Source organism: Nicotiana tabacum, chromosome 7 (genome assembly GCF_000715075.1).
Source record: "Nicotiana tabacum cultivar K326 chromosome 7, ASM71507v2, whole genome shotgun sequence".
In the NCBI taxonomy this organism is placed as follows: domain Eukaryota; kingdom Viridiplantae; phylum Streptophyta; class Magnoliopsida; order Solanales; family Solanaceae; genus Nicotiana; species Nicotiana tabacum.
In genome coordinates, this window is record NC_134086.1 from 46,840,187 (window position 1) to 46,912,275 (window position 72,089).

The following is a 72,089-nucleotide window of genomic DNA, read 5'->3' on the forward strand; positions in this document are numbered from 1 at the left end:
ATTCATGAATACAATAGCTTAAATATATCGAATACACTCTAAAAATTTTAAAAAATATAGCTATAGGAAATAAATATAGTAATGATAGCTACAACTAGTTAATAATGTAATGACCCAACCGGTCATTTTGAAAAAGTACAACCTCGTTTCCCCATACACTGCTAAATTCATGCTTCACGGTTCTTATGTAACTTGTCGGGGAAATTCGTTCGGGTTCAGAAGGGTTTTGAAAGGAATTGAGACACTTAGTCTCAAGTAAGAGAGCTTAAGTTGAATTAAAGTACGGAAGGTGAAATATGAGTAAATCAATCCGGAATAGATTTTTGATGATTCCAATAGCTCCGTATGATGATTTTGGATTTAGGAGCGTGCTTGGAAAATTATTTGGAAGTTTGTAGTTTAATTAGTCTTGAAATGGCGAAAACGAGAAGTCGTAATTAGGAAGTTTGACCGAGAGGTTGACTTTTTTATATCGAGATCAAAATCCTACTCAAGAAGTTGGAATAGCTCCATTATGTCATTTATGACTTGTGTGCAAAATTTGGGGTCAATTTGATTTGATAGGTTTCAACATTGTTTGCGGAATTTGAAAGTTTCTAAGTCCTTAGGCTTGAACCCGAGGTGGATTTGGTGTTGTTTTGAGTAATTCGAAGGCTCGACTAAATTTTTATGATATTATGGGATATGTTGATACATTTGGTTGAGGTCCTGGGGGCCTCTGATGAGTTTCAGAGTGAATTTTGAGCGAGTCTAGGCATTTCGGAACTCTAAGATGGTTCTGGCACTTTTGGGAGTGCGAATCGCACCAAAAATATGCGGATCGCAAAGGGGAGTGAGGACCGTAAAAAATGGTGTGTGGACCGCACAAAATGGTGTGCGGCCGCATATCAAAAATGTTTCGCAGGATCTCTAGTCCGACTTCGGAAGCTTATAACTTTTGACCTACAAAAAATGTTGAAATGATTCAAACATGTAAGTCATAGATCTTTGAATCTAGTTTTCAGAAACATATTATAATAGTTATTTGGACATTTCTAGCGAAATTTATGGCCAAAATACTAAAGCCTGTCACTGCAGTCAAAATCCACCGCGGGGGCAATGGATTTACCGCGGTCCGCAGTGCTCCACCTCGGTCAGGACTAGTTTTTATGCGGTCAGCAGTGAGGGAATCCGAAAGGTACTCTATAAATACGAAGGTTAGGGTTTTAATTCATATTTTGACTTAGGGAGCTCGGTTTGAGGCGATTTTTCGAAAGTTTTTCAAGAAATTCATCGGGGTAAGTGATTCTAACTCGGATTTGGTTAGAATACATGAATCTATCATTGAATTCATTATTTGATTCGTGGGTTGGGATGGAATTTGGAAAAAAATTGTGAAAATCTTTCAAAATGTAAAATAATGATTTGAAGGACCAAATGGTTTTGGAATTGGATAATTTTTGTATAGGTGAACTCGTATCGGAATGGATATTCGATTTTTTTAAATTTTGTCGAGTTCCAAGGTGCGAACCCGGGGAGTTGACTTTTGTTGACTCTTCGCAAATTGTATAAGAATCATAGCTTTGTTAATTGAAATTATTTTCTCTTACATTGTTAGATGTATTCAAGTTGTTTTTGGCTAGATTTAGTCGAGCATTGATGAACTGGAAAAAGGAAAAGCTAAATTGAGTATTGAATTATCCGGATTGAGGTAAGTATCTTGCCTAACCTTGTGTGGGGGACTTTTCCTTAGGATTTGAGTCTTTTGTGTTGATTGTAGTTCGTGTACGCGAGATGACGAGTGCGTACTCGGACTTAATTGTGGAGAATTGGAATTTGAGGGTTCTTAGGTTCTTATATTCACTAGGGATGGAGTTATTCTTGATATGACTGAGTTCCTACTTATTAGTTTCGTCTCTACATGCTTAATTGAAATTAATTGTTTCACGATTCGCTCTTATTACCTAATTGACTTAACTGAAGAGTTTTGCCTCTCCTATTGTCATGTTATATTTTTATAACTACTTGGCTCATGTTGATTTCTTTATTATTGACTTGTATATTGTGGGATCGTCGCTACATGTTAGTTTTTCCGTTGTTGAATTGTTCCCTTTATGTCAGTATTCTTTTATGTGGTTATTCCTTTGAGCTGGTTCTACCATTTTCTCGTGATTTACATCCCCTGAGTTGATTTACTTGTGTTACCTTGTATTATTGTCATTTGTTGTTGTTATATGTATTGCGGTGATGTTCGATCCTTCTGTTGTGATGTAACTGTTGATTCTGTTGGTTGCGTTGTATATTTATTTGGGACTACGGTTGTGAGATTCCGGTACATCCCCCTTGTCTATTTATTTGGGACTACGAATGTGAGATTCTGGTAGATCCCCCTTGTTTGTTTATTTGGGATTACGGATGTGGGATTCTGGTAGATCCCCCTGCATAGTTATATGGAACTACGAGAATGCACCCGATAGATTCCCCTAGTACTGGGTATTTACATTTGGGACTACGGATCAGGATTCCTGTAGATCCCTGCGCATTATAAGTTGGACTACGGGACTGCACCCTGGAGATCCATTGGATATTTATATTTGGGGACTACATGATGGTATCCTGGGAGATCCCGGTTGTTATCTCTGTGCTGAGCTGTACTCTTTCCAAGATTATTTTGTCTATGTTGTAATTGTTGCTATCAATTCAAGTGTTTTAACGGTTTAGATTCCTTTACGGCTGTGATCATTTGTGTTGGAATCCATAGTGTTTACAATACCTCGCCTTATTATTTTTTTACATATATTGCAATACTTCAAATTTCAACAATTGTTACATTTTGAACTCAATTGATTTCTCAACAAAATTTTCCTTAAGCCGTTTGAGGTTGTACTTTACTTAAGAAGGAATTTCTACTAAGTTAATTTATCAAATCCCTTGGTAAAAGTAATAATTCATTCGATGTTGTATTCTAATTGAAACATGGTACTTTCTTTATTCAAATAATTTCTAAAAATAACTTCATCTTTTCTTGATGAGTTCCAAATGGGTTTAGAAGTTGTACTCTACTTCATGTTAAGTAAATGAGGCTCTGTGAACATTATTAATTGTATTAGGTTATGGACCCTATGAACTGAGTAACCTGAGAACGTTGTGGAGCAAGGTGAGACAAAAATATGTGGGTACAAGGTGCCGGGGAAAATATTATAATTTTTTTTATTTAATGGCATGTGAGTTGCCCGTGCGACTTTTATAGAAATATGGGCACGATATGTCGTAAAAATATGAAAGTGGGCTGAGAGTTATATTATTTATGATTATAAAATGAGGCGTCACAAGGTGACCTTTACTCAAAAGAATTATATTCGAAAGATGCTTGTTTGAAGGAAATATATTTGAAAGATATTTATAGTTGAAGGACTTGATTAATTGATTGCACTTGTATACATTATTCGTTGAGTAATATTTATGGTGTTTTTGTTGCCCTACTGCTTATATAACTGGTTGATTATTGTTGTCATCATTATTATTTGCTCCCTATTATTTTTGTATGCTATATTACACAGGTTGTTAGACCAGTGAGTGTCTTGACTGTACCTCATCACTACTCCACCGAGGTTAGTCTTGATACTTACTGGGCACCGCTATGGTGTGCTCATATTACACTTCTGTACATTTTTGTGTACAGATCAAGGTATTTGATCGGTAGTAGTTGTGCGAGTTGTTGCGGTGGAGACTCAAGGTAAACCTGCTACAGCATTCGCAGGCCCCGGAGTCACCTTCAATTGTACTTATTCCATATGTTCTTTTTGTTTCAGAATAGTGATGTATCTATTTTGCATAACTATTCTTAGAAAGGCTAATGACTAGTACCGCCAGTTTTGGGAATTGTAATTTGTTCAGAGTAATTTAATTTAAAGTTAGTGAATATCCATATTGTTACAAAAATGTTAGGCTTACCTAGTTTAGAGACTAAGTACCATCACGACTCCTTTGGAGGGAAACTTGGGTCGTGACAAGTTGGTATCAGAGCTTTAGGTTCATAGGTGCTACAAGTCATAAGCGAGTTTAGTAGAGTCTTGTGGATAGGTACGGAGACGTCTGTACTTATCTTTGAGAGGCTACAGAACTAGTAGGAAAAATTTCCACTTCGTTCATTCCTTATCGTACGACATTTATTCAGCTTGAAGCATATATCTTATGTTCTTTTGCAACCACTCATGTATGGAATTGCGCGCTACGCCAATGGTTGGTGATACCATAAAAGGGTTATAAGAGAGCCAGGGTTGCTCAACCGTTGTTACCACGTGTCGTTCAGAATCGAGGATATGGAAGTGCAAAGCGATCTTTCAGTTGTACGCATGAGGGTGCATCAGATTTTTGACATTTGGTTGATAAGTACAATCTTAAGAAGGTTTAATTGGATGCCTAATCATCACAGGTGGATGTAGATCTAAAAATAGTTGGTCGTATTAGAGGCTATGTGTTTCGTATGGGATTTTTATTTAGCAAATGGTATTTACTAGCAAGCCGAGACACTGGAGGAAGTGAGTTTAACTGTCATGAGGATGACAAGTGACAAGTAGATGGCTTGAGGTGTCTTATGACTGGTGTCGTACGAGCGGTAAAGGTTAGTATTGTGGATCGTCGAAAATGTGTCCTATGATTTCGTACCAAGTGAGGGGAGTCCACTATCAACGATCAGATTGTGGGGTCATGTGTTATATTAGTTTTGGCTTGAGCTGTATATATGGTATTGAAAGGTTTGTCAAAACTTGTATATGATTAAGAGCTGAGATTTGAATGGGATGATGATGGGACTTTTGGTATTCCCGCGTCTTTAATATTTCTACATTTCAGTATCAGCAGGAACATGGAAATAATTTCAGAATACTTATAGTGCTCCAGTTAATCAGGGCACTTGCGTGGGGCGGTCATCTTCTAATACACCACTAGTATGTGATTCCTACAATGGTTATCCTAGTTATCCGGTACAGACTCAGTATGAGCAGTTGGACCGCAGATTATTTGTTATGAATATGGTGATACTTGGAACATCATGAAAAATTGTCCCAAACTTGGGAGAAATCTATTCCATCAGAGCACACATGCCACGTACTCCATTACAATTACTACTCTACTTACACTACCAGTTAGGGATGGAGGACAAGCGGGTAGATAGTGCCTAAGAGGTTGAGGTCGCTACACCAGATGGTGTCCGCTACACCAGATGGTGTCGTTACAAGTACGATCTCGAGTTATTATAAAGTAACAATTTCCTTAACTTGATTCGGTTCTGAGTATCGAGGCAAGTCCTCCTAATATGCTCCAATCATGAGTGAGCTTCGTAATCTTAAACTTACTTATGTGAATACTTCTGTTGGGGGATTATATGGAGATAGCTATGTCTATCATTATGTGTTGGTCACTAAAAATAGTTGTCAGACTAAAAGTAACTTTTGTTAATCAATTCAATGAGTTTGATGTACTTTCTAAATAATTGATTTCAGTTGTAAATTATATGCCCTACAGGTATGAGGGATCATTGTATGTTATGATTTTGTTTAACGGAAATTATTTGAAAGAATGAAGAAAGGAAATGGAAAATTTAGTTGGCACAATGTGAAAAATACTTATGATTCAGAGTTGAGGACGAGATCCTCACATTTTTATATGATATGAAATATTTAAACCGGGCTATAAGTTGCGACGGATGTTATATAAGGACGATGTCCTTGTGGTGAAAAAAAAAACTTATGCGTTTAAATTCTCCCTTGTGAAATTAAAAATTTGTACTGTAGTACTTATAGGGAGTCATGCCTATGAGGCTTATTTGAAAATTCTTGTATGAATATCTCTGTGCATAATCTGCTAAATTGTATTGTAATTATTGAATTTTAGCCTACGAGGTAAGTGCTTAGGTAGTGTTAAATGTGAGTCGTTAATTTGCGTAAGTAATTATGAGTTCTTCATGCCTTGTTGTTAGTAAAGTGGAGGTTTGAAACAAGATTTTGTTAACATGAGGTTAATTGGTGATGTTGTAATCGATTATGAATAACTATTGAGATCAAAGATGTGGTTAAGGTCATACATATGATGTGTTTCATGTCCAGATATCTTTATGATAATGTCACGCTTGTAATGCAGAGATTAGTATTACTGATATATACATTGTGGTGATTTGTTGAGTTGAGGATGTGTTGTTAGGAGTTGTTTTGGTGTTACTCTGATAGGTGGATATGCCTAATTACAGGGGAGACTCTGCCGAAATTTTTGAAAAATTTGAGAGTTAGAAAAATTTGGGACATTGAGATGTGCGAAGAAAGAGATAAGTTACGTTATGTGTTTGAGGGCGGACTCTACTTCTCATTGAGGATGAATGACCCTAAGTGGGGAGAATGTACACCATGGAAAAATTTCAAAGTATTCAAGCGCTATTAAAAGTTCATGTGTGCATAGGCACATGTTGCTATATACAATCGAGACTAATACCGTGTGTTGATGTGAAAATTGAACCACTTTGAAGATGTTTGGAGTGTAGGAAATTTCATCTTAAAGTACAAATATGAGTAAGGCAAATAGCCTCAATTGAAATGGTATTGTCGGACTTATTTCGAATGCGGTAATACGGGATCAACCACGAGTATATGTGTAAAAGTAGAAACATCAAATTTGAAACCTCAGAATAATCTTAGTACGTTCGAGGACGAACGTTTGCTTAAGAGGTGGAGAATGTAATGACCAGACCCGTCGTTTTGAATAAGTACAACCTCGTTTCCCCATACACTGCTAAATTCATGCTTCACAGTTCTTATGTAACTTGCCGGGGAAATTGGTTAGTGTTCGGAAAGGTTTTGAAAGGAATTGAGACACCTAGTCTCGAGTAAGAGAGCTTAAGTTGAACTAAAGTGACCGGAAGGTAAAATATGAGTAAATGAATCCAGAATGGATTTTTGATGATTCCAATAGCTCTGTATGGTGATTTTGGATTTAGGAGCATGCCTGGAAAATTATTTGGAAGTTTGTAGTTTAATTAGGCTTGAAACGGCGAAAACGAGAAGTCGCATTTTGGAAGTTTGACCGAGGGGTTGACTTTTTGATATCGAGATCAAAATCCGACTCAAGAAGTTGGAATAGATCCATTATGTCACTTATGATTTCTGTGCAAAATTTAGGGTCAATCGGACTTGATTTGATAGGTTTCGACGTTGTTTGCGGAATTTAAAAATTTCTAAGTTCTTAGGCTTGAACCTGAGGTGGATTTGGTATTGTTTTGAGTAATTCGAAGGCTCGACTAAATTTTTATGATGTTATGGGATGTGTTGGTACATTTGGTTGAGGTCCCGAAGGCCTCGGATGAGTTTCAGAGTGAATTTTAAGCGAGTCCGGGCATTTCGGAACTCTGAGATGGTTCTGGCACTTTTGGGAGTGCGGACCGCACCAAAAATATGCAGACCACAGAGGGGAGTGCGGACCGCACAAAATAGTGTGCGGACCTCAGTGCGGACTGCACAAAATGGTGTGCGGCCGCACATCAAAATGTTCGGCAGGATCTCTGGTCTAACTTCGGAAGCTTATAGCTTTTGATCTACAAGGAATGTTGGGATAATTCAAAAACGAAAGTTGTAAATCTTTGAATCTAATTTTCAGAAACATATTATAATAGGAATTTGGACATTTGTAGCGAAAGTTATGGCCAAAATACTAAAGCCTGTCACAGCAGTCAAAATTCACCGCGGGGGCAATGGATTTACCGCAGTCAGCACTAGTTTTTGTGCGGTCAGCAGTGAGGGAATCCGTAAGGTACTCTATAAATACGAGAGTTAGGGTTTTAATTCATATTTTGACCTAGAGAGCTCGGTTTGAGGCGATTTTTCGAAGGATTTTCAAGAAATTCATTGGGATAAGTGATTCTAACTCGAATTTGGCTAGAATACATGAATCTATCATTGAATTCATCATTTAATTCGTGGGTTGGGATGGAATTTGGAAAAAAATTGTGAAATCTTTCAAAATATAAAATAATGATTTGAAGGACCAAATGGTTTCGGAATTGGATAATTTTTGTATGGGTGAACTCGTATCGGAATGGGTATTCGATTTTTGTAAAAATTTTCGGGTTCCGAGGTGCAGGCCCGAGGAGTTGACTTTTCACAAATTGTATAAGAATCATAGCTTTGTTAATTGAAATTATTTTCTCTTGCATTGTTAGATGTATTCAAGTTTTTTTTGGCTAGATTGAGCCAAGCATTGATGAACTGGACACAGGAAAAGCTAAATTGAGTATTGAATTGGCCGGATTGAAGTAAGTATCTTGCCTAATCTTGTGTGGGGGACTTCCCCTTAGGATTTGAGTTTTTTGTGTTGATTGTAGCTCGTGTACGCGAGGTGACGAGTGCATACTCAGACTTAATTATGAAGAATTGGAATTTTAGGGTTCTTAGGTTCTTATATTCACTAGGGATGGAGTTATTCTTGATATGACTGAGTTCCTACTTATTAGTTTCGTCTCTACATGCTTAATTGAAACTAATTGTTTCACGATTCGCTCTTATTACCTAATTGACTCTTAATTGACTTAACTGAAGAGTTTTGCCTCTCCTATTGTCATGTTATATTTTTATAACTACTTGACTCGTGTTGATTTCCTTATTATTGACTTGTATATTGTGAGATCATTGCTACATGTTAGTTTTTCCGTTGTTAAACTGTTCCCTTTATGCCAGTATTCTTTTATGTGGTTATTCCTTTCAGCTGGTTTTACCATTTTCTCGTGATTTATAGCCCCTGAGTTGATTTACTTGTCTTACCTTGTATTATTGTCATTTGTTGTTGTTATATGTATTGCGGTGATGTTCGATCCTTCTGTTGTGATGTAACTGTTGATTCTGTTGGTTGAGTTGTGTATTTATTTGGGACTACGGATGTGAGATTCCGGTAGATCCCCCTTGTCTATTTATTTGAGACTACGGATGTGAGATTCCAGTAGATCCCCCTGCACAGTTATATGGAACTACGAGAATGCACCCGATAGATTCCCTCAGTACTAGGTATTTACATTTGGGACTATGGATCGGGATTCCGGTAGATCCCCGTGCATTACGAGTTGGACTACGGGATTGCACCCGGGAGATCCACTGGATATTTATATTTGGGGATTACAGGACGGTATCCTGGGAGATCCCCGGTTGTTATCTCTATGCTAAGCTGTACTTCTTCCGTGATTATTTTGTCTATGTTGTAATTGTTGCTATCAATTCAAGTGTTTTAACGGTTTAGATTCCTTTACGGCTGTGATCCTTTGTGTTGGAATCCATAGTGTTTACAATACCTCGCCTTATTATTTTTTTACATATATTGCAATACTTCAAATTTCAACAATTGTTACATTTTGAACTCAATTGATTTCTCAACAAAATTTTCCTTAAGCCGTTTGAGGTTGTACTTTACTTAAGAAGGAATTTCTACTAAGTTAATTTATCAAATCCCTTGGTAAAAGTAATAATTCATTCGATGTTGTATTCTAATTGAAACATGGTACTTTCTTTATTCAAATGATTTCTAAAAATAACTTCATCTTTCCTTGATGAGTTCCAAATGGGTTTAGAAGTTGTACTCTACTTCATGTTAAGTAAATGAGGCTCCGTGAACATTCTTAATTGTATTAGGTTATGGACCCTATGAACTGAGTAACCTGAGAACGTTGTGGAGCAATGTGAGACAAAAATATGTGGGTACAAGGTGCCGGGGAAAATATTATGATTTTTTATTTTATTTAATGGCATGTGAGTTGCCCGTGCGACTTTTATAGAAATATGGGCACGATATGTCGTAAAAATATGAAAGTGGGCTGAGAGTTATATTATTTATGATTATAAAATGAGGCGTCACAAGGTGACCTTTACTCGAAAGAATTATATTCGAAAGATGCTTGTTTGAAGGAAATATATTTGAAAGATATTTATAGTTGAAGGACTTGATTAATTGATTGCACTTGTATACATTATATCACGACCCAAACCGATGGGCCGCGACGGGTACCCGGTACCTTACTCAATCGAGTATCAATGGAACGTATCTTTATTATTACATCATCATATACACGTGACATACGGGCCTAATAGGCCAGCATAATCATTATCAACTCAAAATATAGGCCGACAAGGCCGTATAATCTTTCACGTACAAGACATATGTCTTACAAGCCTCTAATAATACATAAATATCATAGAGTCCGGGATAGAGTCCTGCCATACCAAACATTACACGTCTAAATCATACTAACCAAACAAGCAACTCCGAAGCAAATGGAGCACACCAACATCTTCCGTTGAGCTGATAGCCTACTTGGAGGGCTCTCATCCTGTCTATCGGGACCTGCGGGCATGAAACGCAGCGGCCCCTAGCAAAAGGGACATCAGTACGAATAATGTACCGAGTATGTAAGGCACATAAGTAAGTACATCAGAGACATGGAAGAAATATAGAGTAAATGACTCAACCTACAAGTCTGAATAACTTTGTAAATCATAAATTACTTTTAGCGTCATGCATGTGCGTATGAATGTCATGTCGTGCATAGGTACATGCTTCATAACATCATCAGCCTCTGAGGGCATCCCATCATATCATATCGGCCACTGTGGGCAAAATTATCATCGTATACCAGCTGATCAGGTGGTGGTACGTATATAACGCCATAACCTTTCCCATATCCCATATACATATATATACGCATAAATAACGCCATCTGGTCACATACATATATATATGCATATATGACGCCGTTTGAATCATATTTCAGCCACTGTGGGCAACATCATCGTCATATACCAGCTGATCAGGTGGTGGTGCGTATATAACGTCGTAACCTTTTCCCATATCCCATATACATATATTTACATATATACGCGTATATAACTCCATCTGGTCATGAGTCAATGCACATGAATGCAATGCATGAAAAGTACGTTAATAAAATCTTTCGAAATCTCATAAGACCATTTTGCCTTTGAGTAATATCATAAAGTAAACTCTTTTTAACTTTCGTATTTTTCTGAGATCCATGAATAGATGATAAAATATTATGATACACGGAAATTCAAGAACATAGATATCTCTAATACTTCTATGTATAAAGTCATTCATGAAATTTGTGCATTTACACGTTTCGTTCGTATCGTATGGATCATGACAAAAGAAAGAAGGGATAGCCTTAACATACTTGTTCCTTGAATTATTGAACGAAATGAAGCTTCTGCTTCTGTGAAATATGATCGAAATACTGCTTTTGATCTATGAAGCTTTCTTTTTAAACTTAATCTCGCTTCTGCTTCAATTGTTTTGAATAGCAATGTCTTGTGTGCAAGACTTTGACGTAATACTATTTTCTTGTCTAAAAGGAACAAAATAGCAAATAAACATGAAAGAAGGAAACATAAAATTCTAGAAATAATGGTAGGATAAGGTGAAAGTTGTCTCATAGACTCTACCAGACGTAGCAATGAAAAGGAAACTATAACGAATTAGCCCTTTTATTCGTTTGGTGGCTTGCTCGTTTATATGGTGATGTATATGGCCACATATTTTAGTCTTAATCTAGTATTGCCTTATTATTGCCACCTAATTTCAAGACCAAAATAGTCACCCTTCCTTCAAGGCATGGCTGCCACGTTAGGTCATTAGGTACTTATCCAAATACTTTAATAAATCAACCACAATTATTAATTAACTAGGTAATATTTCATTACCCAATAATTAACCACAAACTAAGACCTATCTTCACTTACTTAAAATAATACCCACTTTTAATATACCTTATACACCTTAATATCATGGACATGTGGTATCTTGTATGATACTAGTCCATAAATAACGGGTATTGAGCTCAGGCCGTATTTTATTCCAAATTGTCCATTTTCAACAAAACTCGTTTTCTTTGACTTGCTTCCCCTTTCACCTTTACGAATTTACTTATTATTTGTTTGAAATAGAATAATCTTTATAATCTCCAAATAATCTTTTCCTTGGACTGATGTCTGTTACCTTAAGAGGAATTCAACGTACAACACTACAGGGTACAACATCGTCGTAATGTAGTACTGTGGGACGTGATATTGATGTAATATTGCGGGGTGTAACACATTATTCGTTGAGTAATATTTATGGTATTTTTGTTGCCCTGCTGTTTATATCACTGGTTGATTATTGTTGCCATCATTATTATTTGCTCCCTATTATTATTGTATGTTATATTACACAGGTTGTTAGACCAGTGAATGTCTTGATTGTACCTCGCCACTACTCCACCGAGGTTAGTCTTGATACTTACTGGGCACCGCTATGATGTGCTCATACTACACTTCTGTACATTTTTGTGTACAGATCCAGGTATTTGATCGGTAGCAGCTATGCGAGTCGTTGCGGTGGAGACTCAAGGTAAACCTGCTATAGCGTTCGCATGCCTCGGAGTTACCTTCAATTGTACTTATTCCATATGTTCTTTTTGTTTCGGAATAGTGGTGTATCTATTTATTATAATTATTCTTAGAAATGCTTATGACTAGTACCACCGGTTTTGGGAATTATAATTTGTTCAGAGTAATTTAATTTAAAGTTAGTGAATATCCATATTGTTACAGAAAATGTTAGGTTTACCTAATTTAGAGACTATATGTCATCACGACTCTTTTGAAAAAAAACTTGGGTCGTGACAAATAACAACTAAAATACAGTGATTTCTGAAAGTTTCTCATTTAATAATAACCAGTGCTACTTTCATACTACTCAAGGGAAGTACAAACAGTTCCAGAACAACATCTAACATTAACGAATTAATCTAGCAAATACTCCACCAATCCACATTTATTTGAGCAGATTTCCCTTATTGGCAGTCATTTGACTCATTTGAGAGCTAAATTAGACCGAATTAATTTACCTTTCTAAAAAGACTATAAACGGGTCAATTGGTTTTGTGGCCCATTACAGATTTATATTTAATTTTATGATCTCATCTCTTTTTTTACACATGGGAGATATGCTTTTACACATGAAAAATCTATCTTTTACACGTAAAAAATTAAAAAAAGATATTTTCTTAAATTCAACATTGTAAAAAGCCATAAAAACCTAAAACCCACTAAAAACAAATACATAGTCAAACGTATATACTAAGATATTATAAGTCGCAATTTTTGACATCTCAAAAATATTAAGAAGCTAAGGGGCCGTTTGATAGGCGGTATAAGAATAATGTTGAATAAAGTGTACTAGTAATGCAGGGATTAATAATGCATGTGTTAGTAATGCAAACATTGGTCCAAGGCATCTTGAACTAAGTCAGTACCCAGCAGCCTAGCATCATCCGGCTCAAACCATCCCATCGGAGACCGACACCGTCTCCCATACAAAGCCCATACGGAGCCATCTGAATGCTGGATTGGTAAAACTCTGTGAGCGGCAGAATCTGACCCCAAGAACTCCCGAAATCTATGACACAAGCACGCAACATATCCTCAAATATCTGAATAGTGCACTCGGACTGTCCGTCCGTATGAGGATGGAAGGTTGTACTCAACTCAATAAGGTGCATTATTTTTTTTGGTGTGGTGTATTAAAATTAAAATGCATTACATAATTTTTTTTAAAATTAGTTGTTTACAAAAATGTCCTCTATATTCTTTAGCTTTAAGGGTAATTTTGTCTTTAATCATGCTAATGCATGCATTAATAGTCTTGGTATTACTAATACCATGGTTTGCTATGCATTAGTTATACATATGATAATATCAAATAAGGTGTATAACTAATGCTTGTATTAATTATATATAGGTTGAAAAAGTGTACCAAATAAAATATTACTAATACGCAAAGCTAATGCATGCATTATTTTCTCTAATGCACTCTACCAAACGATCTCTAAGGGGTCATTTGGTATGAGGTATAAGGAGGTATAGAGGTGATATACAAATTTAATACCACATTAATACTCTGTTTGGTGAGCAAACCAAGTATAAGTTATCCCCGTGTTAATTTTAACACCGGGATAACTTATACCTTATAGAGAGTGGGGTAATTAGCACCGGTATAACTTATACCTTCTTCTTAGAAATTATGCAATTGTCATTCTTAATACAACATACCAAACAGTGAATAAACAACAATCCCTGCATAAAAGCTGGTGAAAGGAGGAATAATTATTTACAATTTAAATAGAAAAAAATAATTATTAATATAAGAGTCTAAATTTTTTATTTTACCAAAGTCTAAAAGAGTGTGTATATATATATTAGAAAGAAGGAAAAAAAAAGATCAATTCGGCCAAAAAGACTTTAATAAATTCAAACTTTCAAAGTAGCAGCATGTAGGGGTGGGTATAGGTTGAGCAAATCCAAAATCCAAACCGAAATTCGAATTTTTTAGATTTTTGGTTTGGATTTTCGGATTACGGATTGGATTTTAGATTTAATTTTGAAATATTTTGGATTTTGGATTGGATGTTGGATTTGGTACTTTGGATTTTTGGATATCCGAAAATCCGAAAATTTTATACATTATATTTAGTCCATTATCTATATGCTAATAATAATAAGTTCAATACCCTATCCATTATATATTATTTCATATATACAATATTAATTACTAAGTTACTGTCAAAATACTTTCTATTTGGACATAATTTTATTATTGCTACTCCTTATCGGTCTTATTAATGTCTCTGTTGCATTTTCTTGATAGTAATTTCATTACTTGAATACTTTATTTGGATGATTGCGCTGGGAATGAGTAACTTTTCAGGCAATTTAATATGAGTACTTCATTTAGATATTCATTTTTGTAAAAAGAAGAAATATCTCAACTTATAAGCTCAAAACCGAAAATTCAAAATATCCAACCCGATTAATCCGAAACCAAACTTAAAAAATCTGATCTAATCCGAACTTATTTGGATTGGATTTGGATTATCATTTCTTCAATCCGAAAATCAAAAATCCAAACCGAAATTTTATATTTAATCCGAACTAGTCGAATGTCCATCCCAAGTAGCGCAGCATTAAAAAATAGTAGGGTAAAATACATATTTTACCCATCGACCTTGTACCCAAATCTAATGAAGCATTATTCAAAGACAGTAGGCAAGGGACTATAAGGAAGTGAAGTAGGGTCGGCAGATATAGGCTTCTCTTCTATTGAATAAGTGGACTCCCCCCTTTGACTTGAGCATTGAATTGACTCTTCTTCGATAGCTTTCAAGCGCTGAACCCGATCCAATTCGTTTCGTAGTCGTAGCTTATTGGCCTGAGATTCTCCATTGAGTGGTTCGTACTTACGACTTGGATTATCTGTTTCGTGGCTCACAAGAAATCGTTCTATCGAGAAATCATTAGAAAAGCTATTTTCTCTATTGGATTCTCAGTTAGCTGACTAGAAATCGAATTATCTCGCCGGTCGGATGAAACCACTTCTTCTTCTGTGCCCGTCTGATTCGGTGCTGTCTTCCCACTTCACTAAGAAAGAGTCTCGACCGACCCAGTATTGACTTATTATATACAAGTTTTGGCTTTCCCATGACCGCTAGACGGAAGTTTCCCGCCTTCCACAAAGATTCTATACCAGTAGAATACACAAGGATTCTCCACCCATTATTATCTCTATTATAGAGATGAGATGTCGAAAGATAGAGATAGAATCGAGACAGATCTTCTTTCTTCTATCTCTCTTGTGGCATTCATCATCTTGAGTGCACAATGTGTCTGTCTCTCATGCGAATGAGGAAAGCAAGATAACAGAGTAGCTTCCGCCCACAGAGTCCTCTCCCTTCACAAGGCTGGACTGATCCCCGGAGGTGAAGCCAACTTATTACTGATTGAGCATGATGACAGGCGGCAGTACTTTCTTCGCATCCTTCGTTTCAGGACAGGAACCATCAGGTTTTATTATTTCTAATATCTCTTATTCATATATTACTAAAGGCTCACAACTTCGTTCCCTTAGGCTCATTTGTTCCAAACCTTAACTACCGCAGCTGATTTAGACCACTCACGGGGAACAGCAGAACGAAGCCTTTTCGCTAGCTGCTAAAACAGGGGTCGAAGGGTATAACCGATAAGCAGGAGCGCCCTCATCGATCTGTCACCCTCGTTTACCTTTACTTTAGATAACCACTCGCAGTGAAAAACTGGCTATGATCCCACAGGAGAAGATGCTCCCGAAGACACACACATGGAAACCTCATCTAATCATCCCAGATCACAGAATAGAAGAGATCTGGGTAAGGATGATGAAAGCGGGCCCCTCTAATGCAAACCGCGCGGGACCGTCCGCTAGCTCACAAGATTCCACTACAGTGGATCGGCCGGCTCGTAGGCTCTATAGACTCACTCTCTTCACAACGAGAGGAGTTTACTACACGTATGGCCTCCTTTAGCCTTGTCTTAAACGTTGGCTCCGTGGCCCAAAGTGCTCGTCTTGTTTTTCTCCCTGGAACTTTTGATCCCTTCCGCTCCGTTCGTTCCGAGCTCGCGAGCGAAGTTTTGGCATGTCAAGTCTCTTTTCTTTCAACTCCGCTTGGTGATCGCTCATGGCTAATATAGGTAGGTCCAGAGCTAGCTAGTGTTCAGAAGTCACTTAAGAGATTGAATATGGGTCCTATTAGAATAGGCTGTAGCCGCAAAGAGATATAGATTCGCATTGCGGGAAGGGAACCATAGCAGCTGATAAAGGCTGCTGGTGGAGCCGGAGAAGAACCGGGCGAAGGGCTGGGGCCTTAACTAAGTACTAAGTACTAAAGCTGCTGGAGCGACTTCCTTCGATTGGACCTGCCAATCGAATGAATCGTAATCTCGCTACTTCCCCTTTCTGTCCTAAGCGGGGGAGAAGGATTAAAAACCTTGTGTGAAGGAATATCAAAGTCGTTGACCAAACATCCGGTTTAAGGACAAATGGACAGTGAATCAACAGAATCGAGTTGTTTGCAGGATAAGGATTCGGCAGTCGAGACATCTATATTTATTTCATTAAGAAAGAGAGGAAAGGATGCAAGCAAGGAAGCGCTAACCTATACCTATACGACTGCTATTCTTATTGATATTGATCAATGCGGGCTAAGGACGTTGATACCTGAGCCCTCTTCCAGTCTTGTTTTCATGCTCCCCAGTCGAGATGCCAAAGAAGAAGGAAGATTGACCACCGTCGATTCCGTCATGCTTTTCATACTGAGGTCGAGGTTGTAGGCCCCCTGTGTGTACACTTCTTCCACATGGGGAAGGAAAGGAGCCCCTTTGCTTGCTTTTTGGGACATGTAAGACAGCCTAGCAGATCCTTTTGAATGTCCATCAAAGGCGAGGTGGGAAATGCCCCGCACGAACTATCTGATCAAGTTTTCTTTTTCCTATCACAGGCAGCTGGCAAAGCCGTGTTTGATCGTCGCGTACATGCTCCGTTACAGCTTCGTTCATGCGCCAATCAATTGACAGTGAAGCAGAGAAGGAAGAGTTTTGATCACCGTGTGGGTAGTCTCTATTAGGGTTTCCGTTTCATGTGCACTAAAAAGGAAGGAAGACTGGTGCGACTATAGTAATGCCAAGCATACGAGCAAAGGACTCTACCTACCCCATACTGACGAATGAAAGAAGCTCATCGCGGATGATAGGACAAGCGATAGCGGTTCCATTCTTGCTCTTCCTATTCCATACCATAAACAGACACCTTTGATTCATCGACATTGGCGCTAGAGGCTCTACCCCCACCCACCAGCCCTTTATGGAGTTAGCGGACCAAGAGCAAAAATTCCCCGATATAATAAAGAAAGTAAGAAGGGTTCCAAACCATTGAAACAGAAAGCACTAAAGACTGTTACGACGTGGCAGAAATGATCACCGTCAAGCACAAGATTCAAAGCTGGAATCTTCCTACTCTTGTTAGTTGGGACAGAGCATCCTATCTTGTTGATTCTCCTTTCCCACCGCCTCGAGCTCTCGCTTTCAGGGTGGATACGCAAGAAATTCACTATGAAAATTGACATGACACAATCCCTGAAGAGTATGATGTGCCCGGCCTTGCTTCTCTTGATCCCCACCCACCTCCCGTAGAGGCGGGTCAATATCAATATCTATACCAGAGATTGCTTTTAGCTTTATCTTTTCAGAGACAGGAGAATTCCTTCTGTACTTACAAGAATGCTACTTAGGGAGAAGAATCTCTTGACTCAGGAGCACCTGAATCTATTCTTTCTGTGTCCCACATCCGCCTATGTTAAAGCACTCCGCCAGGTCCGTACTAGAAAAGACTCGGTCAAGGTCAAAAGCACCTGCGGGTGACTTTTTGTCTTACGACACGGCATGGTAATTGATCGAGTGCGCTTTCCTTTCTCCTACTCCCACTTCGGGAAGGGAAGTGCTAAAGGGCGGGCATGCTCGACTGAAAGGAGAGGAAAGCTTCTTCACTTTCGGCACGGGCGCGGACTCCGCGATCTCTGGGTCGCCGAGGTTCCTTTTCTTCCGCCTCTTAAGATCCGCTATCTCTATGATTTGATCCTTCGCGTATCGGCCCCATACTTCTTTGATCTCCCTTTCTCCTGACGTAAGAAAGTGACACAGGCTTGGCCAGCTTTTTTCAAACTTGACGGTCAAGTTCCCTGCTACTTCCGTAAATACGCCTTGGATGAGCCTAACAGCCGTGTACCTGGAAGCACTTTTGTTTTCAACCGCCAGATGGTAAAGGAAGGCGCCATCCCTCCTTTCTCTCGCAATCACAATAGCCGTACAGTCGAATAGTTGAGTTAGACGGGGGATAAGGGTCGAACTATCAAAGAGGTCCGCTACCAAAGAATTAGGAGTTATAACATTCATAAAAGAAAGAAAAAACCAATATAGGAACTTCAACTAAGAAAGAATAAGAATAAGAAGAATTGCTTAAGTAAGGTAGTCGCTTCTTTTTTTCGGTATACCGCTCTGCGAGCAGAGCGAATGAACATAAATCTTTCTGAATATCATGAATATCCTTCGCCCCTTATCTCCTCATCTTCCTATTTATAAGCCACAGCTTACTTCGACGTTTTCAATTTCCCATAGAATCTCCGGAGCTTTCCTAGCCACTATAGTTTTCTTTTTTTATCTTCTTTGTCTGAAAATTGGTTTGATTTGCTTCACCTATGAGAATTTCTACCAATTCTTCTTTTATTCATCAAAGCTCATCCTAATCTCCGTCGAGATTACTGCCTTAGCCCTGTCCTATCATCTGTATAATGGAGTTCGTCATTTATTGACGGATTTTTCGGGATTTTTCTTTCTTAGAATTGGAAGAAAAAGATTGAAATGACTATTCCAAATTTCACCTATACCTTTCTTTGAGATTTCAACAAAAAATTTATCTTTTCTTATAAAATGTTTATTATTCGTTGATAGATCTAAAGCTTATGCCGTAGAAGCTGACATCAGGCTATTGGCCTTTTATCTGCATCTTCCCTCGTAGAGTGGCGTCTTTTATAAGAAAAGACTTTCTCAGTGGAACTAAAAAAAAAAGAGTTTGAGCTCTTTTTTTTGGTTGACCTTTAGCCACGCGCGGCGGCTATGCGCATGTGTCCCAAAGTGACGTATATTTTTTGGTAATGGGTATACTCGAGAGAAAAGGTTTGGAATTCGACCTCCCCTTATACGCTCTAAAAAGGGGTCATGGACTCCTTTTTAGTTTAGGATCCCCTTTCTACATTCAATTTTTTATTGAGCCTGGTGTGGAATCACCATCATTACACATTCATTCTTGGTCTGGCTGCTGGTCTAGCGAGCCTTCCTAGCCGCCTAGAGTGCAGCCTGCCTGCTGAAGACCGTAACGTAAGTAACTCAGTGCTCCATACGGGGGAAATGAAAGCAGAATTCGTTCGGATCCTCCCACATGTTCAATCTTTTTTTAGCGGTTTCCCCAGAGATCTTTATCATTAATGCAACCTTCATTTTGCTCATTCATGGAGTTGTATTTAGTACCTCTAAGAAATATGATTATCCACCGTTAGTCAGTAATGTGGGTTGGCTTGGATTACTTAGTGTTGCGCGCCTAGGAGGGCAGCGCGCTTTGGGATGCGGAGGAGCTATTATCGTCCAGCTCCCTAACCTAAAGCGGCACCGGGTTTGGACCGCAGGGAACCGTAGCATGGGGGGACGTCTAATCCTTTTGCCGCCGCAAGGCTGGCTAATCATACGCAGCAGGCTCGAATACCCCTGGTTCTGGAAGGCACATGAGTCCGAACGCTATGTTGAATGTGCGACCGAGACTACACTACGTAGGTACCTGTGCAGGTGAGGCGTCGGTCGGTCCTAGAAACGGCGGCAGCGGCACGAGGAGTTAACGACCGGACGTGCTGCAACCTAGGGATCACCAGGCAGCTCTTTCGCTCTATAGGGATCGGGGGGCATAGCACAATTCTTCTTGGAGGAGGGTTGTTTGCCCGGGTGACTGATCCTGCCATAATGTACTTCTACCTATTATAGCACCGGCAACCGAAGTCGAGCATACATACGACGATCTTCATGCGTGAATAGCCGGGAGGAAAGAAAGGGCGGTAGATGATAATGAGAAAGGGCACCGCGTCTGGACGGATGTTAAATGCGGGAATAGTATTACCCACCAAAACTTTTAAAAGTGTGTCAATTACACACCACTTCGGTGTTTGACCACATCTTCTTAAAGATTTCTATTACACGCGTCAATCAGCATCTGATACGTGTCATAAATCGAGAAAAAAAAGAAAAATTGAAAAAGCCCCTCCTCATCTTCCAAAAAAAACAGAAAAGAAACCCCCTCTCCTCATCTTCCCAACCCTATCATCTTCTCCACCACCACCATACTACTACCAACCCTTCCACCACAAGCACCTTCTTCCCAAACTACCGAGTTACGAAAGAGAAAGAAGAACATTATTACTCTTAGTTATTTATTATGTATTGGAGTCCTTAAGTTTAATAGTTGTCAGTTTAGTCTTTTCTTATTTATTATATAGTCCCTAAAAGCTGGCATTGTTATATGTTGTCAGGTGTCTAGTTTGTTAGAGTCATTTTGTTATTTATTCCCTGTACGTCAGAGTCTACAATTATGCTGAATGAAATATCATCTTTTTCATTTTAATTATGTCCTATTTTACATTCTTCTTGGTTTTGCGTGCCTACCCGTTACATATTGGTATTAGAGCGGTGCCGACCTGGTGTTTTCTGGCGATGGTAGAGTCTCAGAAAATGAAAGAAACTGATGATGGGTGGAAGAAATTTGAAACCCAACTTCAGGCGTATATGGTGGATACTCAGCAGAGGATGGCTAGGATGGAGGAAGTACACGCTCAACGACATGAGGAGAGTAATCGGAGGTTTGAGGCATTGTTAGCTCAAATGGAATCTGACCGGCGGGCAGAGTCAAACGCGGCAACTCGAGCTCATGCACTTCTCTTACAAGGAGGGCCATATGTTGAACAGGGTGATTCCTCCGTTGGGTGTAACCTCTGGTCAGCGGCATCGGTTTCCCCTCTTACACCTGCTGCTACTCTTAATTTTTCTCAGGTTGGTAGAGTTATGACATTTACCCCAGCTCCCTTCAATCCTAGATCTACCACTGTCACTGTTTCTCCAAATGTCCCTATGTCCACCACTATTCCTATTTCATCTACTGTTGCTCGTACTGAAGCTTTGCAACCAACCTTTATAACTCACCCTCTCTTTTACCCTAGCATCACCAACTTCGCTTCCTATCCCTACACTTCGTCGACCCCTCTTACTACCATTTCTACCACCAGTTTCTCACCCATGAACTATCTTTCACATCAACCTTATCACTTCTCTTTTAGGCCTAACCCAACGATAATGCCTCCACCACTGATTACCTCTTTTACCCAGCCCAACAACAGTTTACCAGCCCAAAATATGATGTCTCAGCCTAGTTTTCAAACACCTGCAGTCATAGATAACTAAATCACTTCCTCAAAATATAAACTATCATTTCCTGAGTTCGACATTAATAATCCTAGGGGATGGATACGTAGGTGTCAAAAAATTTTCCACCTTTATCAGATTCCACAAGAGTCATGGATGAGTTATGTGGCAGTGCACATCAAAGATAAAATTGACATATGGTTTGATGTTTATATGATAGACAAAGGTAGAAATGTCTCCTGGGAAATATTTTGTTTGGATGTTTGTCGTCGTTATGGGAACATTCGACCATTAGACGTCGTTAACGAGTTTAATCGATTGGAACAAAAAGGAGATGTTGATAGTTATCAGGTAAGTTTTGATGAGTTGCGTTTCTACGTGTTGCTCATTAATTCATCTTTGAACGAAGCATACTTTGTTACTTGTTTTATTGGTGGCCTTAGATCTGATTTACAATCGATGGTCAGGGCTTTTAATCCTCAAACACTGCTTGATGCCTTGGAAGTGGCTAAGTTGCATGAAAAGACCCTTGCGACCATCTACAAAAATATCCAGCCCAAGTACTATGTTACCTACCCCAAAAATGATAGTCCAATAGCCAAAAGTGATAGCTCAATACCCAAGACCCTTACTTCCCCAGCTTCGGCACCAAGGGCACTCCCTGGTGTTACCATTAAAAATCCTTTATCTAAAAATGTCTCTTTGGATACACTGCATGACCTTAATTTGTGTTTCAAGTATCACAACAAATATTTTTCGGGCCATCAATGTAAAACCAAGTTGCAGTTGATGACTGGTGAAATGGAGGTGGGAAAATGCTCAGGGGTAGCAAAGGAGGCCCAAGAAGAAGAAACTGTGGTTGAAGGGGAGTTACAGGCCCATGAGCAAGGTGAACAAGCAGAAATTTCATTAAACGTGTTGCTGGGCCTGGATTACACACCGAATACTATTAAAATTGTGGGTAACATCAAACAAATCCCATTGGTTATTTTAATCGATAGTGGTTCTACCCATAGTTTTATTGATCCTCAAGTGGCTAAAAATTTGGGCCAAATAGGTGTGCCCATTAAGGGTCTCTTGAGAGTGAGAGTTGCTAATGGGCACGAGCTATTTTGCAGTCATTTTAGCCCATCATTCATGTGGGAAATGGGGAATAATCAATTTCATTTTGATTTAAGGTGGCTGCAAGTGAAGGGTTGTGATATTGTGTTGGGAATGGATTGGATCAATTCAGTTGCACCTTTGATTTTGCATACTAAACCACATAGTATCTCTTTTATGAAGGATGGTCACTTTTTAACATTGATTGCCAGCAGAGACGCTATAAAAATAGCTCCTGCCAAGGCCAAATCCATTCAGAAATTGCTTAAGAGCAGTTACTGTAGCTTTTTAGCTCAAGCCCAATTCAATGACTTGGAAGAAGTAGCTGAGACCTTTCCTAATCAAACCCAAATGGAACAACTACTGTCCAAATTCGAGGACTTATTCAAAGAACCAAGTGGTCTTCCTCCTAAGCGTGGATGTGATCATGCAATTGATTTGGTTCCTGGTGCTATTACAGTTAACCAAAGGCCATATCGATACTCGTTTGAACAAAAGAACGTTATCAACAAAATAGTCCAAGACATGCTACAACAGAATACTCTGGTTCCCAGCTCTTTTCTTTTTTGCTTCACCTGTGATATTAGTGAAGAAAAAGGACTCTACTTGGCGCATGCGTGTTGACTACTGCAAGTTAAATGATATTACGGTGAAGAATAAATATCCAATTCCGGTAGTGGAAGATTTGTTAGACGAATTGAATAGAGCTTTCTTATTTTCAAAGCTTGACCTGTGGTCTAGTTATCATCAAAGCGCATGAAGGAGGGGGACGAGTTCAAAATAACATTTCGAACTCACCATGGGCTATGGCAATTCAAAGTAATGCCTTTTAGGCTTACAAATGCTCCAGCCACGTTTCAGGCCTTAATGCACAAGATTTTTGGGCCTTATCTTCGCAATTTCGTGTTAGTGTTCCTCAACGACATTCTTGTCTATAGTGCTTCTGCCTCAGAACATTTGATTCATCTTGAGAAGGTTTTTGAAGTATTACAAGCTAATCAGCTCTTTGCTAAGCACTCTAAATGTAGTTTTGGGCGTGATAGGATTGAGTATCTCGGCCATATAATTTCTAGTGGAGGGGTTAGTATAGATGAGTCTAAAGTCGAAGCAATGCTCAATTGGGACAAGCCTAGTAATATTAAAGGGCTTAGAGGATTTTTGGGTCTAACAGGTTACTATAGGAGGTTCATAAAATATTGTGCAATCATCAACAGACCTCTTACTAATTTACTAAAGAAAGGGACTTTTGTTTGGAGTGAGGAGGCTATGCAAGCATTTGAGGCCCTAAAACAAGCAATGGTCCAAGCACTTGTACTGGCCCTACCTAATTTCTCTCAGCATTTTGTCGTAGAAGTGGATGCTTGTGGAATAGGAGTGGGGGCTGTTCTGATGCAGCAAGCTAGACCTTTGGCTTTCCTTAGCCAAGCTTTAAGCTCAAAGCATCTGGGCTTATCTACCTATGAAAAAGAACTGGTGGCACTACTGTTAGCCATTGAAAAGTGGCGACACTATCTACAACCATCTCATTTTATCATTAAAATAGACCACTTCAGCTTGATGTTTTTGAAAGATCAAAGGGTGACAACCTCTCTTCAACATAAAGGTATAACTAAGCTTTTGGGGCTTAGTTACAAAATTCAATTCAGAAAAGGAGTAGAAAATGTTGCTACTGATGCATTGTCACGTAGATTTGAAGAAGAGGCAGAATGCAAAAGTATTTCAGTAGTGCAACCTTTATGGGTTCAGGAAGTCTTTGCTAGCTATGAAGGGGACTCCGTAATCATGGCAGCTATGGCTAAACTTGTACTAGATCCTAATGTTATTCCTAATGTATCCTTGCAGCAGGGCTTATTGAGGCATAAGGGTCAAATTTGGGCAGAAAGTACTGGGCAGAAGAGACAACAATTAATTGAAGCTATGCACATCACAACTTGGGGCAAACATTCAGGGGTTCATGCCACCTTGCAAAGATTGAAATCTCTTTTTTACTGGCCCAATCTCTCAGAGGATGTGAACCAGATGGTATCAGAATGTGACACTTGCCAAAGGAACAAGGGAGAAAATGTGGCTTATCCAGGATTACTTCAGCCTCTTCCTGTCCCCTCAAGGGCATGGGAACACATTACAATGGATTTCATTGAAGGATTACCAAAATCCGGGGGAAAAAAGTAATATTTGTGGCAGTGGATTGTTTTACCAAATATGCTCATTTTATAGCCTTATCCCATCCTTATACGGCATTGAAAATTGCTCAATTGTTCCTTGACAATATCTGTAAATTACATGGCAATCCAATTTCTATTACTTCTGATAGAGACCCGATTTTTACAAGCCTGTTTGGAAAGAGTTGTTTAAAGGATTGGGGGTACAAATTAAGCTCAGCTCAGCATACCATCCACAGACGAATGGGCAAATGGAAAGGCTTAACAAGTGTTTGGAAGGTTACCTTCGATGCATAACTGGTCACTAGCCTGCAACTTGGAGCAAATGGTTAAGCTTGGTAGAGTTCTGATACAATACAGCTTTTCATTTCGCAATTCAAATGTCCCCCTTCAAGGCGTTATATGGCTATGATCCTCCCCAGCCTACATTTGAGCTTGTGGCTCAATCCAAGGTGAACTCAGTTGATGAATTGCTGCGAGAAAGGCAGATAATGAGTCGAGTTTTACAAGAAAATTTAAGGAAGGCTCAAGAGAGAATGAAGTTGTATGCCGATGCAAAGAGAACAAAAAGATATTTTCAAGAAGGCGATTGGGTGTTTCTTAAACTCAGGCCATATCGACAAGTTTCTATGGCTGTTCGTAGAAATTTGAAATTGGCTTCAAAATACTACGGGCCTTACCAAATTGTCAAGAAAATCGAGCATGTTGCGTATGAGCTGAAGCTACCTGTCGGGTCCAAGATTCATCCAATTTTTCATGTCTTACAGTTGAAGAAAAAAGTTGGAAATCAAGTGCTGCCATCCATGGAACCCCAAATTTGTTACAATGATGGACAGATTTTGGTGGAACCTGTGGCAATTTTGGATCGGAGGATGGTGAAAAAGAAGAATAAGGCAGCTGTGAAGGTGTTGGTGCAATGGGCAAATCTATCTCCAGAAGAAGCAACTTGGGAGGACTACAATTTTCTCTGTTCTCAGTTTCCAGAGTTTCAACCTTGACAATGATGTCAAGGTTTTTCAATGGGAAATGGAATGTTACGAAAGAGAAAGAAGAACATTATTACTCTTAGTTCTTTATTATGTATTGGAGTCCTTAAGTTTAATAGTTGTCAGCTTAGTCTTTTCTTATTTATTATATAGTCCCTAAAAACTGGCATTGTTATATGTTGCTAGGTGTCTAATTTGTTAGAGTCATTTTGCTACTTATTTCCTGTATGTCAGTCTACAATTATGCTGAATGAAATGTCATCATTTTCATTTTTAATTCTGTCCTATTTTACATTCTTCTTGGTTTTACGTGCCTACCCCTTACATACCTATTTAATTCTTTGCCGATTTTTAACAAGCTTTAATAACATTCATCACAAATTCTTATACAAATTTCAAATTCAAGTTCAAATCCAAAGCTTCAAATTTGTTAATGATGTTTTTTGAATTTTATCAAAATTAATCACTAAATTTTCAGCATATTTTTAGTAAACTTTTACTCAACAATAATCAAATTAATTTTCTAGGTCATGGAATACCAAAATTAAATTTTTAAGCTTTTTAAAAGGTTAATAATTGTGATTTTTACAAGACCCAATAGCTCCGCTTTTCTTTTTCTTTTTCTTTTTCTTCTTAGTCATGAGAGTTGGAGAGGCAAAACATGAGAGGTAGATAAAACTAGAATGGGGGTTGGGGAAGAAGACGAACAGGAGGGGGAAAGCGCTGGGATTTGGGTTGAGGAAGAAGACATGGATTTATGTTTTTTTTCTTTAATTTAAAAAGGAAATAGTTAAAAAATAAAATAAAAAAAACAAATAAAAAAACTTAATTTCAGATGATTTTTTAGTTTTCACGCGCCTTTTTTATGTGTAATACACACGTTTGACACATGGTAAAAAAGGTGTGTAATTGACAGACTTTTAGTGTACTATTTTCGTGTTTAATAAGTGTGTAAAAGAGATTTGAGCGCAAGGTGAACGGGTAAAGTACATATTTTACCAAATAGTAGTAATACTTAATTTTTCTTTTTAAAAGGCAGCAGCATGGAGCGCAGTGGTAACTAATCATAACTCCGTTAGGCGTTAACAGTGTGTGTGAGAGAGAGAGAGCGCGCAACCGCCCCATTCCCTCATTCTTTCGCTTCAAGTCTTCACTACGAGTGTTTCAGATCACCTACTTTCTATCTCTCTATATAAGTATATAATCAACGCCGTCCCTCACAATTGCCTTTCACCAGAAGAAGAGGAGCATTTCCTGATATTGAATTTCTGTAAGTAATCATTGCATTTCATTTCACTTAATTAGTCGTTTTTCGTTGTTGATTTGTCCTTTCAATTACTTGATAACTTTTGTTAATGTTTTTTTTTTTTCAATCTGAATTGGATTAGTTGACGATTTTCTACGATTGTTTTTTCTCTGATTCCAAGCTTACAATTAACTTCTACCACAGTGCATCCTCAATTTGAAATCAGTTGATGCACAGTCATATACATATGGTGCGCGCGTGAGTGTGTGTGTGTGTGTGTGTGTGAGAGAGAGAGAGAGAGAGAGAGAGAGAGAGAGAGAGAGAGAGATCCGCCTTAGTTTGCTCCTACACCTACTAACATTCCACGGCCTGTTGTCACCAAACGGAAGCAAATTATATAATTTCTTTTTGTTGATTGTTTCTCTCTAAGTAAGCACTGGCTTAGGTGTTCCTTGTTATTATGCTTTTATTTATAAAAAAAATCATTTTGTTGATTCCTTGTTTGATTGCTTGATCACTTGTCATTGGAGTATTTGCATCTGATACTGGATATTTACATTTTGCACTACCGCGATTCATTTTGTTCAAAAATTTCCTGCTGTTTTCTAGCTTAAAGCCTTAAAATACATATGTGACGATAAGCCGGCAGTGAGATTAGTTTTATGTACAAATTTATTTTGCACTCAGATAAGCCGGCAGTGAGATTAGTTTTATGTAGAAATTTATTTTGCACTCAAATAAGTCGGCAGTGAGATTAGTTGATTCTGATCAGTTAAGTTGAATGTATGTACTATAAGAGGTAAATTCATGATTTGAAATTTATGGGTTCCTAAAGTGACCTCAAATCTTCAACTTTAATACTATAAAATAATAATAACTGGGTTCTCAGTCAATTATTTATAGATATTTAATGGATTTCTTAATACATATATAGGGTTTGGACAAAAGCTACTGGATTCACGTGAACCCATATTGTCGATCCACCTCTGACTATAAGCACCTGTTTATGTTTTCCATAGGCCATCCCTCCTCGTCCCTTCTTTCTCATTATTGTTCTATGTTGTTTCTGTTTTGCTTTATTTAGTAGTTTATGGTTTCTCCTGGGTTAAATCATGTTTATTGTATTACTATGATTGCAGGTGAAGAACAATGACAAACACACAACTAATGGAGATTCAACCTCATGAGCTCAAGTTCACATGTAAGTTCTTGAAACTTTGCATTTGCTTCCTCACAAAATTGACATGGAATGAAAAATAGAATGGAAATATGGGGTGAGCTTGACATTTTCTGGCAAGTACTCTTGATGCCCTTCAATTGCATTGAGTACTAAAATTTTGAGCTAACTATATGAAAGCATCAACATCTGCTAAACCCAAGAATACTTGCTATTTAATGAAATCACTGTACAGAGTTGGCTTTGTCATGTACTATTCTGAGTGGTAGTGACTGCTTTTCGACTACACTAAAGCTGAGGAAGCCTGTTTTGGTTTCATATTCTTCTTGAATTAATAGATGTGTGTCGCTTGTAATGATATTCAGAGGTACTGAAAAGGAAAAAATTATTTAAGAGGTTATTTAATTTGCTTAATGCCCTATTTGGGTTGAAAGATAAAAAAGGTAACTACTGGATGGTAACTATCTTATCTATCATTTATCACTATTTGACATTTAGCCAAATAAGAAATGTTCTTATAAACACCTTCTTGGTTCAAGAGGAAGACAGTTCAATAAAGAGTTAACCTTTTGAGACTTATTGGGATACATCAAAGATGTTTGCTTATTCTTGAGTTAGGCTTCATATGCATCTATTATATTGTTTTGGATTAAAGGATGCGCTTCTAACTCTTATCTTTGCTTTTAGTTGAGGTGAAGAAACAAAGTTCATGTGCAGTTCACCTAGTTAATATCACAGACCAATATGTAGCTTTCAAGGTATGGTAATTTTGTCGAAAAGGCATTCATATAAACTCTTAAGAAAATAAGATACATGCGCAGCTGCCCCTTGTTGAGATTGAGCAAAAGGCCATCCAACTCTGTACTTTTTGTTTTACAGGTGAAGACCACTTCACCTAAGAAATATTGTGTCCGGCCAAATATAGGTGTTATCAAACCAAAATCGACATATGATTTCACAGGTATATATAATTTCTCTTTCTGGTTCTTATTCATTGACAGCCATAAAGTTAATTATCCTTGCATTGCTAAGCATGCTTCTTCAAGTGAGTAGTCATCTACGAGTTGGGGAGCAAAGACATTGCAGCAAAGTAGATGTAGCTTCTGTTAGTGCTCCTGCTTACTGAATCTTTTTAGTAATCTAAACGTCAATGTGTGGAGATCAGCAACACATGAAAGGAAGTTTCATTCAACTAATTTTCTCCTTTCAATGCTCATGCTTGATTTCTGCAGTTTGAGGTCTGGTAATTTGACCTATCAAGATGACTTTACAAGATATTGTCAAGTCAGATTTGACCCTGAATAGTAGTTATCTCATAATTGAGCTTGAATTCAAATACTCTATAGCAAAATTAGTCCAACCAAGCAAAGATGTGTCGAACTTTGTATCTGTGCTGGTTGATTAAGACCCCGGTCAAAAGAACATTCTTCAGTTTCTAATCCTGACGTTATCTTGAGATGCAGTTACAATGCAAGCTCAGAGGACCGCTCCATCCGATATGCAATGCAAGGATAAATTTTTGATTCAGGGCACAGTTGTCCCTTTTGGAACTAGTGAAGAGGAAATTACACCCAGCATGGTAAAAGTTACAATGCCTCATCTGAATCAATGATTTTATACTTTCTCATTTTCGTTTTGTACTTTTGCCAGTTCAACAAAGATAATAGAAAATATATTGAAGAGTGCAAATTAAGGGTTGTTCTGGTTAGCCCACCCAAGTCTCCAGTTCTGCAGCCCGCTAATGGAATTTCCAAGCAAGGTGCACCTATTGAGACTTCAATGCAACAGGAAAAATTTCCAAGTGGTGTTGAAAATCTTCCTCCGGCTCAAACTGTAAGTTGCATTATCATCACTGTTTTACTCTCCTGTATGGAAGTGCCTTCCAGGAATTCAGTATTTAATTATCTGATAAAAACCATGGAGAATGTCAACTAATGAATTACTGGTTTGCAATGCCCTGCATATTTCCGTTACTTTTGGCCAGCTAATAAACTTTGGTGACATTAATTTTTGGTGCGGTTGTTCATTGGTCATTGGCATCATCAAGAGAAAAAACATACTATCATGAGACATTTCCTTTTCTGAAACTGTGTTAATGCAGTAGTAAAAGTTTTCTTTCCAAATGCAGGTCGGTAAGAACAAGAAGGATATTAAATTTGAGGAAGAAATAGAGGTTTTGGACTTAGGTTTGAGCTCTGCAAAAAATACAGAGTCCAATACTGATGAGGTTTGTTGAAACAACAATATGTCAAGTATGTGTGAAAGACGTTTGTATAATGACAACTTTTTGAACTACGGCGATTTATTAGAGACAATCGCTTCTCAATGCAGGTGGTTGAGAATAGCAAAGGTGCGGATTTTGTTGCAGAAGAAGAGGAGCCAAAATTGGCAAAGACTGTGGAAGACATCAAGTTGAATTCTCCTAAGAATAGGGAGTCCAATACCAATGAGGTCGTCAAATCAAGACATCTGAACATGGAGACAACAAAATTGTCACTATCCAAAGATGTTGAGGAGCTAAAGTCTGTGGAAGATGTCGAGTTGAATTCTCCTAAGAATAGGGAGTCCAATGAGGTTGTCAAATCAAAACATCTGAACATGGAGACAACAAAATTGTCACTATCCAAAGATGTTGAAGAGCTAAAGTCTAAGATAAATTCACTGGAATCTCATCTAATTGAGGTTAGTCTTCTTGTACTAGATTCTGGTACTCTACTACTCGAGTATTTGGTTATGCACTAACACCACATCCTTCAATATCTATTGGACTGGTATTGACTTGTCAGTAAGCAACTCTTGAAGTAGCCTGCAGAATTCCCTTCCCCAAAACATTGGTGCTGAATAACAATGATACTCTAGCAATCTTGTGGCCTAGAATTTCTTTATGAAACAAAGAGTTGGAACTTGATGAAAATTTCCTTACAGGCTGAACACATAATTGCGAAGTTTAAAGAAGAGAAGCGAAGTACCATCAAAGACATGGAAATTCTGAAACAAGAATTGGTTAGTGACTGTATCTCTCTATGCTGTCTCTCTTGCTTTGTACTCTTAGTGGTGTATCTTGTGCTTTTCTCTAACAAATTGTTCTGCGATTATCCTAACATCTCTTTAAGGAAAGCAAGATAATGAGCCTTCTTTCAGGTTGAACGAGTAATAATTTCTATCGCTTTGATTTTTTTTTTTTTCAGTTAAAAAGGGTGTTACCAGATTAATGAGTTCATGTTGTTGATTTTCTTACTGCTAACTGACAGGAATTGGAGACTGCAGAACTTTTTCACCTCCTAAAACTAAATTGTTTAATAATCAAGTTAAACGAGTAATAATTCCTACCAGTTTGTTTTCTTTATAGTTAAAAGGGTGTTACCAGGTTAATGAGGAGTTCATTGTTGTTGATTTTCTTACTTCTAACTGACAACAACTGCAGAACATTTTCACCTCCTAGACTCAATATTTAAATAATCAAGTTGAACGGGTAATAATTCCTATTGGTTTGATTTCTTTACAGTTAAAAGGGTGTTACCAAGTTAATGAGGAGTTCATTGTTGTTAATTTTCTTACTGCTAACTGACCATTATTGGGAACTACAAAACTTTTTCACCTCCTAAACTCAATTATTAATAATCAAGAATGTGTTGAGTGATAAGTTTAATCAAGGCCATTTACGTGGATAAAGAAGTTTGATGAAGCAGTTTGGATGCTGATCCTATGTACATGTTAACAAAGAAATGAATGGTCCTACCGGAGTTGCTTTAGAATCTGAGGCGATGTCAATCTTGTGCTTCAGGCAGAAGTGCAACTTCTCTTGAAGAGTTTTAGATCCATTTTATGCTATTTAAGGGTATGTTGGCTTTGTTCTTTAGAAAATCGAAAGTATGCTCCTTTCTATTACAATGGAGTAGAGTCCTGCTAGAGTTTGTTGTCTCTCGAATCTCAAAGAAATTCAGCACTTATCCATTTCAAGCCTAATCAGAGAAGAATTTCGCCTTAAGTTCTACATTTTATGCCTTGCTTTCTGAGTTGAGGGGTAGTTTATGTCCTCAGAAAGAACAAATTTTTCCAATCATTCGCAATGAAGAACTTTGTAGAGACAATTGATTTTGTAGACCATAAATTAGTTTCCTCCTAATGAAACGATAAAACTCGTTGGCTATTCTGCTACCATGCAACTAGATGCTGCATATGTCTAGGATAATCACTTTCTCAGGTACTAACAATGATGATTGGAATGTTTTTGATAAATATTACATGTAGCTAAAGTGACTTCATAACAGGTTGAAGCCCCATTGAAATAATCAGACTTTTGCTGTGCTGTTTCTTTATTATGAAACGAAATAGTTTCACCTAATTCTTCTGCATACGAACTTGGGATCACATTGACCTCAAGGCTGTGTCTAATTCTAAAATTTTGAACCTGTCATTTCTTACAGGCATTACTAAGGACGAAGAGTGTTGGAAGGAGAGCTCAAGTCGGTTTTCCCCCGTTATTCCTTTGCATAGTTGCATTGATTTGTCTTACCATTGGGTATCTTCGACGTGCTTAACAAGGATTTTGTCTGGCTTTTTTGCTATATTGTAACTGTTTAGGAGCTTACTGTATCTTCAGCATATTAACATTGCATCTTTTTTTAGCTGTCAACCTAACTAGTTTGTGAAAATGGTGGATGTATGTAGATGGAATTCATAATGAAAAAGAATATTTCAATAAAGAATTACTAATAGTTTTGTAACCTGGAAGCACCTTGCTGGAGCTGTCGGAATGTCATTTGGGTTGGTCTAATATTTCCTGCTCATTTCTTAACTTCGTATATCTTCAACCCATTAATAACTAGAAATACCTTGAGATGCCCAAAAATGAATTTCTTTTTGTTTTCCACATAGTTAATACGTATGGTGTAGGAAAAGTTAAACTGGCAACAATGACTGAAACTATATGAATTTTGGACTTTTGATGTGTGATTCGAGTTGATCCATCATCGATAAAAAGGCAGTAGCATATGAGAAATAAACACATCTCCGAAAAGTTTTATCCATGTAATTCCAGTTTAACGATAGCTAGTAAAAGTTGATAAACCCTTCGCTAGCAGTCAACTGAAAATGATTTTGAACTGAACACTAATGCAAAATCGTGCAGATCTGTACAGAGGAAGACACACACATTAAGTCCTATTCCAGCTCTCACCGGTTTTTCTTTCCTCTGTCCTCCTCTGATCTTTTAACATAGTAGAATTTAAAAAATAAAAACAAAAAAATCGAACAAGAAAATTCATGTAAGTTGCCGGCCGAACATAGCACGGTAAAAGAGCCTAAGTTGGCAGACCTATCGATATACAGTTTGCTGATTGTATTCTTAGATTGGTGTATGCCAGAGATAATATAATTGTTCACTAGCTTGTCGAAGTCCTTGTTGATTATTAAGCCATTGCAAGCCATCACTTCCATACCACCAAAAGTTGTGGTTTAGTTGTAAGTGCTCTTCCAAATATTTCAAATTTGAGCATTGAGTATGGCGCCCATTACCCCCCCCCCCACCCACCCACCACATCGGACTTCTTGTTGCGAATCCAAATTTATAAAAAAGTAGGTACCGAGCACCGGATGAGGAAAAAAAATCACTTCCATAAAATACAATAAAAGTATGCTTGATCATGTTTTCGAGATCTAGGTATGAAGTCGTCTCGGATAGAAAGCGTTTTACCCAAAGTGGGACTTCTTCGAGTTCAGATTAATCACAAAGTAGGTATCAAACACCTACCAGGAAACCCAAAAAAATTATTTCTTTAAAATACAGTAAAATTACAGGGGTTGTGATAGAAGAAGATATGACACTTTCGGAAGGGGGAATCAGACTAGGTTCTAGAAGAAGAAGCGTAGCTGGCACGTTGTCTGTCAACTGTGAAAGATAGCTTAAAGTGAGGGCTCCGAAAATAATATTTCTCAACTGTCGATTGACGTGATAATCATGCCTGCTTGACAGAGCCTTTTTCTTTTAACCTCCCAATAGACGAAAAAGAATTTCTGGTGACACGAAAGTTGTGCTCGACGCTCTCTTTCCTATTCCACTGTGCTAAGTGGTCTTTTCCTTTCTTGCTAGATGACTACTATGGAAAAAGAAGGCGACTACTCCTAGTCTCTGGTCAATCCATACTAATGCTAGAAGAGCTATTCCCGCCGCCCACCCAAAAGAGACGAGGAAGACTAACTGCCGTCCTGCTCAAACCTAACAAGGATTTCTCCATTCCCATAGCTCGAAATCGAGACCTTTGGTTAAAGGTCGAGCAACTTCATCCACTACACTACATCCTTTGGTGGTTTCATCATCAGTTGGCTTTAACTTGTGACTGAACACAACAAGGTATAACCTAAATAAACTTGCCCATATCCCGTGTCACATTAGTTATGTACATCAAACCAATAAATGCAAGACATATAAGTATATATACACTATGAAAAACTGGAATTACTAAACAGAATTTTGTTCTTCATCTACCATGTCACTCTTTGGATTCATCATTTATTCTTATCATGTTCTTTATGACGATCCGAAACCTCGAAATTTAATTTTTGAGGACAAAATGATAATTTGACTGAACCTGTAGCTTCGCGTCGTCATTTACGACTTTGTGGGGTGTCACATATCCTGCAGATAACAATCGCAGCAGTCACCAGTCTGGTCCCCTACTTCAAAAGTAACTTAATGCCGAACCATTCCCAAGGAGAATAATGCCCTAGGGGCCGACCCAGCATCAACCGTCCGAGACTCTTCTCTATTTACTGCTACCGATCATAAATAATTTATAGCAAGGCTTAGGATAAAGAAGCTAAAGAAGAGAATCTTAAACAACATAAGTGCTTTACTAATAATATATATAGCTCTGACTTCTTGACCTATCATATCAACATGAGCTATTGCAAGTATGTACAAACTTTGGAATTTCATCTAATCACGCCTCAATGTTTTTTCCAAAATTGCAAGTAGTTCTTGCAAACGTGATCGCTTTTGTTGAAGGATTGAATCAACAAGCTGATACTTAACTATAGTTAACTGTTATAGTAATAACTAACTAGGTTGGTTAGTTTATTAATAAAGGTAGTTAGTTGTTAGTTAGAGGTACACATAAATATCTATACTCTTAGTTTGTTAGTAGATTTCATTTTTGCTTCTTCAGCTATTTGCAATGAAATAGTACTCGTTTCTCTTCTCTCTTGCTGAGCCTAGTCTTCTCTCTACTCAAGTTTTAGATCAATTGTCCATAGCAGCTAACATGGTATCAGAGTCACCAGCAATGATCTAGGTCATCCTTCGATTCTCTTCTCTGCTTCTAGATTACTTCAGTTCTACAGAATTAGGTGCAGAATTGTCTTAGAGTGATCTCAAATTGAAGCTAGGGTTTGCAATTTTCTCCAAAGTTGCGGTCAATAATGGCGATTGGTACTGAAGATGACATTACAACTGCTAGTACACCAGTTGTTGATACCCAATTTTACTCTCATATTTTTTCAAATAGTATATATACTTTCAAAATATCATTTTGCATTATTACCCAATTTTACATCTAGCAAAAGCTTACTTACTGTTGGATATGTGCGATCTATGGAACCTAATTGATGGGGTCAAAAGAGCCAAGCATGGAGAAGGTCCTTCAGGGACCAAGTAGACTAGGAAATGATGTTCTTTACTACTTTCTAGCTTAGCTTTAGATTTCGATTGTAATAAGGCTAAATGCCATTAGCATTTTTATTATTATTGTTAATTTAGTAAAGGTGACTCATTTTTCGCATTAGTGAAATGACGCAAATGTTGGCATCAATATTCTCCAAGTCTACGTGTCGCTTAGGCCTATCTCTGGCGCAATGAGGTCCCCAAATTAGGACGCGAATCATTTCATGACTTTGTGAAATATATTTATGCAAACACTCTTTTATACTTGGTTACCTTTTGCCTTTTCTTTTCTTTTTGAATATTCCCATTCCCAAAAGGTTAGTTCGTGCATACTGGCATCAACAACATATCACACCAGCTTCAGAGGTCCTCCACATCCTCCTCCACCAAGTGATCCCAAAGGCAAAAGCAAAGGAAAAGGGAAAATGGATTATTTGAGTGGTATAAGGAAAGACAGCGCTATTATGGTGGAACTTTGAAACTTTAGATGGCCAAAGTACTCCGACACAAAATGAGTTGGTCTTACATCTGGAGTAGAAAATCCTGGAACTACAAGGCGAGCTCGAGCAGGTCCGAAATTTGGCAAACCTCTCCCTCACTCTCAATATGCCTGACATTAACCAGCAAAACCCGACTACCCAGAACCAAACACCACTACAAAACACACAAAACCAAAACCCACCACCCAATCCTCCTATGCCATACTACTATCCCGCACCTCCCCAGAACCTTAACCCGCCACCAATACCAACCCCTCAACAATACCACCATCATCCAACACAATACCCACAAACCACTACTTATCACACTCCCCAGAATGCGCCACAACCTACTCCCGATCCCCAAAACTCAACCAATGACCACCCTTATACCCAAATGCCGGGAATCTAACAAAATAATCCGATATATGTGGAAACTTTACCCTACACCCCGTAGAAAACCCTATACATACCCGAATCGATCTAGAAGGACCTGCTAATTAAAAACATGACGAAGGAACTCAAAAGGCTCACTGGTAGAGTTTAGAGTGTTGAGGGTGGTAAAGGCATTGAAGGTCAAAACTATGACGACCAGTGCATTCAGCTAGATGTGGAACTACCGGAGGGTTACAAACCTCCCAAATTCGAAAGGTTCGATGGAACTAGTGATCCGAAAGTGCATCTGAGAACATATTGTGACAAGCTTGTAGGAGTAGGAAAAAAGGAACAAATCCACATGAAATTGTTCATACGAAGCCTTAGAGGAGACGCCTTGTCTTGGTGTATCAGTTAAAACCCAAAGAAGTGGGTTAGTGGCGTGAGCATAGCGTCAAACTTCATGGATAGATTCAGGCTCAACATGGAAAATGCGCCAGATGTTTTCTACATTCAAAACCTCAAAAGGTAGCCGACAGAGACCTTCCACGAGTATGTTACTCGTTGGAGATCAGAGACCGCGAAGGTAAGGCCGGCAGTTGAAGAAGAACAAATGAACAAGTTCTTTGTCAGATCGTAAGATTTGCAAAATTATGAAAGGTTGATGGTTATTGAAGATCACAAGTTCTCCGACATCATCAAGTTAGGAGAAAGAATAGAAGAAAGAATTAAAAATGGGATGGTGACCAATTTCGAGGTACAATAGGCGAGGAATAAAGCTTTGCAATCAGGAAGTATTTCAAAGAAGAAAGAAGTAGGTGTCGTGATGGTAGCCCATGGCCCTAAGTCTCCTCTCACATACCAAGCACCTCCACCCACATATCAACCCTCACCCCCGAGATACCAACAACCTACTTACACCTACCATACCTATAATACTCAACCTACATACTACCATTCACCACCACTCGCCCCCCAAAATTACTAGAAGCCACGTCCAAATTTCGATCGTAAACCTCTTAGACAATACACCCCAATTGCTAAACCCATAGACCAACTGTATGAGAGACTAAAGGATGCTGGTTATGCTGCTCCCATTCCTGCCGTTGTTATGGAAAATTCCTCCCAATGGATTAACCCCAACAAAACATGTGCTTATCATTCAGGCATGATAGGCCATACAATTGAGGAGTGTCGCACGTTGAAAGACAAGGTTCAGACGCTGATCGACGCTAAGGTCATACAGGTAAAGGAAGCTGCACCAAATGTTCGTAACAATCCTCTCCCAGATCATATAGGTGAAGGAGTAAATGTGATAGAGACTGACGAAAAATGGAATCAAGAAGGATCTATAGGACTCATTCGAGAGGGAGATGCTCCTAAAACATCTCCTGTCACCCTCACTCTAGTTATGGTACGGACCTAGGTGCCATTTGAAGTCGAGGTAACTACACCCTTCATTGTGATGGTAGCTCCCACACCATCTTACAAGTCTGATGCCATCCTATGGGACTATATTGCAGAAGCAAGTAGACAGGGAAAAGAAAAAATAGAGGAAATAGGTGCGATGCAAGGAATGACTAGAACTGGCAGAGTTTATACACCTGAGAATTTGGGAGGAACAAGCAAGTAAGCTGCACCTAAGACGCATGTTGTCGAGACCGACACTAATGATCTTTGGAGAAAGGTACAAGCGAGAGAGTACTCTATTGTTGACCACCTGAACAAAACTCCTGCCCAAATATCCATCTTATCACTGCTGCAAAACTCGGATGCTCATAGGAATGCTTTTATGAAGGTGTTAAGTGAAGCTTATGTACCCACCAACATCACTAGTTAGGAGATGGCTAACATGGTCGGATAGGTATTGCAGAGCTATAAAATCACTTTTCATGAAGATAAATTACCACCAGAAGGGTTGAGTCACAACAGGGCGCTACACATCACGGTGCAATTTGAAGATAAGTTCATTTCCAGGGTCTTGATAGATGGAGGTTTAAGTCTCAACATATGTCCATTGACTACTTTGAAGAGGCTAAGTAAAGGCCTGCACGAGGTACAGATAGGAAGCATGAATGTGAAGGCATTTGATGGATCTCAAAGATCCACCATTGAAGAAATCAACCTCATTCTACAAATGGGTCCGACTTGGTTTGATGTCGAGTTCCAAGTGCTAGACATATCTGCTACCTACAATCTATTGTTGGGACGACCCTAGATACATGTTTCCGGGGCAGTGGCTTCAACTCTGCATCAGGCTGTGACATTTGAGTGGAATCATCAGGAGGTGATCATCCATGGAGATGGAAGTAATCCCATCTACACTAATTAGACTGTGCCGGTCATCGAAAATAGAAAGAAGCTAGGTGGAGAAGCATACAATTGCATTGAACGAGTCAACATAATTGAAAAGGATCGATGGTGGAGCAACAAGATAGAAAGCATACTGTTATGGGCGGGGTATTAACCCAGCAAGGGTCTCGACAAAAATCTTCAAGGGATCACCAAACCCGTACAACCACAATACCATTGTACGACTTTTGGACTCAGATACGAATACACATGGCAAGAATACCAGGATTGGTTACCACCATGACATGCTCCTTATTATCCACTGGAACAACCGGTACCACCTCTACACGAGACATTTCATCAAGTTGACATATGTGGGGATCTGAGGAAGATGAGGTTTTAGTTGGCATAAGGAAGCTGTTCCTAGATGAAGAAGACATGGACTGCAGTGCGATAGTTGAGGAGGAGGAGAAGGAAAACCTTACCATTCATACCATGGAGGAAGGAGCTGTTCTCAAGAATTGGACCGTTGCACCATCCCGGGCCCGTCGAGTTCCTAGGTAGACTGGTAAATTAGCATGAATTATTTTAAATAGTTTTGAGCATTTGAGTCATTTTTCGGTATTTTTTTTGAAATAATTACTCGATCCATCGAGCTACACTTGTTGACATTTTAAAAGTTTTATTAATGCATTATTGCTTTTTATATTTATTATTATCTTTTTACATTTCTTTTCAGCATAATTATTACATATCTTGATAAACCTATGACTGTAACTTGTAATGAGACAATGCAACATAAGGATAGTGATTCAGAGGATCTGGAAGATGATATAATACCTGAGGAAATTGTTAGAGAAGTAGAGAACTTTGAAAACAAACCAAAGTCTAATTTGGAGGAAACTGAGGCTGTTAACTTAGGGAATTCCAAAACGGTCAAGGAAACACGTATAAGCATTCATCTATCACAGTTAGAAAAGGAAGAATACATTAGATTCCTAAAAGAATATGGAGACATCTTTCCATGGTCCTTGTCGCGCCCCCTTTTTTTCTCGCGAAATAGGGTTTATGACATTGAGAACTCTTTTAGTGGGTATTAAAAGAGAAGAGTCGCCACCTAATGATTAAAGTGCATTAGGACACTAAGAAGAGTTTGATTTAGGAAAACCAGAGATCGAGTAAGGGCTTAAAATTATCCCGAAGGGAAGGTGTTAGGCACCCCCCAGGATCCACTAGTGTGGTTCCCGACCATACTATAATTGTGACTTTAAGTAAGCAAATAAGAGTTTCAAATATGAGGGGTTTTTCACATAAGGGTTGAAAATAGATAAAATTAAAAGAAGTGAAATGCAAGCTGAAATTTGAAAAAAACGGTTTAAATTTTTGAAAGGTAAACAATGAAATAAACAAGTAAAGGAAAAGGGGGGGGGTCCTAAGTTTATAAATAATATGGATCACCCCACACAATATCCGGTAATCGCTCCTCAACAAGGGGTTACACGTGACATTATCGCGTGGTCATCACATCCATATCTACCCTTTCCCACCCGGTTAAGGTGTTATAGCGCGAAATAGTCTCGTTTACTTATTAAATGCTATTACCCACCCCAATTCTATCAGCCCCAGAGGTGCTTGGGACTACTAATCCTATAATGTTGGAAAAGTTGGCTTATTTGTGGTTTCAAAAGGTAAAAATACTAAGACGACAAACAAAACACGTATAGCAAGTATTGGGAAAACACATAAATAGGTATGGATCAAATAAACCTCCTCAAATCAAAGAAAAGCATCTAGTTTAGCATGTCTTGCATATTCTGATTAGGGTCTGATTAAAACTTAAAAGGGTAAAACAGGCTGCTTTATCACATATTTTCAGATAAGAAGTCTGAATTAGACCTACCCGCTGGTCGTAATTAACAAAAAAAACTGGTGCAGTCATAACTTTTATCGTAAGGCTTGCCTAAGTGTTAGACGAAACCTATAGGGATGATATCTACTGGTTTTAGAAAAGATGAAGTGTACTGATTTTAGAACAGGTCGTCAGTTATTCAGGGAAGACGAGTTTTGAAAAAAGATTATGCAGATGTTGGATAATGATATTGCCGATTTTAGACTTATAGGTGAACGAAAATGTTTCATACTAGGTTGTTAATTCCTATAGGCATGCTTTCTAGGTGTTGTTGACTTTAAAAACATTGTTATTGACATGCAGAAATCCTATAGGCAAGTCATCTATATGCAGTTAGTTATTTAACTCCTATAAACAGGTTTGTCTAATGATAGACGCACATGCAAATTGCAGGAAGTACTATAGGCATATTATCTATATGATATGTAGAATTTCAGAAATGACTTATGGACATGGTCTCTATATAATACAGAAGTGCATAAACCTATAGACATGGTCTCTATATAATGCAGAAGTGCAGAAACCTATAGACATAGTATCTATATGAAATACAGAAGTGCAGAAGTATAATAATTCCCTATGAACATGATATCTATATGAAATGCAGAAGTGCAGAAGTATAATGATTCCCTATTAACATGATATCTATATAAAATGCAGAAGTGCAGAAGTATAATGATTCCCTACGAACATGATATCTACCCCTTTGCAGGCATGATTCCCTCCCTTTTTCACTAGCCATCCCCAATAGTTATTACAAGTTATTATAGCCCGGAATGAAATAAGAAAAGCAAAATTAAAAGTACAACCAAGGGGAACCTAATTCAGACTCCATGTCTGAAATATGAGATGAACCAACTCTAAAGATCATGATCCAAAGCCTTTCTCTCATCTTTGGATGTGTCAGAGTTCCCTAAGAGCCTCATATGGACTCCGGGAAGTGCTCACACCCAAATATTACAAGATTAAGAACATAGTACAGTGTGGAAGGGCCAGCCCTCAAGTGTCCAAGTTCAGAGGGAACTCAAGGTCCCAAGGCAAGGCTCATAAGAGGGGGGCAGAACCTAGAAGCTAGGAGAGAGTGCAAGTGCAGAAGTGAAATTCTGAAAGGGGAAAGGGGGGAAAAGGGAACAACTTAAAAATCAGTGCATCTAGGGGTATAGAGGAGGATGGAATTTGCAAGAACACAAGAGAAGCAGGCTGATGGGCATACTCAGCAATGGGATATGCTGGCACACCCTCCAGCTTGTTAGAGGTTAGGACCTCACTGGTTCAGAACTCAAGTCATGGGCAACAACTCATGTTGCCATGCCCTAAGTCACCACTTACAAACATATAGGGGTAATGGGGTAGGGAGCAAAGATTCATAGTAGAAATATGCAGTAGAACATAGGCATATAAAGTTAAATATTGAACTTTACATAAGCAGTAAGGTAACCATGGATATAAAAACTTTAAGTAAACACATTGGGGTGATGCTGAAACTAAAATTAGGACATACCAGTTTCAGAGAAAACAAACAAAGAGAAAGTAGTAGTCTTGTAAAGCCAAAGTGCAAACGAGCAATCAGAATGCTATGAGTTTAGAAGAGAATTGTGAAGTGTGAAGTGTAGAAGTATTGAATTGAAGGTGTCCTAAAGTGCAGAAGAGTCGTGCCCTTTTATAGTGCAGAAAGCAAGTAGAAATAGGTAAGAAAAATAGTTTGGAAATCAATTACACAAGGTCTCCCTTTAATTAAGGGATTCTGATTTCAAACGGGCAAAATAATTAAGGAAAAAGGTCAATCAAACACTTTTCCAGAGCAGTACAAGAGGGGTAAATACATAGAGGTTTATTTAAGGACAAAGTCTTGATAGTACACGGTTTGTGCAAATAAGGAAAGGAAATTAGTTAACAGCTAGTAAATCAGAAATTGAGGATTTCGTATGAATGAACCAGGTCAGAAAGATGGGAAGGATTTCGACTTAAGGAAAATCAGTACCAATCAATTAAACTTATTAAAAGGAATTCTGAATCAATCACACGTTAGAAAACCATTTTGAAGAAATATTCTTCATATATAAAAGCACACAGACACGTTAAACATGAAGAAATTTGTCATGCTATTCAATAGAAGAGTCTAGTGTAAGAGAATCAAAATTGTGTGCAATCAAAAGAAGTTCACACTTAGTTCATAGACCTAGAAATAAGTCTGAAAGAGTCAAGGGTCCTCAAACAGAACCCTAGTTTGATCATATGACCAAACTCGGAGGAAACCCCCAAATTCTAGGGTTTCCGACTCGAGTCAAATACAAAGATGAGGAGGCAACATGCTCAGAGATTTCCTTTCAGAATCTCATGAGAAGACCAGCAAATACAAATAATATTCAAAGCAGACAGAGCGAAGGAGAATAATGAGAGAATAGTCATGACAGTAAAAGAAACGTGCTTAAGAAAACCTTTTAGAAGGGACTTAAACATAGTTCAGTAGAAGGCAAACAAAACTTAAGAACTCAGTAGGAAATACATACAGTAGAAGAACACAAAAATACCGGAAAAGTATAGCAAAAGATCATATAGAAAAATACAGCAAGATAAACATGCGAGCATGGCATAAAACACAGTAGAAAAACAAAGTACATAAGAACATGCATGGTAAAGGAAAACATAAGAACACAGTAGAAGAACATGCGTGGTAGAAAAGAAAACATAAGAACATAGTATAGACAAATACACACAAAGAAAAGAAGAAGAAAAGTCAGAGAAACATTTTAAGCTTTTTAGAAAAATCCTAAATCGGAAAGAAGTAATTTTTGAAAGAAAAATTAGAGAAACATTTAAAAACTCAAGTAGAGCACAGATATAGAACAGATTTAAGAAAACAATAAGAGAAAACCTCGAATAGATAGGGTTTCAGAGGAACCCTAAAGCGAGAAAGGCTTGGAAAAGGTCCGATCTGAGTCGGATAAGTCAGAAATAGGCTCAGAATGCTTGGATATGCCGGAGCAAGGCCGGGGAGGCCATAGAACCTTGAATCGGAGAGGATCTGAACGGACACAATTGAGGTCAGACCTCGAAACTTCGAACACCAAGTGTTTTAGAGCAGAGGGAGATGAGTTTAAGCCATCCATGGCCTGAGAGGCCATGGATTCATGTGAGCTGAAGGTAGAAGACAGTAAGAAATGATTAGGGTTTCAAGATCTTTCGAGTGAGTTTGAGAGAGGGAGGTATTCAGTGGCGATATTTCAGCCATGCAGATGGAGGTAGAGCTTAACCTCGAAAGGCATAATGGTAGCCTTATGCAATGCAGAGAATGCAGATGGAGGTAGAGCTTAACCTCGAAAGGCAGAATGGTAGCCTTATGCAATGCAGAGAATGCAGATGGAGACATAGCTTAGTCTCGGAAGGCAGAATGATAGCCTTATGCAATGCAGAGAATACAGATGGAGGTAGAGCTTAACCTTGGAAGGCAGAAGGTAGCCTTATGCAATGCGGAGAATCAGATGGAGACAGAGCTTAGTCTCGGAAGGCAGAATGGTAGCCTTATGCAATGCAGAGAATGCAGATGGAGGTAGAGCTTAACCTTGGAAGGCAGAATGGTAGCCTTATGAATTGCAGAGAATGCAGATACAGATAGAGCTTAGTCTCGGAAGGCAGAATGGTAGCCTTATACAATGCAGAGAATGCAGATGGAGATAGAGCTTAGTCTCGGAAGGTAGAATGGTAGCCTTATGCAGGAAGTAAAATGGCAGATAGCAATAGAGTTTTCTTAGCTGATAGCGGATTGCGATATTGCGACTGCTGGGGATACTGTGTCTGCTGGGGACACTACGTATGAATAACAACTATGAGTAAGTGCAACGGTTCTGAGAGTAGTATTTTCAAGTAATGTGAGTCTTGTGAGTGTATAGTATATTTGATGATTTTGCAACTCAAGTGCCTGCATCCAAAGAAAATCGTGAGTTTTGTAAAGGGGGGAGGTTAGTTTGTATTCCTGCTGGCTCTGCTTGACTTGCTCGACTCTGTTCCGGTGATACTGTGCATATCATTGGGGTAGCATTGCTAAACAAAGCAACTTTGGTAACAGACATGCTTGATTTAGTAAAAAAAAAATATAACATAAATACATAATCGAGAATAGTTTTCCTTAGATGAACCTACGACTGCAACGTGGTTCAAGACATTACAACTTCTCTTGCTCCAGAATTTTGAGGGTCCTCCTTAAAATTCTACCCCAGTTTACCGGGTTGCTTCTTCTGACGGCTGTTAATGATAAGTGGCTGGAATCGACTTTGGAATTTTAAGGGTCCTCCTCAAAATTCTGCCCCAATTTCCAATAGCGAAGAAATGAAAATTTTATTGCATTGTGACAGAACCCATAGGGCTGCCTACGTATCCCCTCTTAAACGGGAATCAGGTCAGACGTAGTTCAAGTTACATCATAAAGGAAAACATAAAGGTTACATATAGTATCGCTTCACTGCATCTGAATTGATCGGCTTCGGCCAAACTTCTCCATCCATTTCTGCAAGTATGAGGGCTCCTCCTATTAAAACCCAGTGGACCATGTACGGACCCTGCCAGTTGGGAGAGAACTTCCCTTTGGCCTCGTCCTGATGCGGGAAAATCTTCTTTAACACTAGCTTTCCCGGTGTGAACTGTCTCGGCTTGACTCTTTTGTTGAAGGCTCTGGACATTCTGTTCTGATAAAGCTGACCATGGCAAACTGCGTTCATTCTTTTTCCATCTATAAGAGCTAGCTGCTCATAACAACTCTTCACCCATTCTGCATTGTCGAGTTCTGCTTCCTGTATGATCCTCAAGGAAGGAATTTCTACCTCGGCAGGAATGACCGCCTCTGTACCATAAACCAGCATAAAGGGAGTCGCCCCGGTTGATGTGCGGACTGTGGTGCGATACCCCAATAAAGCAATTGATAACTTCTCGTGCCACTGCTTATGTGAGCACATGATTTTTGCCCTATATGAATTATTCCCATAAAATACAAGAAAAATAATTTCTTTTTTTTTCTTTGCAATTTTATAGGATTTTTGTAGAATTTTACTAATTATGTGCATTCTTGTGCATATTTAATTTCCATTAAAAATAAAAAATATACCAAAAATACCATGAATTGAATTTAGATTTGATTTTTAATTTTTTTTGGAATTAATTAGTAATTACTTGTTTTATAAAAACTGAAAATCACAAAAATAGCTCATTTTACATTTTTCTTCCTTTTAATTTTTAGATTATTGATTTCTCTCTTTTAATTTAGGATTGAGTAACTTTTATAATTTTTATAGTTAGACAATTAGCTTAATTTTACAATTTAAATTAATTTAGAAATTTAATTTAAGAATTTCTATTAATAAAAAAGGGGTCAATTCTTAAAAATTCGAAATTGGGCCAAGTTGAAATTCTGAAGCCCAATTCTTTCACTCCAATCATCCTAGCCCAATACCTCTCCTTTCTACTTAAACCCATACATGACCCGCCCAACCAAACCCGACCCGCTCCAATTATAACACAAAAAAACAAGACCCAGAACCCTAATCTCTAACACCCCATCAACGCACAGTGTTCTTCTTCTCCAAGAAGACACTCGAACCAAGCCCCAAATCCAGTCCAAATTCGGGCGAGTGAATCCCAAATCCTTAACCCACGCGTTCCTCCTTCTATCCTCATCACCATTTCTAATGGTTTCTGACATCGAAGATTCTCCTTCCTTTCACTCGCTCAATTTTGAGATAAGGCACGCGATTGGAAGGTCCTAGAGACGATTCGTTGGATGAGTGTGAGGCGTTGGATTGATTTCATTCAATCCAAGCCCCACATTCATCAGGGGTTCGTTTTATAAGGGTCGGATCTGATTTTGAGAAGGTGGATTTTTTTTAAAGGGACTGGACAAAAAAAGTTTTCTTCAGAGAAGATTTCGGAGAGGTTTGAGAGAGATTTCGGAAGAAAATTAAAACTAGTGTTCAAAGTCTTCTTCTTCCTTTCCGTTGTTCTTTTTCTTTTTCATATCAGAACAAAAAATATATTATGAATGTTCCATAATTTCACTTGATGTCAGTATTATTTAGCATTTCGAAATAATATAGTTTCTTCATTTCGATTCTGGATTTTTGGGTAAAAATGGAAGTTATTTGAGAAGTTCGAGTCTGTTGCTGCTCGAGGGTTGATTTTCAGCTGCTGTTTGTTTTTGGTCGATTTTAGTTCTGGGGTCAGTTCAGTCTTCAATTTCAGGTTCTTCCTGATTTCTTTTGTTGTCTTCTTGACTCATTATTTGATGTTCAATTCAAAAATTTGATGAAATCTTGGGTTTGATCGGTTTATAAGCTATTCTAAAGCACTTGATAAGTTTAAAATTTACAAGATTGAAGTTGGAAAACAACTTGGGAAGTACATTAAGATAGTGTAATGACCCGACCGGTCATTTTATGAATTACCGTTCCATTTCCCCCATTATTGCTTCTTTATGTCTGTTCAGCTGTATTATATAGTATCGGGTTGGTTGGTTCGGGTTCGGAGTGGTTTTGGAGAGGTATGAGACACTTAGTTTCTTTTTGGGAAGCTTTAGTTGGAAAAGTCAACAAGAAGTTGACTTGTGAGTAAATTATCTTGGAACTTAGTTTTTATGGTTCAGATAGCTTCGTGAGGTGATTTAGGACTTAGGAGCGTGATCGGAATGTATTTTGGAGGTCACTGGTAGATTTAGGCTTGAATTGGCAAAATAGGAATTTTGGCGTTTTCCGGTTGGTAGTGAAAATTTTGATATCAGGGTCGGAATGGAATTCCGAAAATTGTAGTAGGTTCGTTGTGTCATTTGGGACATGTGTGCAAAATTTCAAATCATTCGGATGAGGTTTGATAGACCTTTTAATCGATTGCGAAATTCGGAAGTTTTGGGATCCTTAGGCTTGAATCCGTGGGTGATTTGGTATTTCAGCATTGTTTAGAGTGTTACGAGGGTTGGTATGAGTTTGAATAGTGATAAGTGACTTGTTGGCGTGTTTGGGTGAGGTCTCGAGGGACTCGGGATGGTTTTGGATGGTTGTCGGAAAGTTTGGAGTTGGAGTTGTGCTGCAGAAATTGCTGCTTCTGTTGTTTCCGTATTTGCAGATTGGAGACCGTAGGTGCGATGATCGCAGGTGCGTGGAGCCATCCACAAGAATGGATTAAGCTGTAGGAGTAGAAGATTTGCCGCACCTGCAGGAAGCCTGGGGCGCATGTGCGAATGTTTGGCCCTTAAGTGAAAAATTGCAGGTGCGGCTATTTTATCGCAGAAGCGGTCCGCAGATGCGGAAGTGGAGCCGCAGGTGCGTGATGCCAGGGCAGAAAGTATAAAAGGTCACCTTCGCGATTTTCAGCTTATTTTCTCTATTTTTGAGACGGTTTTGAAGCTTTTTGAGAGGGATTGAAGAGGGATTTGAAGGGAAACACTTGGAGGTAAGGTTTTTGAACTCAATACTCGATTATATGGTAATTTCTAACTAATTAGACATGAAATTTGTGGGATTTAAAGGCTAAAATTGGGAAATTAGGGCTTGGAATTTGGAGAGTTTAAATTGGGATTTGAGGGGCCATTTGAGGTCTGATGTTGATGTTCTTGGTATGTATGGACTCGTGGGAGGATGAGGATTCTTGTGATTTGATTTTTATCGAATTTCGAGACGTGGGCCCGGGGGCCGGGTTTGGCCAATTTCTAGATTTCGAGTTAATATGATAATTTTCGTATGGGTTCCATTCCTTTAGCATATATTGATGGTTATATACAGATTTTGGTTAGATTCAGGGCATTTGAAGGCCGAATCGAGAGGCAAGGGCGTCACGTGCTAGAGTTTGACTTGGCTTGAGGTAAGTAATGCTTCCAAACTTGGTTTTGAGGGTTCAAAACCCCGAACTATGTGTTCTATGATTACTATTGAGGTGACGCAAATACCAAGTGACGGGTCTGTAGGCGTGCACCGTGATAAACACGGCCTGGATCATTCCATGGTACCGCTTAGTGACTATTTCTTATTGATATCTGTGTTTCTATCATGTGATTAAGTAAATGTGCTGTAAAAACATGCTAGATATCCTGTTAGGGCTTCACGCCGATACTGTTGAGACTCGAGAGGTTGTTTCTTGCTGTCATATCATTATCTTCATTGATATTCTATACTCAGTCTTGTTCATGCATTATATATCATGCCTCAGTCCTGATTATTGTTATTTGGCACATCATAACGATATTCGGGCTAGTATCATGACATTGTGAGCCCGTGTGTGTAAGACTGAAGAGTGATGACTGAGTGAGGCCGAGAGCCTGATTGTGAGTGACAGTATATAGGATCGGGCTGCGCGCCGCAGCGATTATGTTGATGATTATGATAGCGCTTGGGTTGTAGAAGCCCCTCCGGAGTCTGTAACACAGCCTAGTGAGCACAGTTGATGATATTGAGGGATGGATCTTCCCTGGATATGGATCTTGTCCGAAGTATTTAAACTAGAGATGGATTTTCTCCATAGGGCTGGGATGGCCTTCCTTGGTACTGGATGACTGCGATCAGTGATATATATATATTCTGGGATGGATCTTCCCTGGGCCAAATGGCCATATACCGTACCGAGTGGTTGAGCACTTGTGAATGGAGTTACATGGAACATTGATCATGCTAGTTGTGCATTGGTACATAGAGAATTCCTGAGATTTATACTCCGTACTGTTCATACTGCATTTATTTACTGTTGATTTGAACTGCAAGCATGCCTACTTTTCTGTACAGTTAAATGGTATTACCTATTGAGGTTTGGTTCGTCACTACCCGTCAGCCCATAGTTTGGACTTGTTAGTTACTGAGTTAGTATACTCACGTTACCCCCTGCACCTTGTGTGTAGATCCAGGTATTTCGGGCCACGGTAGCGGTTGCTGATCATTCTAGTCGTGGACTTTCTTTGGAGATAGTGAGGTAGTTGCTTGGTGATCGTAGTCCCGCCTTCTCCTTCCTTATCTTCCTCTTAGTGTACTTGTTGGCTATCCCCAAACTATGTTAGTCTTGTTTATTTTGAACAGTTATAGTGTTTTGCTTATGACTTAGTGACACCCGAGGTCGGGCTTGTATTTTCCGTTTTATGTTGATTTTTATTTTTTACCTTTTTTTCCGGCTTTCCGTTAAAAAACATGGCTTTACTTAAGTTTTAAATGAAATATTGAGTATTTGGAAATACGTTGGCTGGCCTAGTTTCACGATAGGTGCCATTATGACCGAGTTGGTTTTTGGGTTGTAACATGTTGGTATTAGAGCCTAGGTTACATAGGTCTCACGAGTCATGAGCAGGTTTATTAGAGTCTCACGGATCGGTACGGAGACGTCTGTACTTATCCTCAGGAGGCTGCAGAACCTTTAGGAAAATTTCTCATTCTTGAATTCTTGTCGTGCGAATCTGTTAATTCTGGTATTAAACTTCTGCTATTCTATTCTCCCATAGATAGTGAGGACACGTGCTACCAGTCAGGACGGACGACCACCAGTACCACCAGTTGGGGCCACTAGAGGCCGAGGACGCGGTCGAGGCCGTGTTAGGGGAAGGGGTGTAGCCCGTATAGCCGCTAGGGCAGCACCTACAAATCCACCCGCCGCCCCAGTTCATGATAAGGCTCTTGCGGGGGATGCTCCAACAACACCAGCTCAGGCACCGAGTGTGCCTATTGTTATTCTGGGTCTCCAGGAGACCTTGGCTTAGATTCTGACCATGTGCACCAGTCTTGCTCAGGATGTCGCAGTTACTACTATAGTAGCTACTTCTCAGGCCGGGGGAGGCACTCAGACTCTTGCCGCCCTTAAACCCGAACCAATTGTTCAGGGACTGCAGACACCGAAGACACCACTAGCCCAGCCGGTTGCACCTGCTCAGGATTATGTAGTTCCAGTTATACCTGATGACGAGCAACGTCGATTGGAAAGGTTTGGTAGACTTCAGCATTCGACTTTTAGTGTGTAGAGGGCGAGGATGCCCAGGGCTTCTTAGACAAGTGTCAGAGGATATTACGTACATCAGGTATTCTAGAGACTAGTGGGGTCTCATTTACTACTTTTTAGTTTTCTGGAGCTGCCTTTACTTGGTGGGAAACTTATGAGAGGCGTAGGCCTGTTGGTGCAATGCCCCTTACCTGGCAGCAGTTCTCCGCTCTCTTCCTAGAGAAGTATGTGCCGCCGTCCCACAGAGAGGAGCTACGCAGGTAGTTCGAGCAGTTGCATCAGGATGATATGGCTGTGATGCAGTACGAGATGAGGTTCTCTGAGTTAGCCCGTCATGCTATTTGGTTGGTTCCTACAGACAGGGAGCGGATTAGAAGATTCGTGGATGGCCTCGCTTATTAGTTACAAATTCTTATGACCAAAGAGAGGGTATCTGGTGCTTCTTTTGAGGAGGTAGTTGGCATTGCTCGAGAGATAGAGTAAGTTCACCGCCAGGATCGACTTGAGAGAGAGGCCAAGAGGCCTCGAGGATCTGGTAGTTTTGGTGGTGTTCCTTTGGGAGGTCAGTTTTAGCACGGTAGAGGCCATCCATTCAGACATGCTCAGCCAGCTCATTCGGGCCACCGTGGTGGATCATCTGGCCACAGTTCTCAACTTGACAGTCTTGGAAAATTCATTTGGTTGTGTACTGGGGCAGCATGACATCACCGGCAGGAAAGAACAAGCCATCTATTATCTTAGCAAGAAGTTCACAGCTTATGAGGTTAAGTATACTCACCTGGAAAGAACATGTTGCGCCCTAACTTGGGTGGTACAGAAATTGAAACATTACTTGTCATCCTACACTACCTACCTCATTTCGCATTTGGATCCGTTGAACTATATCTTTCAAAAGCCTATGCCGACAGGAAGACTTGCAAAATGGCAGATTTTGCTCACAGAGTTTGACATAATCTATGTGACTCGGACTGGGATGAAAGCCCAAGCATTGGCCGATCATTTGGCCGAGAACCCGGTCGATGAAGAGTATGAGCCACTGAGGACTTATTTTCCTGATGAAGAGGTGATGCATATCACTTGTCTCTCAGTGCCCTTCCAGCTTAGTGTTCGACTCAGGCACTATCAGTCCCGAGATACTTGGATACTTAAACGGTTCAACGTCCACATGATCCCAGGGTTAGAACCCCGCGCTCACAAAGCCCTCACAAGCAACTCCAAGTTTACGAGAAGCGATCTTCAAGCTTAAACAAACTCGATGACTCGGAGACTGTCGCCAATCGCCGAGCACTGGAAAATCTGAAATTGTAAGACACCTAGAGGGCAGACTCGGCATAACTAGATCTATTCTACATCATACAAATTGTAATTTAAGCACAACTTTTCACCCTCAGATGGATGGGTAGTCCGAGCGCACTATTCAGATATTGAAGGACATATTGCGTGCTTGTGTCATTGATTTTGGAGGGTCATGGGATCAATTTCTAAAGCTCACAGAGTTTGCATATAACAACAGTTATCAGTCGAGTATTCAGATGGCTCCATATGAGGCTTTATATAGGAGACGGTATAGATCTCCAGTTTTTTGGTTTGAGCCAGGTGAGGCTAGGCTTTTGGGTACAGGCTTGGTGCAGGGTGCTTTGGACAAGGTGAAGGTGATTTAGGAGCGACTTCATACAACGCAGTCGAGACAAAATAGTTATGCTGACAGGAAGGTCCGTGATGTGTCTTAGATGGTTGGGGCGAAGTTTCTACGAAAGGTTTCACCCATGAAGGGTGTTATAAGATTTCGGAAGAAGGATAAATTGAGTCCTCGGTTCATTAAGCCTTTTGAGGTGCTTCGGAGGATTGGGGAGGTGGCGTATGAGTTGTTTTGCCACCCAGCTTGATGAGTGTGCATCCGGTATTTCATGTTTTTATGATCCGGATGTATATTGGCGATCCGTCTCATGTTTTGGATTTCAGCACAGTTCAGTTAGATGGTGATCTGACTTATGATGTGGAGCCTGTGGCTATTTTGGAGCGGCAGGTCCGAAAGTTGAGATCAAAGGATATAGCTTTAGTGAAAGTGCAGTGGAGAGGTCGGCCCGTGGAGAAGGCTACCTGGGAGACTGAGCGGGAGATGCGAAGTAGATATCCTCACCTATTTGAGGCTTCAGGTATGTTTTTTGACACGTTCGAGGATGAACGTTTGTTTAAGAGGGGGAGGATGTAACGACCCGGCTGGTCGTTTCATGAATTACCACTCCGTTTCCCCCATTTCTGCTTCTTTATGTCTTGTTCAACTGTATTATGTAGTATCGGGTTGGTTGGTTTGGGTTCGGAGTGGTTTTGGAGGGGTATGAGACACTTAGTCTCTTTTAGGAAGCTTTAGTTGGAAAAGTCAACCGGAAGTTGACTTGTGAGCAAATAATCTCGGAACTTGGGTTTTATGGTTTGAATAACTTTGTGAGGTGATTTGGACTTAGGAGCGTGATCGGAATGTATTTTGGAGGTCCGTGGTAGATTTAGGCTTGAATTAGCGAAATAGGAATTTTGGCGCTTTCCGGTTGTCAGTGAAAATTTTGATATCGGGATCGGAATGGAATTCCGGAAATTGGAGTAGGTCAGTTGTATCATTTGAAACGTGTGTGTAAAATTTCAGATCATTCGGATGAGGTTTGATAGACGTTTTGATCGATTGCGGAATTTGAAAGTTTTGGGATCCTTAGGCTTGAATCCGAGGGTGATTTGGTGTTTCGGCGTTGTTTTGAGTGTTACTATGGTTGGTATGAGTTTGAATGGTGATAAGTGACTTGTTGGCATGTTTGGTTGAGGTCCCGAGTTCTTCGGGATGGTTTTGGATGGTTGTCGGAAAATTTGGACTTGGAGTTATGTTGTAGAAATTGTTGCTTCTGTTGTTTCTGCACCTGCGGATTGGGGACCGCAGGTGCGATGATCGCAGGTGCATGGAGGTAGCCATAGTAGAGGAAGATTCACTACACCTGCGAGCCCGCAGGTGTGAAGCTCGGGGCTTAGGTGCAGATGTTTGGCCCTTAAGTGAAAAACCGCAGAAAGTGTAAAAGGTCACCTTCGCGATTTTCAGCTTATTTCCTCCATTTTTGAGACGGTTTTGAAGCTTTTTGAGAGGGATTGAAGAGGGATTTTAAGGGAAACACTTGGATGTAAGGTTTTTGAACTCAATACTCGATTCTATGGTAATTTATAACTAATTAGACATGAAATTTGTGGGATTTAAAGGCTAAATTGGAGAATTAAGGCTTGGAATTTGGAGAGTATTAATTGGGATTTGAAGGGCCATTTGAGGTCCGATGTTTATGTTCTTGGTATGTATGGACTCGTGGGAGGATGAGGATTCTTGTGATGTAATTTTTATTGAATTCAGAGACGTGGGCCAAGGGGCTGGGTTTGGCCAATTTCGGGTTTTTGAGTTAATTTGATAGTTTTCGTATGAGTTTCATTCCTTTAGCGTATATTGATGGTCATATAATGATTTTGGTTAGATTCGGGTTCTTTGGAGGCCGAATCGAGAGGCAAGGGAGTCACGGGCTAGAGTTTGGCTTGGCTTGAGGTAAGTAACGCTTTCAAACATGGTTCTGAGTGTTCGAAACCCCGAACTATATGTTCTATGATTACTATTAAGGTGTCACAAATGCCATGTAACGGGCGTGTGGGCGTGCACCGTGAGAAATGCGGCCTGGATCATTCCATGGCACCGCTTAGTGACTCTTTCTTGTTAATATCTGTGTTTCTATCATGTGATTAAGTAAATGTGCTGTGAAAACATGCTACATATCCTGTTAGGGTTTCACGCCGATACTGTTGAGACCCGAGAGGTCGTTTCTTGTTGTCATATCATTATCTTCATTGATATTCTGTACTCAGACCTATTCATGCATTATATATCATACCTCAGTCCGATTATTGTTATTTGACACATCATATCATTGTTTGGGCTAGTATCATGACATTGTGAGTCCGTGTGTGTGAGACCGGAGAGTGATGACTGAGTGAGGCCGAGAGCCTTATTGTGAGTGATAGTATATGGGATCGGGCTGCGCACCGCAGAATTATGTTCATGATAGCGCTTGGGTTGTAGGAGCCCCTCCAGAGTCTGTAACACATCCTAGTGACCACAGTTCATGATATTGAGGGATGGATCTTCCCTGGACATGGATCTTGTTCGAAGTATTTATACATGGGGATGGATCTTCTCCATAGGGCTGGAATGGCCTTCCTTGGCCGGATGGCCATATACCGTACCGAGTGGTTGAGCACTTGTGAGTGGAGGTACATGGAACATTGATCATGCTAGCTATGCATTGGTACATAGAGAATTCTTGAGTTTTATACTCCGTACTATTTAGACTGCATTTATTTACTGTTGAGTTTTTATTTGAACTGCAAGCATGCCTACTTTTCTGTACAGTTAAATGGTATTACCTGTTGAGGTTGGTTCGTCACTACCTGTCAGTCCATAGTTTGGACTTGTTACTTACTGAGTTGGTGTACCCACGTTACCCCCTATACCTTGTGTGCAGATCTAGGTATCTTGGGCCACGGTAGCGGTTGCTGATCATTCCAGTTGTGGACTTTCTTTGGAGATAGCGAGGTAGATGCCTGGCGATCGTAATCCCGCCTTCTCCTTCCTTATCTTCCGCTTAGTGTACTTGTTGGCTATCCTCAGACTATATTAGTCTTGTTTATTTCGAACAGTTGTAGTATTTTGCTCATGACTTAGTGACACCCGAGGTCGGGCTTGTATTTTCTGCTTTGTGTTGATTTTTATTTTATACCTTTTTTCGTCTTTCTGTTAAAAAATATGGTTTTACTTAAGTTTTCAATGAAATATGGAGTATTTGGAAATAAGTTGGCTGGCCTAGTTCACGATTGGCTCCATCATGACCGAGTCAATTTTTAGTTCGTGATAGATAGTGAGGTCTGACCGTGGTGGTGGGTACTATGAAAAATATGATGAGTCTAATCAATGTATGAGGCCTTTTGCTTTATTTTTGCAAGAATGTGGGATAGTAGCATAGTATACCATGCCCCGTACTCCTGAGTATAATGGTGTGGCTGAAAGACAAAATCGTACTCTCATGTTAATAGTGAGAAGTATGATGTCAAGGACTAGCCTATCTGAGTCTCTTTGGGGTGAAGCCTTAAAAACAACTAGCTATATCCTAAATAGTGTTCATACAAAATTTGTTTTGAAAACTTTCTTTGAACTATGGACAACCCGAAAATCTAGCTTGAGTCATTTTCACATTTGGGGGTGTCTAGCTGAAGTTCTTATTTATCCACCAATAGAAAAGAAAACTGATCCTAAAATTACCAGTTGTATCTTCATAGGCTATCTTGATCACTCTAAAGGTTTTAGGTTTTTTTGTCCTGGGCATGGCACTAGAATCCTCGAATCTATTAATACAAAATTGCTTGAGCATGATGTTTGTGATTGTGATTGTTCATGTGGGAAGGAAATTGTGTTCAAAGAGAAGGAAGTCATTGTCCATGTACCTTTTGTACATGAAAAGATGGTAAACCAACCTATTCACCTGGGGAGAATCAAGGGAACAATGGCGTAGATCCCATGGCCCCTGAGCAAAATGAACACAATGAACCACTCTGTAGGTCACAAAGAGAAATAAAATTTGCCATTTCTGATGATTTATCGTATATATAACTGAAAATCTTAGTGATACTGGAGAGTTAATTGATCCTTTATCTTATGCTCAAGCTATTTTCTCTCCATATGTTGATAAATGGCGTGAGGCAATGGAAGATGAAATGTGTTCAATGGAACACAATAGAGTGTGGGAGTTAGCTGAATTGCGTGTAGGTTTTAGGCCTATTGGTTGCTAATGGGTGTTTAAAACTAAGAAAGACTATGAGGAAAATATAGACCGTTATAAAGCAAGGTTGGTTGCTAAGAGTTACACTCAGAAAGAAGGTATTGATTATAAAGAAATATTTTCTCCAGTTTCATCTAAGGATGCATTTAGAGTCGTGATGTTTTGATTTAGAGTTGCATCAGATGGATGTTAAAACCGCTTTCCTGAATGGGAGTCTACTTAAAGAAGTTTACATGGTTCAACCTGAAGGGTTTAAAGAAGCTTGTAAAGAACATCTAGTGTGCAATCATAACAAATCTATATATAGGCTTAAACAAGCCTCCAAGAAGTGGTACTTGAAATTTGATGAAATTATTACAAAATTTCGATTTATGGAAATAAGCTTGATGAATGTGTTTATCATGAAATAACTATCAATTCTATGATTGTGGTTCTCTATGTTGATGACATCCTGCTTGCCACAAATGATTTGGGCTTGATGAATGAGACCAAGCAATTTTTGTCTAGGTCTTTTGATATGAAAGATCTTGATGAAGCCTTTTTTGTTCTTGGAATAGAAATTAAAAGCGATAGGTCAGGTGGTTTGTTAGGTTTATCACAACGTTCTTATATTAGAGTGTTCTTAAAACTTTCAATATGCAATATTGTAGACCTGGTATTGCACCTGTTGTAAAAGGGGACAAACTTACCAAGGATCAATGCCCGAAAATGATGTTGAAAAGAGAACTATGAAAGATGTGCCATATGCAAGTGTTGTTGGCTACTTGATGTATATATATAGGTTTGTACAAGGCCTGATATACCATTTGCTGTTAATGTGTTGGGATGATTTTCTTCTAATCCTTAGCGGGCACATTAGATGGCTTAAAAGAAAGTGATGAGATATTTACAATGCACCAAAGACTTCATGCTTGTATACAAAAAAGTTGATAACCTGGACCTGCTGGTATATTCAGATGCTGATTTGGCAAGTTGTCAAGGCACTATGAAATCAACTTCTGGGTATATTTTTTGTTGGATAGAGGTTTTTTTTCTTGGAAAAGTGGGAAACAGAGTATCACTGGTATATCCACAATGGAAGCTATGTTTATTGCTTGTTTTGAGACTGCTTCACATGCTGTCTGGATGAAGAATTTTCTTACTAAATTGCAAATTGTGAATTTTATATCTAAGCCAGTGACTATTTTCTGTGACAATAATGCATCCGTGTCCTTCTCTAATAATAAAAGAGAACAAGAGGCTCTAAGCATGTTACCTTAAGTTTCTTATGGTTAGAGACATGGTAAAAGAATGTTATATATATATTGAACATATTAGCACAAAATCTATTATCACAACCCCAGTTCGCCCTCCGTGAACTATCGTCACAGCACCTAGTCTCTACGACTAGGTAAGTCTAACAAGTGCGGAAAAAAGGAAAAAACAATAAATAAAACAATAAAGACTACAAAATAAACAAAATGAAGGTTCAAAATGCTACTTGGGATATACAAATATAAACTCTCAAACTGAACAACTTTTCCCAAAACCCGGAAATCCATGAATCACAAGCTACGAATATAATAAAAATGCTCTAACTCCGGAATGTCTACATCAACAGAAAAGATAGAAGGGCTATCATTACAAGATAGAATGGAAAGGGACTCCTCGGTCTATGGACGCGGTAGATATACCTCAAAGTCTTTGGAGCAGTCGCCTCGCCTCAAGGGTGATAGGACTGAGTCGAAGTACCTGGATCTGCACATGAAAAACATGCGCAGAAAGGGCATGAGTACACCAAAGCAGTACTCAGTAAGTGTCAAACCTAACCTCGATCGGGTAGTGACGAGGAAGGTCAGGGCCCCACTGAGATAAAATAAAAATATAAGGTATGACAGAAAAAGGTAAGCAGTACAGTTGAAGCTAACAATAAGAATTTAATACAGGAAAATAAGGAACTCTATAACTGAAACAGAGGCAAAAACAATCACAAGGAGATACCATTCTTCACAAGGATAATAACCAAGGATCTCTTAGAACCCTCAATATATGCCAGGGATCTTTTAGTATCCCGAGGATCTCTCGGTATCCTCAATATATGCTAGGGGTCTTTTTTGTATCCCGAGGATCTCTTGGTATCCTCAATATACGTGCTAGGGATCTCTCGGTATCTCAAGGATCTCTTGGTATCCTCAATATACGTGCTAGGGATCTCTCGGTATCCCGCACCTGAGCTCAATCACAAATACGTGCATGGGATCTCCTGGGATGTCGTCCCGTAGTCCCAAAGTAAAACACGCGGCAATAACACAAGGAATACTCAATTAAGCTCAATTTCGTACCAAGTAAAGTAGGTAATTCTAACCTAACATGATTCACATAATGCAATTAAGGTAGTTTAAGCAAATAAGCAATTAAGTCAATTAAACATGATTTTCTAAGCTACTAACATGCTTAAATTGCAAGTAGTATAAAATAGGAAAACGGAACACAATTGAAAGTACTTAAAGAAACCGGATTTTCAACAATTAGCTCAAGTACGCATTCGTCACCTCACGTACAAGGCATTTCAATTATCAAATATACCAAATCCTAAGGGAAGGTCCCCCACACAAGGTTAGGCAAGCTACTTACCTCGAACCAACTCAAATCAATCCGAAACCACACTTTTCCACGAGTACTCGACTCCAAATGTCCTAAATATATTCAATTCAATTGCATAATGTAAATAACACTTCAAGTAACTGATTCTACAATTAAATTCTAAGCTAATGCGCGAAACCCCTCGGGCCCACGTCTTGGAATCGGGTGAAATTTATATTTCTAGAATCCTCACACTCCCCCGAGTTCAGTCATACCAAAAGTACCAAAATCGAACCTCAAATTGTCTCTCAAATCATCACTCAAAGGCCTCTAATTAGTCAAGCCCTAACCCCCAAATTACCACTGATTTTCCTTAAATTTTCATGTTTATAATGTTAAAAATCACCCCAATAACGAGTTTAGGTACCAAAGACCTTACCACAATAAATTCCTTTGAAAATCTCTCTTGAAATTGCTATCCAAGGCTTCTTCCCGTTTGAAAAGAGGTGAAAATAGCTCAAATTCGTGAAGGCAAGAATTTATATGTTTCTGCCTAGCTAATCTGCTTCTGTGGTCATGGGACCGCACCTGAGGTCCCGCTTCTGCGAATTCAAGGTCGCATGGATCCAGCCTATCTTCCTCTTGGCCACATCTGCGGCTTCCCTTATCACTTTTGCCGACTCGCACCTACGGTCCCCAAGCCGCAGGTGCGGTTATTAAAACAGATTTGAAACTTCAACTGCAAACTCTCAACTCCAAACTTCCTGTTAACCACCCGAAAACATCCCGAGGCCCCCATGACCTCAACCAAAAGCACGAACAAGTCATATACCACTGCTCAAACTTATACCAATCCTTAGAAAACCTAAAACAATATCGAAATGACGAATCAACCACAGATTCAAGCCTAAGAACTCAAAAACTCTAAATTTACGCTTTCGATTAGTACCCTTGCAATTTTAGTTCATTAGTACCTTGAGATTGAGCCTCCAGTTGTTCTTGCTTTTTGCTCTGCATTAGAAAGGTCCTAGATACCATTGCAAACTGCAAGGCATTAACTTTTTCCTTTTCTCCTCTATTTCCATGCTTGTGCTTACCATAACTCCTCCTTCAAGGGAATGAGAACTAGGTTCTAATACCACCAATTGAACTCGTAGTATATGGAAAGGCATGGACAAAATGACTTCTCCTGCAAAAAAGAAAACATGGTTAGTTGAAAAAATCACTAGTCTCTCCTCCATAAGGATTTGAGAGTGATGATGAAATCTTTCTCCATTACTTCCTATCTCCAATTATCTTCTTCCTTATCTCCTCTCAGTTCCTCGCAACCTGCACCCTCAGATATGGAAATTTTAGCTTATCATCATTTACAATCCCTCTCCCTTGTGTATCAAGTTACCCGTAACCCTGACACTCAAAATTGCCATTTTTTAGAGCATAATTTGCAAGGTGGTCAGCTAGCTTGTTGCCTTCTATAAGTATATGCAACACCTTGAAAGAACACCTATTCAACAACCTTTTATTTCTTCCACATAATCCACAATCACCTAAGGTGGTTTCTAACATCCTTCAATTACACTGTTAAGCAACATCTGAGTCCGTTTGTAACCAAATGTAATTAAGGTTGTGTTGGAAAGCATACCTCAAAGCCTCCAGTATAGCCTTAGCTTCCGCCATTGGATTTGTAGTCTCCTGTATCTCCTTACCACAACCATATATAACATCCCCCATCTCATTTCTAATGCAAAAACCTATAGAGCTCCTACCAAGGTTCCCCCTCGAGGCACCATCAGTATTAATCTTGATCCACCCAGCCATAGGAATTTCCCATTGTACCTTGATTATTTGCAGCTTTGGAGTATAATTCTCCATCATGTGAAGCAGTCCTGGCCATCGATGAGGAACCCTCTGAATGCCAGGCTTTCTAATTCTAAAATTGGATTGTAGCAGACACTTGAAAAATTACTCTACTAATAGTCACCCTATCCCCGTGCATCATACTATTTCTTCTCTTCCACAGTTCCCACACAATAATACATGGCAAAGCTTGAAAGATTAGTTTAAGTCTTGGAACAACCGTCACTGTCCAATACTTCACCACAGTTTGGTGAAAGGTTAGTCCTTCAATTGATAATCCTGCAAAAGAGAAGAAGTAGGCCCATACCCTTGAAGCAGCAACTGATTTGAAAAATAATGTGCCACCGATTCTTCCTCCGGATTTGTACAACACCAGCATCCCGATGCATGAAATATCCACATCTTCTTATTGTGTCATCTAAAGGCAGCTTGCCTTTCCATAACCTCCACATGAAAAATGATATTTTGAATGGTAATCCTTTCACCCAAATGTTCTTATAAGTAGTGTTTGGATCTCTTCTTTTTCTCAAGTACTCCTAAGATGATTTAACACTAAACTCGCCTCTATTCTCTAGCATCCAGTGAGGTTTATCCAGATCTTCATGCTCAACTGGAGGTTTTATGTTCTCTAGAATATGCTATACAATGTCTTCAGGTAAGAGCTCCCTCAATCTATCCTCATCCCAGGATCCATATCGCACCACTTCACACACATTATCCATTGTTTCATCTACAACAAAATTTGGAGGTGTTACAAAATATAGTGCACCCAAACTTGTCCAATTATCAAACCAAAATAATGATGATCCCATCTTTGGTTACCATAGAATTTGGTGTTCAATCAAATCCCTACATTCAAGCATCTTTCTTCACGCATGTGAGCCATATCTCCAAGGAACCACAATAGCATTCATCTTTTTGCAATAGTTTTGGCTCATAAAAGAACTCCACAATGTTGGTTTAGTCCTAAAGTTCCACCAAATCTTGCAAAACAAAGCCTTGGATACATCATGAATCGACCTAAAGCCCACTCCCCCTTCATCCACTGAAAGACACAAATTACTCCAAGAAGCCCAATTCCTTTTCTTTCTCCCCACAAAGCTACTCTAAAAGAATTGCACAAATATCTTATGAAGCTTCTCAATCACATAGTTGGGAGGGTTCATAGCAGAAAGCAAATGTATTAGCATACTTTGGAGGACATGGGAAATTAGCACTGCCCGGCCTCCTCTAGACAACATTTTGCCCTTCCAACCTTGAAGTTTATCCTGCACTTTATTCATGAGCCCTTGGTAAAACTCCATCTTTCTCCTAGTATAAAAAATAGAGCATCCAAGATAAGTGAAAGAAAATTCTTGTCTCTCAATACTAGTTATCCTTTGAACTTTGTTGATCACCTCCAAAGTAGTCAAGTGGTGATTTATCTTTGTTAATAAGTTGTCCAGAAGCTCTTTCATATGCACTCAAAACTTCCATAATAAGCTGCAGTGATGTAGCATCTGAAGACGTGAAATTGATCGTATCATCTGCATATGCCAAGTGATTAATCTTTGGACTCCATTTAGGTAAACCAAATACACAAATATACAAATTCATATGTAGTGCATTAAGTCCCCTCGACAAAGCCTCAGCTGCCAGAATAAATAGAGTTAGAGACAGGGGGTCGCCTTGTTTAACACCTTTAGAAGACTTGAAAAAACCATATGGTTGTCCATTCAAAAGAATGGAATACTAGTTGTTGGATAAAATACCATAAATCAAGCCTATGAACCTCTCACAGAATCCCATTTTTCTCAGCATTTTAGTCAAGAATAACCAAGATAATCTATCATACGCCTTCATCATATCGAGCTTGATTACAACATTAGGGCCAACCTTTGTTCTCTTCCCTATATCTGTGATGATTTCTTATGTAAGTAGCACATTCTCCACAATATTCCTTCCTTTAACAAATCTTTCTTGCTCATCCGATATCATATTAGGAAGAAGCTCAACTAATCTTTCATGAATGACCCTCGAAAATACTTTATTGATAAAGTTGCTTAGGCTAATTTGTCTTATGTCCGAAAATGTTGTAATTTCTTTCTTCTTTGGTAACAAAACCAAATTTGTGTGAATGATGAATCTTGGCAGCTCTGGTCCATTGAAGAATGCATTCACCATATCAAAAATATCATCCCCAATAATTTCCTAACAGGTTTGATAGAAGCAGCCATGGAAACCATCAGGACCTCCTGATCTGTCACCATTGAGGCCAACGAAAGCCTTTTTCACCTCATCTTTCGTAGCCTGCTTTATTAGCTCATCATTGTGCACCATCTCTACCATAGCAGGTACATGATTAAATATGCTAAAATTGGAGGGCACTCTATCTTCGTGGAATTGCGATTGAAAAAAATTGATTGCTTCATCTGCCATGTCTTCTACGTTGTCCATCCACTGCCCAAAATTATTTTGGATCCTTTGAAGTTATAATCTCTTCCTTCTCCCATTCAGTTGTGTATGGAAGAGTTTTGTATTTCTATCACCATCTTGAAACCATGTCATTCCGGATTTTTGCTTCCAAAATTCCTCCTCTAAGTGAATAAATCTAATATACTCAACTTGCACCTTCAATGATCTTTCTGTATTGTAAGGAGTAGGATGTAGCTCAAATCGTGTCTCATGCACTATAACAAGCTCCTCAAGACTCGCTATTTTCTAAAAAATGTTTCCAAACGTGGCCTTACTCCATAACGACCAAGCTTTCTTCAATTTCTTCAACTTATGATTGAAAACCACGAAAGGATTGCTAACAAAGTCGGCCTTCCAGTTTTCCTTGACAACATCTAAGAATGTTTCATTATCAGTCCAAAACTTCAAGAATTTGAAAATTTCTTGATTGGGGCAGCGTTTCTATCACATGAAATGATCAAAGGATAGTGATTTGAACCAATTTTTGATAGGTGTGTGTCCTCGAGCCCAGGAAACATCTGTTGAAACTCAAAGTTGGCCAAACATCGATCTAGCCTTTTGAATATACAATCCTCATCTGTTCTCCCATTCCACCATGTATATATACTTCCCTTGAAACCTAAATCAAATAGGTTACAAGTATTTATAACATGCCTAAAATCTTCAACTTCATTCATAGATAGATGACGCCCCGAAACTTCTCTTACTCATTAACAATAACATTGAAATCACCCACCACAAGCCAAGGAACATTCATGTCACTTGCTAATGGATACATCGTCCCACAGTTCTATCCTCTCAATCGCATAACATTTAGCATAGATAAAAGTGACTATAAAATCGTTTTGAGTGATAGGATTGAAAAGTCGTATAGTTAATTGTTGCTCCATATTAAAAAGTACATCAATATCATATTCCTCCTCCACAAACACCTATATTTTATTTGAGACATTCATAAGAGCATGATGAATTTCTAATTTCCTCCGATATTTCTCCAATTTGCTAGCATTTTGCATAGGCTCCATTAATCCAATGAATTGAAATTCATATTGTTTATGCATTGTAATACGTCTTTCAAATGCCTTTTTTGTATTGACTGACCTTATGTTCCAAATAATAGAATTCATATCTAATTATTTGATTTAGTAATGGACCTTCTCGTTTCAACTCCAGTGTTACGAATACTAGATGATTCCTTTTGTTGCTTCTTCCTACCTTTTCCAACAGATTTAACCTTATCCATATGTCGTGGAGATAAATCACCTTGTCTGGCCATATTCATAAAGTTCTGAGTAGTAGACTCTTCATCAAAATCTTTACCTCTTCCTTCATACTGATTCTCTTCATGTGTAGCCAAATGTTGCTGCACTAATTAGTTTGTACAGGCTTGGGTATCATCAGTTTATTCAAATTCTCCTTGGCTAACTTTAGAGGTTGGTTATTAGGGGGTTTGGTCACAATTGGTAGGTTTTTCCTAGCTGAAGGAACATCATTAGTTTTCTCTACAGTTAGAATTACTGTAGCTAGGGTTTTAATTGAATTAGGGTTAGGGTTAGGGCTAGAAACTGCTGCACTTAGTTTTGACACACTTCTTTCTTTGGTTGGTGTAGTCTCTTGCTCTCCTTGCTTCTTCATGCGTACACCCACATCTCCAGTGTTCGTCACACCTTCTTTAGCCTTTGCATTCACATTAACACCTTGATCATCTTCCTCTTCTGCTTCAGTTGTCACATTATCTAGATCATGATCAATAGACTGATCATCTTCTTCCACTTGATCCTGCTCATCCTCATCCTGAAATTCTCCTTCCTCCTCTTCAAAAAATTCTTCAACTTGATCACTCCATAATTTTTCCACCGGGACATTACTGTCATCATGTGCCAGCGATGGTATGTGTTGATATGATTGGTTTGTAGTTACAAACCTAGCTAGATCATCGCATTGAACCTTTTCATTATTATTTGCATCATTGCCTTTCTTATTCATTACTAGACTCTCCTGCTTCGTTTGGATAGCTGTAATACTATTATTACCAAAAGTACGATTAACCCACTGTGCTGTAGACTCCTTCCCAGTTGTTTTTCCTTTTTCTTGTCATTCATATCTGCTCTAAGTGTAGTTCCTTCTTTTGTTGTCCTGATCCCAAGTAAAGTAGGAACAAAGGCAGGCACTGCTAGATTTAGTGATCTCCCAACCTCATTAGGGTTAGGTCTTGAACTTTGCTCCACATTCTCTTGTGCCACCACTACTAGCTAATTATTATCCTCTTTATCATCTTCATCCTCTTCAAGTGCAGCAAATTTATTAGTTGTTTGAACACCTTCAACTGGAACAATTTCTTTCCTTACATTGCCTTGTGTTTCTTCCTGTTGAACAACTTTCTTCACTCGATTATCTCGAACTTCCTTCCATTGTTCCCCTACATTCCCAACAACTTTCTCGCTTGTGAGAATCATCAAAGGAGCTTTATTTTTGCCTTTCTCTTGATCCTTGTCAATATCAGATTGCTTATCATTGCCTTTGTTCTCCATTAATTCTGGATGAATACGCCAACATTCAAACTCATCATGTCCTTGTAGCTTTCAGGTCTTACAATATTTAGGTAGATAATCATAATTAATCTTTACCCATTCTGTCCGGATTTCCCAGTAGCTTCACTCTCTATATCCATACGCACTTTCTTTGATAAATCTGACAAAAGATTGACAAGAACATTAACCCTTGCACAAATTGGTCGAGTCTTATTAATAGTAGCCATATCAAGATGTAATGGCTTACCCACGACTGAAGCTAGAGAGAAAAAAGATTCTTTAACAAAGAACGTAGGCAGCAAATTAGAGAATAAAATCCATGCCATGACCTTTGGAGTATCTTCCCCAACTTTAAATTTTGAGTCATAAATTAGAGTTCTCAACTGATATTCATAACCATCTTTAGCTTTCACATATTACACACTTTTTGACGTAAAGTTAATGAAATCTTGCCATAACGTCAAATGAATCAATACATGCATATCCCAAAGAAAAACAATGTTGCATTCACCTTTAATTCCACATTGCGCAGGGATAATGCGATTTAATTCCTGAAGCTCAGGCTATCCATATGAAAACTTACATACAACTACATATTGTAAGCCTTCTATTACGTTCATGCACTCCATTTTAGCTTCTAAAAACTTCACCAATGGTTGGCCACTCACAAAAGTAGCACGTCGAAGAGTAACTGGATCAATAGTGGTGTTCAAACTAGGGTTTGCTGAAATTGGAGAATTTTGTACAGCTGGTTTCAATATATTTGAATAATATAAAGGCTTATTAGGATTTGTAGTGGTGTTAGAAACAATGGGGGAGGTTTGGGGAGGCAAACCAGCCGTTGTAGAAGGCTGGTCACCGGCCGAAGTGGCCATGGTAGTGTTCGCGAGGCAGCGTGCCTCAGTCTTCTCCTTTCGCCTGTTGCTAGAGAGTGTCACGCTCCGAGCTTGGGGAGCGCGACCAGTGCTCAACCGAGTGAACTCGGCCAAGCAAGCCTGCTGGACACTTTCTACCCTACTCACTTACGATTAAGAGAAGACATGATTTCATCAATTAGACAATAGGAGATTATACAAGTACATTACTAAGCCAATTTATTAGTTACATCATTGTTAAGGTTTAAACTACATACACTTTACGATTTAGTGGAATAGGAATCCAAAGCACAACATAATCCATTGACCTTCCCCAACACCCATATACAACCCATATAATGTCTACGGAGCCTCTAAGTAGATACAAAAGAAAGTGCTACAAAAGTGCCAGCAACAAGGACCCGACTATACCTCAAAATATGATAAGAATATGAACATGAGATACAAAAGATATAGGACCCCGAAATGATGTGGGGCTCACCAAGTCAGCTGGAAAGAGGGCGCACCACTAGCTGCGATTAACACTGTCTGCTATAGAACCACCTATATACATTTAAAGATGTAGAACCCCTGGCAAAAGAGATATTAGTACTATCGAATAGTACTAGTATGTAATGCTGAACACCAATCTTAATAGAACGAACAATGAAACAAAGAGGAAGCAGTCATGATGTACAATAAGAGCTTCAAACAAATATAAAAATATCAAGTAAGGATCACATAGTTTCCGGTACAATTTCCATCTTATACGATTGATAATCATAGTTTCATGTGCCACAATCCACTATACCACCATGTTCCTACACAGAGTCCGATCTCGACCCGATCGGTTAGGTCATCTCACTTGAGACATCATCCTTTCAATCGTTCATCTCAATTCACATTTCCTTCCCATCTTCCATTACATGGCACAAGTAGCCTCATTTATTAAGTAGCTCTTGGAACTTTTCCGTATCTTACAATTCAAATTTTCCTTTTTTATACATTCAAATAACACTATTATCCACATCAATAAGGCCTATCATATAAGGCATTGCATACATAAAGGAAAAAAGCTTGGAAAATCTGTGACCCAGCCGGTTGTCTCATGAGTTACTGCTATGTTTCCCCTATTTCTGCTTCTTTATACTTTATTATCCGTGTTTTGTGGTATCGGGTTGGTCAGATCGAATCCGGAATGATTTTGGTAAGGTTTGAGACACTTATGCTCTTTTGAGGAAACTTAAGTCGGAAAAGTCAACCAGATATTAATTTATATATTAGAGGGATCGGATGTGAGTACCGATGGTTTGGTTAGCTTTGAGAGGTGATTTGGGACTTAGGAGTGTGATCGGAGTGAGTTTCGAAGGTTCGGAGTAGATTTTGGCTTGATGTGGCGAAGTTAATATTTTGGCGATTTTCGGTTGGTAGGCAAGATTTTGATATAGGGGTCGGAATGGAATTTCGAGAGTTGCAGTAGTTCCGTGGTATCATTTGGGATGTGTGTGCAAAAGTTTAGGTCATTCAGACGTGGTTTGGTCGGGTTTTTGATCAAAAGCGAAATTCAGAAGATTTTGAAAAGTTTGGCTTGAATCCAATGTGCTTTGGTAGATTTGATGTTGTTTGAGGTACTTTCAAGATTGGAACAAGTTTGAATAAGGTATTAGGATATGTTTGTACTTTTGGTTGAGGTCCCGGGGGCCTCAGGGTGATTTCGGATGGTTGACGGAGAGTTTGAGGAATGTTTGCAACTGCTGAACTTTTGCTGCTTCTAGTATTTTCGCACCTGCGGATTTGGGACCGTAGGTTCAACTCCACACATGCAGAAGGGGAGCCGCAGAAGTGGATTATTAAGGAGTTGTCAGGAACCGCAGATACGGTAGTGGGACCGCACCTGCGGAGCCGCAGGTGCGGAATGTTGAGCGTAGGTGCGATTTTGATCCGTTAAGTGATTTCTGCAGAAGCGAAGGAAGAACCGCATATGCGGTACCACAGAAGCGAGTATTGGACCGCAGATGCACAAAGGTTTGGGCAGAAGGTTTAAATTGTGGCCTTCGCGAATTTTAGCCAATTTCACCATTTTTATCTCGGCTTTGGAGCTTTTTGGACGATTTGAAAGAGGGATTTCAAGGGAACTTCATTGAGGTAAGAAATTTGGACCTGAAACTCATTCCTATACTATTATTTCATGGATTAGAGCTAGAAATTATGGAAAGTAAGGGTGAAAATTGGGGAAACTAGGGCTTGGAAACTTAGACCTAAACTTGAGGATTTGAAGGACCATTTGAGGTCGGATTTCAGAACTTTTGATATGTATGAACTCGTGGGGAGATAAGGAATCTATTGATATAAAAATTATTGAATTCCGAGATGTGGGACCGAGGGTTGGGTTTTGGTAATTTCGGGATTTGTGTCGTATTTTGATTATTTTCTCTTGGGCTTCATTCCCTTAGCATATTTTGACGTCCTCGTATTTTGGATAGATTCGACGCGAGTAGAGGCCGATTCGAGGGGCAAAGGCATCGCGAGCTAGAGATTTGACCGTTTCGAGGTGAGTAATGAATGTAAATGATGTTCTGAGGGTTTGAAACCCCGTATTTGTACATTATAGTGCTATATTGAGGTGAGGCACACGCTTAATGACGAGCGTGGGGTCGTGCACTGGGGATTGTGACTTAGTCTGTCCCGATTGATGATTTTACCGTGTATTTGACTGAAATCTATTTGCTATCATCATTATTTGGGCAGAATGCCAGATTTGGGCCTCGTGCCAACTATTTGAACCCTTCTGGGATTTTTACTGGTATTTTCTCACTTTTTGACTTTATACTTAAATCAGTCATGTTATATTTCACTGTTTTCGTACTCAGCCATGTTTACTCTGTTTTAAACACTTACATAATCTTTTAAATGATATTTTTGGGCTGAGAATCATGTTTTACTACTGCCCGAGAGGCTTGTGAGAATTTTGACTGAGTAAGGCCGAGGGCCTATGTTGTGAGGAAACATTTGATACTGATTATGAGGTCGAAGGCTAAGATATGTATGCTACGAGGTGGCTTGATTGTATAAGGCCGAGGGCCTAGTGATGATGCCAGGAGGTGGCTTGATATTGCACTTAGGCCGTAAGGGGCCTCTCCAAGAGTCTGTCTAGTGAGCGCGGGTACCCATTGTGATGTGAGATTGAGCCCGAAGGGCTGGTATTGTTCTGAGATATTGCCCGAGGGGCGGAATTGTGGATACTGTGCTAGAGGGACGAACCTTCTTTTGTTTATTTTCATAATTAATTGTCCATTACCTACTTAATTGTTGAAAAAGTGTTTTCATGAAATTGCATTTGATATAAAGGATTTTTTCCTATCTTTCACTAATTCACTGATTTTTAAATGGTTTTACTGCTTCATTATAGAATGCTTGGTGTTTTACGTGATGTCTTGTTTTTAGTCTTTATTTACATTTGTTACTCACTAAGTTGGAGCACCCACTTTACTCCCTGTACCCCGTGTGCAGATTCAGCCGTTGCGGATCCTGCCAGTGCGAGTTGAGATCTCCCGGCAGATATCGGAGTCCACGAGGTAGCTGCTTGATGTTCGCAATCCCGTGTTTCTCCCTCCTTATCATTTCTATCTCTTATCAGACATTTGTAATAGTTTGTAGATTTTTCAGACTTGTATTAGGTTTTATAGATGCTCATGACTAGTGACACCTCAGTATCGGGTTGTGTTTGGGCTGTATTCCGCATATTATACTATTATTTGATTAAACTTTGGTTTGTTTATTCATGTTTAGACTATTTCTTAAATGCTTAATTGTTAATAATTGGAAAATGGGAAGTGTCGGCTGGCCTTGTCTTCACGAGAAGCGCCATCACCACCGGGTCCGGGTTGGGGTCGTGACAAAATCTTAATCACACGAAGGTTTTTCATACAAATTAGGTTAGCAAGCTTTTTTCGATTCTTGACATGAATTCTTAACCTTTCTAAACACATATTCCTCATTTCAAACACATTCTCAAACAACATAACGACACAATAAACATGTAGAATAATTACTGAACATGAATCTTTTAACACAACACATTAAGGCAACCAATTCTAGTATGATCAAGTTAAGAACTTAGACTAAATACTCGAACACCAGGGGTTCGATTCTAAGAAGAAGAAAGTTTAGCCATACATACCTGGATTCAGCCCTTTAGTGTTATTAAAACCCCCCACTACTCTTACAGCTTCAATCTATATCAACATAATTCAATTGGACCAATGTTAGTAAAATTTTCCAGGTTTTTGGTCATGTTGGCATTTTATCAAGCACCTAAAGTGCATAGCATTTTACCACCTCTAGTAAAAGTGTTCCTTCATTCAACAATCCTTCCTTCCCACCAGGAAGATATAATACAACATCCTCTGACTACTAATTGCCTTCTTTAGCACCATTATAATAACCAAATGAACTCACATCCACCAAATTTCACTAATTAACTCATTACAAAATCTCTACAACACCCAATAATCTAGTTTAAGTATTAATGGCTTCCAATAACCATCTCATAAGTAAGAGTACTTATTTCTTTCTCATATATTCACTAACAATCCATGCATGTAGGTTTAAGGGTGGAAGATTACCTCTTGCAGGCCAAATCTTGAAAGTCAAATTTTGAGGTGTTTTTGAGATTTTGAAGAAATTCTATGGAATCAAATTAAAACCTTGTTATAACTAGTAATTGAGAAGTGAAATTATCATAAAAATACACTTAAAAACTC

General features: G+C 39.0%; 2 protein-coding genes and 1 long non-coding RNA gene across 3 annotated transcripts; 2 read left to right on the forward strand and 1 right to left on the reverse strand.

The window, feature by feature from the left end:
* Positions 1–10,116: 10,116 nt before the first annotated feature.
* Positions 10,117–11,682, reverse strand: LOC142182535 (uncharacterized). Its single transcript, XR_012711340.1, has 2 exons — positions 11,198–11,682; positions 10,117–10,375 (listed from the first exon to the last, which is right to left on the reverse strand). It is a non-coding gene; the product is annotated as an uncharacterized LOC142182535 (long non-coding RNA).
* A 13,845-nt stretch (positions 11,683–25,527) lies between these two features.
* On the forward strand, positions 25,528–26,145 carry LOC142162076 (uncharacterized). Its single transcript, XM_075218382.1, has one exon. It carries the CDS (start codon positions 25,528–25,530, stop codon positions 26,143–26,145), a length of 618 nt encoding a protein of 205 aa, XP_075074483.1.
* A 1,050-nt stretch (positions 26,146–27,195) lies between these two features.
* LOC107791475 (vesicle-associated protein 2-2-like) lies at positions 27,196–33,283 on the forward strand. The gene is made up of 10 exons (XM_016613559.2): positions 27,196–27,403; positions 28,519–28,580; positions 29,244–29,314; positions 29,436–29,517; positions 30,020–30,135; positions 30,207–30,389; positions 30,685–30,783; positions 30,888–31,238; positions 31,482–31,559; positions 32,984–33,283. Exons 2-10 carry the CDS (start codon positions 28,529–28,531, stop codon positions 33,095–33,097), a joined length of 1,146 nt encoding a protein of 381 aa, XP_016469045.1. The 5' UTR covers positions 27,196–27,403; positions 28,519–28,528; the 3' UTR covers positions 33,098–33,283.
* The last annotated feature ends 38,806 nt before the right edge of the window (positions 33,284–72,089 follow it).

Excerpts from the sequence above, each read along its gene's own strand:
- LOC107791475 (XM_016613559.2), top strand. The coding sequence starts at position 28,529 with ATGACAAACACACAACTAATGGAGATTCAACCTCATGAGCTCAAGTTC. Across the intron at positions 30,390-30,684 it reads ATCTTCCTCCGGCTCAAACT|GTCGGTAAGAACAAGAAGGA; the intron begins GTAAGTTGCATT and ends TTCCAAATGCAG. Across the intron at positions 31,239-31,481 it reads TGGAATCTCATCTAATTGAG|GCTGAACACATAATTGCGAA; the intron begins GTTAGTCTTCTT and ends ATTTCCTTACAG.
- LOC142162076 (XM_075218382.1), top strand. The coding sequence starts at position 25,528 with ATGTCCCCCTTCAAGGCGTTATATGGCTATGATCCTCCCCAGCCTACA.